This window comes from Saccoglossus kowalevskii, chromosome 20, assembly GCF_978046115.1.
Source record: "Saccoglossus kowalevskii chromosome 20, keSacKowa6.1, whole genome shotgun sequence".
NCBI lineage: Eukaryota > Metazoa > Hemichordata > Enteropneusta > Harrimaniidae > Saccoglossus > Saccoglossus kowalevskii.
The window spans coordinates 13,736,497-13,807,844 of NC_140660.1; the positions used below are offsets into that span (position 1 = coordinate 13,736,497).

A 71,348-nucleotide genomic window follows, 5' to 3' on the forward strand; every position below is an offset into this window, starting at 1 on the left:
CACATGACCATATATGGTCATTTGTTATTTTAATCGAATCTCTTGTTCAAGGTTGTCATAATAACACAGGATTCATCATCCTAACTATAACAGTGCTTGAGTTATAACAGTTATGCATATTAATGAGGTTAGAAGCCCCCACCCCATGGGTGCCCAGCCACGAGGCCTAACAGTGTGCTATTGGGGCAAAATGATGCATCTGATGACACAAATGCACATACAAAATTTGAAAGAAATCAGACTAATACAAAACATGTAGTTGCATAATTTCTATTTTCACAAAATCCAAGATGGCGGCCAAACCACGTGACTGATCAAAATAATATTATTTTTCTCGTATGCAGCTAAGGCCATGCATGGTAAATATAGAAACATCTAGTAGATTGGTTGAATCGTCTCTGAGAAACAAATACCCAAACTTTTGGTCAATTTTACTTAAAATCCAAAATGGCGGCCAAACCATGTGACTGATCTGAAATTTTTTTTAGGTTTCTGAAAGGGCTTGATACACAGATGCCATGAAGCAAAATTGAAAATATTCCCTCAAGTGTTGCCAGAGTAAAAAACTACTTCCTGTTTAGAAGAAATCCAAAATGGTGGCCAAACCACGTGACCAATCGTAAACATTTTGTCAAACATAAATGGGATTCATATATAGAAGCTAAATACTACATATGAGAGCATTCTGCTTGGTGGTTCTGAAGAAGAAGATTTTTGAGTGTTTTATGCCGTTTTTAGGAAAAACAAAATGGCGGGAAAAGTCACATGACCGCTAAAGTTTTTATTGCTGATATTTATTACACATGAGTTGTACTATATACCATAAAAAAATCTAAACGCCTAGACCCTCAGAAAGTGGTCAAACAGCCACTTCCGGTTTTATTTCAATCCAATATGGCTGCCAAACTAATTGACCAATCGAAATTCTGAAAGCATGTTGCACCAGTTCACATTAGGGACTATCAGTATAGAGCATTATCAGACCATTCCGTTCAGCAGTTTTCTCAAACGGCTTGACGAAAAAAGTTACGGAAGAAAGAAAGAAAGAAAGAAAGAAGAAATTAAAGCCGCAAGCGGCGTCACCGGGGCCCAAGCTGACAAGATTCTGTTTCGTAATTAATGTGGTCACATGTTAGACAATCAGGTAGCTTGAATTATCAGTAACATGAGGTCAAAATGAAGTTGGTACCATGTATTTACTTGGTTTGGTTATCAAAATATGGTTTTCAGGATATATAATGAGCCATGTTCTTATGCACAATAATGAGATTACATAATCATATATTACATAATCATATATAGCCATTTCTAATGTCAGTTACATCTTTCATTCAATGTCTTCATAATGACACTAGTTACATGTCCTGCTCTGCGACAGTGTTTCAGATATGACTGCTATGCATATTAATGAGTTCACATGACCATATATGGTCATCTGTTATTTTAATCAAATCTCTTGTTCACTGTTGTCATAAGAACACAGGATTCATCTTCCTAACTGCAACAGTGTTTAAGATATAATGGTTATGCATATTAATGAGTTCACATGACCATATATGGTCATCTGTTAATCAAATCTCTTGTTCACTGTTGTCATAATAACACAGGATTCATCTTCCTAACTGCGACAGTGTTTTAGATATGACTGCTATGCATATTAATGAGTTCACATGACCATATATGGTTATCTATTATTTAATCAAATCTCTTGTTCACTGTTGTCATAATGACACAGGACACATCTTTCATTCAATGTCTTCATAATGACACTAGTTACATGTCCTACTCTGCGACAGTGTTTCAGATATGACTGCTATGCATATTAATGAGTTCACATGACCATATATGGTCATCTGTTATTTTAATCAAATCTCTTGTTCACTGTTGTCATAAGAACACAGGATTCATCTTCCTAACTGCAACAGTGTTTAAGATATAATGGTTATGCATATTAATGAGTTCACATGACCATATATGGTCATCTGTTATTTTAATCAAATCTCTTGTTCACTGTTGTCATAATAACACAGGATTCATCTTCCTAACTGCGACAGTGTTTTAGATATGACTGCTATGCATATTAATGAGTTCACATGACCATATATGGTTATCTGTTATTTTAATCAAATCTCTTGTTCACTGTTGTCATAATAACACAGGATTCCACTTCCTAACTGCAACAGTGTTTGAGATATGACAGTTATGCATATTAATGAGCTCACATGACCATATATGGTCATTTGTTATTTTAATCGAATCTCTTGTTCAAGGTTGTCATAATAACACAGGATTCATCATCCTAACTACAACAGTGCTTGAGTTATAACAGTTATGCATATTAATGAGGTTAGAAGCCCCCACCCCATGGGTGCCCAGCCACGTGGCCTAACATTGTGCTATTGGGGCAAAATGATGCATCTGATGACACAAATGCACATACAAAATTTGAAAGAAATCAGACTAATACAAAACATGTAGTTGCATAATTTCTATTTTCACATAATCCAAGATGGCGGCCAAACCACGTGACTGATCAAAATAATATTATTTTTCTCGTATGCAGCTAAGGCCAGGCATGGTAAATATAAAAACATATAGTAGATTGGTTGAATCGTCTCTGAGAAACAATTACCCAAACTTTTGGTCAATTTTGCTTAAAATCCAAAATGGCGGCCAAACCATGTGACTGATCTGAAATTTTGTTTAGGTTTCTGAAATAGTTTGATATACAGATGCCATGAAGCAAAATTGAAAATAATCCCTCAAGTGTTGCCAGAGTAAAAAACTACTTCCTGTTTAGAAGAAATCCAAAATGGTGGCCAAACCACGTGACCAATCGTAAACATTTTTTCAAACCTAAATCGGATTCATATATAGAAGCTAAATACAACACATGAGAGCATTCTACTTGGTGGTTCTGAAGAAGAAGATTTTTAAGTGTTTTTTGCCGTTTTTAGGAAAAACAAAATGGCGGGAAAAGTCACATGACCGCTAAAGTTTTTATTGCTGATATTTATTACACATGAGTTGTACTATATACCATAAAAAAAATCTAGACACCTAGACCCTCAGAAAGTGGTCAAACAGCCACTTCCGGTTTTATTTCAATCCAATATGGCTGCCAAACTAATTGGCCAATCAAAATTCTGAAAGCATGTTGCACCAGTTCATAGTAGAGCCTATCATTATAGAGCATTTTCAAACTATTTGGTTCAGCAGTTTTCTCAAACGGCTCGACGAAAAAAGTTACGGAAGAAAGAAAGAAAGAAATTAAAGCCGCAAGCGGCGTCACCGGGGCCCAAGCTGACAAGATTCTGTTTCATAATTAATGTGGTCACATGTTAGACAATCAGGTAGCTTGAATTATCAGTAACATGAGGTCGAAATGAAGTTGGTACCATGTATTTACCTGGTTTCGTTATCGAAATATGGTTTTCAGGATATATAATGAGCCATGTTCTTAATAATGAGATTACATAATCATATATAGCCATTTCTAATGTCAGTTACATCTTTCATTCAATGTCTTCATAATGACACTTGTTACATGTCCTGCTCTGCGACAGTGTTTTAGATATGACTGCTTTGCATATTAATGAGTTCACATGACCATATATGGTCATCTGTTATTTTTAATCAAATCTCTTGTTCACTGTTGTCATAATAACACAGGATTCATCTTCCTAACTGCAACAGTGTTTAAGATATAATGGTTATGCATATTAATGAGTTCACATGACCATATATGGTTATCTGTTATTTTAATCAAATCTCTTGTTCACTGTTGTCATAATAACACAGGATTTATCTTCCTAACTGCAACAGTGTTTAAGATATAATGGTTATGCATATTAATGAGTTCACATGACCATATATGGTCATCTGTTATTTTAATCAAATCTCTTGTTCACTGTTGTCATAATAACACAGGATTCATCTTCCTAACTGCGACAGTGTTTTAGATATGACTGCTATGCATATTAATGAGTTCACATGACCATATATGCTTATCTGTTATTTTAATCAAATCTCTTGTTCACTGTTGTCATAATGACACAGGATTTATCTTCCTAACTGCGACAGTGTTTAAGATATAATGGTTATGCATATTAATGAGTTCACATGACCATATATGGTCATTTGTTATTTTAATCGAATCTCTTGTTCAAGGTTGTCATAATAACACAGGATTCATCATCCTAACTACAACAGTGCTTGAGTTATAACAGTTATGCATATTAATGAGGTTAGAAGTCCCCACCCCATGGGTGCCCAGCCACGTGGCCTAACAGTGTGCTATTGGGGCAAAATGATGCATCTGATGACACAAATGCACATACAAAATTTGAAAGAAATCAGACTAATACAAAACATGTAGTTGCATAATTTCTATTTTCACAAAATCCAAGATGGCGGCCAAACCACGTGACTGATCAAAATAATATTATTTTTCTCGTATGCAGCTAAGGCCAGGCATGGTAAATATAAAAACATCTAGTAGATTGGTTGAATCGTCTCTGAGAAACAAATACCCAAACTTTTGGTCAATTTTGCTTAAAATCCAAAATGGCGGCCAAACCATGTGACTGATCTGAATTTTTTTTTAGGTTTCTGAAAGGGCTTGATACACAGATGCCATGAAGCAAAATTGAAAATATTCCCTCAAGTGTTGCCAGAGTAAAAAACTACTTCCTGTTTAGAAGAAATCCAAAATGGTGGCCAAACCACGTGACCAATCGTAAACATTTTTTCAAACATAAATGGGATTCATATATAGAAGCTAAATACTACATATGAGAGCATTCTCCTTGGTGGTTCTGAAGAAGAAGATTTTCAAGTGTTTTTTGTCGTTTTTAGGAAAAACAAAATGGCGGGAAAAGTCACATGACCGCTAAAGTTTTTATTGCTGATATTTATTACACATGAGTTGTACTATATACCATAAAAAAATCTAGACGCCTAGACCCTCAGAAAGTGGTCAAACAGCCACTTCCGGTTTTATTTCAATCCAATATGGCTGCCAAACTAATTGTCCAATCGAAATTCTGAAAGCATGTTGCACCAGTTCACATTATGGACTATCAGTATAGAGCATTTTCAGACTATTCAGTTCAGCAGTTTTCTCAAACGGCTTGACGAAAGAAGTTGTGGAAGAAAGAAGAAGAAGAAAGAAGAAGAAATTAAAGCCGCAAGCGGCGTCACCGGGGCCCAAGCTGACAAGATTCTGTTTCATAATTAATGTGGTCACATGTTAGACAATCAGGTAGCTTGAATTATCAGTAACATGAGGTCAAAATGAAGTTGGTACCATGTATTTACCTGGTTTGGTTATCGAAATATGGTTTTCAGGATATATAATGAGCCATGTTCTTATGCACAATAATGAGATTACATAATCATATATAGCCATTTCTAATGTCAGTTACATCTTTCATTCAATGTCTTCATAATGACACTAGTTACATGTCCTGCTCTGCGACAGTGTTTTAGATATGACTGCTATGCATATTAATGAGCCCACATGACCATATATGGTCATCTGTTATTTTAATCAAATCTCTTGTTCACTGTTGTCATAATAACACAGGATTCATCTTCCTAACTGCAACAGTGTTTAAGATATGATGGTATGCATATTAATGAGTTCATATGACCATATATGGTCATCTGTTATTTTAATCAAATCTCTTGTTCACTGTTGTCGTGATAACACAGGAATCATCTTCCTAACTATAATAGTGTTTGAGATATAATGGTTATGCATATTAATGAGGTTAGAAGCCCCCACCCCATGGGTGCCCGGCCACATGCCCTAGCAGTGTGCTATTGGGGCAAAATGATGCATCTGATGACACAAATGCACATACAAAATTTGAAAGAAATCAGACTAATACAAAACATGTAGTTGCATAATTTCTATTTTCACAAAATCCAAGATGGCGGCCAAACCACGTGACTGATCAAAATAATATTATTTTTCTCGTATGGAGCTAAGGCCAGGCATGGTAAATATAAAAACATCTATTAGATTGGTTGAACCACCTCTGAGAAACAAATGCCCAAACTTTTGGTCAATTTTGCATAAAATCCAAGATGGCGGCCAAACCATGTGACTGATCTGAAATCTTTTTAAGGTTTCTGAAAGGGTTTGATATACAGATGCCATGAAGCAAAATTGAAAATAATCCCTCAAGTGTTGCCAGAGTAAAAAACTACTTCCTGTTTAGAAGAAACCCAAAATGGCGGCCAAACCATGTGACCAATCATAACAATGTTTTCAAACGTAAATGAGCTTCATATATAGAAGCCAAATACTACATATGAGAGCATTCTGCTTGGTGGTTCTGAAGAAGAAGATTTGTATGTGTTTTTTGCCGTTTTTAGGAAAAACAAAATGGCGGGAAAAGTCACGTGACCGCTAAAGTTTTTATTGCTTATATCTATTACACATGAGTTGTACTATATACCATAAAAAAATCTAGAGGCCTAGACCCTCAGAAAGTGGTCAAACAGCCACTTCCGGTTTTATTTCAATCCAATATGGATGCCAAACTAATTGACCAATCGAAATTCTGAAAGCATGTTGCACCAGTTCACGTTAGGGACTATCAGTATAGAGCATTATCAGACCATTCCGTTCAGCGGTTTTCTCAAACGGCTTGACGAAAAAAGTTACGGAAGAAAGAAAGAAAGAAGAAAGAAGAAAAAACCGGACAATAAGAATAGGGGCCTCGCCCTTCGGGCTTGGGCCCCTAATTAAAGCCGCAAGCGGCGTCACCGGGGCCCAAGCTGATAAGTTTCTGTTTCATAATTAATGAGGTCACATGTTAGACAATCAGGTAGTTTGTATTATCTGTAACATGAGGTCGAAATGAAGTTGGTACCATGTATTTACCTGGTTTGGTTATCAAAATATGGTTTTCAGGATATATAATGAGCCATGTTCTTATGCACAATAATGAGATTACATAATCATATATAGCCATTTCTAATGTCAGTTACATCTTTCATTCAATGTCTTCATAATGACACGAGTTACATGACCTGCTCTGCGACTGTGTTTTAGATATGACTGCTTTGCATATTAATGAGTTCACATGACCATATATGGTCATCTGTTATTTTAATCAAATTTCTTGTTCACTGTTGTCATAATAACACAGGATTCATCTTCCTAACTGCAACAGTGTTTAAGATATAATGATTATGCATATTAATGAGTTCACATGACCATATATGTTCATCTGTTATTTTAATCAAATTACTTGTTCACTGTTGTCATAATAACACAGGATTCATCTTCCTAACTGCTACAGTGTTTTAGATATGACTGCTATGCATATTAATGAGTTCACATGACCATATATGGTTATCTGTTATTTTAATCAAATCTCTTGTTCACTGTTGTCATAATGACACAGGATTTATCTTCCTAAGTGCGACAGTGTTTAAGATGTAATGGTTATGCATATTAATGAGTTCACATGACCATATATGGTTATCTGTTATTTTAATCAAATCTCTTGTTCATTGTTGTCATAATGACACAGGATTCATCTTCCTAACTGCAACAGTGTTTGAGATATAACGATTACGCATATTAATTAGCTCACGTGACTATATATGGTCATCTGTTATTTTAATCAAATCTTTTGTTCAATGTTGTCATAATAACACAGGATTCCACTTCCTAACTGCAACAGTGTTTGAGATATGACAGTTATGCATATTAATGAGCTCACATGACCATATATGGTCATTTGTTATTTTAATCGAATCTCTTGTTCAAGGTTGTCATAATAACACAGGATTCATCATCCTAACTACAACAGTGCTTGAGTTATAACAGTTATGCATATTAATGAGGTTAGAAGCCCCCACCCCATGGGTGCCCAGCCACGTGGCCTAACAGTGTGCTATTGGGGCAAAATGATGCATCTGATGACACAAATGCACATACAAAATTTGAAAGAAATCAGACTAATACAAAACATGTAGTTGCATAATTTCTATTTTCACAAAATCCAAGATGGCGGCCAAACCACGTGACTGATCAAAATAATATTATTTTTCTCGTATGTAGCTAAGGCCAGGCATGGTAAATATAAAAACATCTAGTAGATTGGTTGAATCGTCTCTGAGAAACAAATACCCAAACTTTTGATCAATTTTGCTTAAAATCCAAAATGGCGGCCAAACCATGTGACTGATCTGAATTTTTTTTTACGTTTCTGAAAGGGCTTGATACACAGATGCCATGAAGCAAAATTGAAAATATTCCCTCAAGTGTTGCCAGAGTAAAAAACTACTTCCTGTTTAGAAGAAATCCAAAATGGTGGCCAAACCACGTGACCAATCGTAAACATTTTTTCAAACATAAATGGGATTCATATATAGAAGCTAAATACTACATATGAGAGCATTCTGCTTGGTGGTTCTGAAGAAGAAGATTTTCAAGTGTTTTTTGCCGTTTTTAGGAAAAACAAAATGGCGGGAAAAGTCACATGACCGCTAAAGTTTTTATTGCTGATATTTATTACACACGAGTTGTACTATATACCATAAAAAAATCTAGATGCCTAGACCCTCAGAAAGTGGTCAAACAGCCACTTCCGGTTTTATTTCAATCCAATATGGCTGCCAAACTAATTGACCAATCGAAATTCTGAAAGCATGTTGCACCAGTTCACATTAGGGACTATCAGTATAGAGCATTATCAGACCATTCCGTTCAGCGGTTTTCTCAAACGGCTTGACGAAAAAAGTTACGGAAGAAAGAAAGAAAGAAGAAAGAAAAAACCGGACAATAAGAATAGGGGCCACGCCTTACAGGCTTGGGCCCCTAAAAACTGAACGATAATAATAGGGGCCTCGCCCTTTGGGCTTGGGCCCCTAAAAACCGGACAATAAGAATAGGGGCCTCGCCCTTCGGGCTTGGGCCCCTAAAAAAGTTGGGGGCCACCAGGTTAATTTTCGAGAAATTCATGGTTGTATATTTTAGTGGATAATGGCCATTTTGGCAGTATTATAGTGCTTTTACCATGGGTTGCTATGGCAGAGATATTATGTCGTATCTCAAATTGTAGGCTGATGACATGGACTGAAAAAATAATATATCGTAAATGATTGGGTACTTTTTGTTTTCCTGATTTTTTTCAAAAATCTGAGTTTTAAAAAGTGTCAACAAATGTAATTTTTTTTTAACATTGTGCTCTATGGAATTATTCTAAAAATAGCGATTTTTGAAAAAATATTAGGACAAGTTTCTTAAAAATAAAAATAATGCTAATTTATGGTGCCATGGGACAATAGCTTCATGATTTTACATAATAAACCAATGAATAATGTCATGTTATTTATGACCAACTTTCCAAAAAATGATGAGTAGGCTTCTACCTTAACTCCAATTATCTCATATATATATATATACGGTGAAATATTTAGATATTGAAAATAGAATTGTGCAATGTATTCCGCAGCACACATTATCTCACAGTACTCTTTATCAAAGTGTTAGTTTCCTCGACATAATTTGTGTTGTGAGAGATTGCAATTACACTTTCAGAATCCCCATCCTCTACCATAGTCCCAGACTCAAACAGTCACTTTGTAAATGCTGATTTCTTGATATGATGAATTCATTCATTCATTCATTCATTCATTCATTCATTCATTTATTCATTTATTTATTTATTTATTTATTTACTTACTTACTTACTTACTTACTTACTTACTTACTTACTTACTTACTTACTTACTTACTTACTTACTTACTTACTTACTTACTTATTTATTTATTTATACTCGTTTGTTCACACAGTTATTCATGTATTAATTTATATATTTATTCATTATTATTTTTTAATTTGACGCAATGTGTAATGAATGTGATTATCATCATTAGGTCCATGCTAGAACTGGGTTAGACTGCCCTCAATAAGCAACCATACGTGCATTTTCTGTAATCTATTGTGACAATGTAACCGGATGTTGGCAAATTCACGTAAACAACATCGCAGCAGGAGGCTGATTGCGCAACAAATATACACACTTGAATACTGTGTGACTCAATCTGGGATAAAGTCAAGCTGTAGCAGCTGTATCCCGGAATTATTCACTATTTTTCGTTGTATAGAGCTAAAAATAGAATCATAAAACGCCCTCAGTTACCACTTGAACCATGTCTGAACTGGCCACTGGTCGTGTTGATTTACAATATAATTTGAAAGTCAACTCACAGCTTGAACGAAAAACATATCATGATGATAATAATACTGTACAATATTTAAAGTGGAAGGGTCGTCACCTGGCCAACACACGCTAAAAACGCAAAGGCTCATGGGTAGACGCGGGTTTGTAAACAATGACACGCTATGGCCATCTGACGCATGCGCAGGTGACGACTCCCGGTCCAAAGGGAATACATCGAGTTTTATGAGCGTGTCTGCGTTACTAGTATTTATCTCTGAATTTCATGGCATTGTACGTTGCCAATGTACCTTAATCGCAAATGGCAGCCGAGATCTCGTTGACAGCGAGATAACCACGCGACTTCCCGCCTGCACAGTATTTTATTATCTATCGTCTTGACGTTCACTGTTCGCCTGTCCTATGTAGATATAGTATTTGGAACAGTAGTCGCGATGACGACAGAGAATGGAACAATCACAGGTCTCGTGGCTCGCTACGAGATATCAGCGGCCATTTGCAAATAAAGTCTATTAGGTTAGAAGTCTAGTATTTGTTGAATACATTAGTGATAACATTTATTATAAACTGTCCACAGCTTGAGCAAAAACATATCATGATAATACAAATACTGTATTCTATTCGAATAAAAGGTTTCTGACCCGAAGAATGTACGTCGAGTTTCGTGACAGTACCTGTACACTCTACTATTTCTACTTTTTATTCTACGAAAATAAAAGCAACTAAAACGCATGTGCAGTGATGGTTACTATGCATCATTTTAGCGATATTCAAGAATGAACATTTCTATTAACGTTTACTTCGAGTTTCTGCAGTACGCCCTTTGGTAGAACCCTTTCCAGAAATGTTTGCTAAAAAAAGCCATTTCACGCATTTTATTCAAATAAAAAGACCGTATTTGTCGATCCATAAAACCACAGTCCCTCTATCCCCGGTCTGGAAACGACTAGCGTTCTTTTGTCTCGAACCACAGTGCTGGTAAACAAACCGTTCACACGCGGGCCGAGGGAGTCAGGAAGTCAGACAGATTACAATACCTTCAAAAGTTACCGTCATGCAAAGCGACACCTCATTGTATGACTTCACTTTGACTTCAAATTCGGGCAACCACAACGTAAACAAACATGTAAACAAAATTATCACTATGAAATTTGTTTTTTTTTTGAACCCTGATACGCATCACAACCAGCCTACCAACTCATAAAAATCCAGTTCCTGGAATGCAAAGATTAATATCGGGAATTGTGTTCATTTTCTAGTTTTAATAGGGAAAAACTTCGCGTGCCAACATGCTGACATCGCTAAACAAATCTTGTCAAAATGGCGTCGTTCATGTTAACGTAGTCGATCGAAAAACCTGTGATATTTCTGATTCTTGGGGGTTCATAACAGTTCAAGTCAACTATACAACAACTAATGACTTTATTCTATGCAAAAGTATATGAATGCTTCAATGCTTCAATGTTTGTATATAAATGATTTTTTTAGCACAGAATTGAGTACATTGTAATTTCAAAACGTCGCCATTTGCATTTACGATCTAAAAAGCATCCATAAAAAGTCGCTCAATTTAACATTAATAAAATGCGGTGTGACAAATAAAAAATCAAGCCCACCAATTTTTAATGATATGTTTCGATCATAAAATGTCAAAATCGAAGACAAATATTGGTTTCGCGCCGAGAAGTATGGTAAATAAAATTGAGTTCATTTCAATCACCCCAAAATCAAAAACGACAAATATCTGGGTAAAGGTATGAAAATTTGTTGCGAAAATGTGTCGCTGCTGGTAAAATAGATGAATTAAAGAACTACTCGCCGGCTAAAATATGACCTTATACAGATATCCTGATTAAAAAATTATGTGAAAAAGTACGAATTCTGGAATAAACAACTAAGTTGTAAACAAATGCAAAACACTGACGATTTCAAATCACGTACTGATCACGTGACAATGCTTTGCCCACACCCGCAATGCGCCTTTGCCAGGGAAGGAGGCCAATTCACACCCAATACAATGACTATTTCCAGACCGGGGATAGAGGGACTGTGGTACCTTCCATGGACTAAGGAGGCAGCTGAGTAAACAAAAAAAACAAACAAGCTGCTCTCTGATTGGTGGGATTGTTTGGTAATCAGGCTTATCGTAACAGTCAGACGAATCATCAGAGAGAAGCTTGGTTTTTGCTACGTATTCAATTCTAATTAATGCTAATATATGCTAATATATGCTAATATATGCTAATATATGCTTTCAGGTAGAAGCCTACTCATAAATTAAAAAAAAACAGAATTTATTCATTTTGCAATAAATTGTACTCCAAGGCAATATAAGGATATTGACCTAAAAAAAGTTGGGGGTCACCAACCTTTTTTTTCGAGAAATTGATGGTTGAATTTTTAGTGGAAAGAGATATTATGAAATATCTCAAAATCTAGCCTGGTGACATAGGCTGAAAAAATCATATATTGTTAATGAAAGAGTACTTTTTGTTCTGAATTATTTAAACAATCTGGGTTTTAAAAAGTGTCAAAAAATGCAATTTTTCTTTAATAATGTGTTCAATGGAACTGTTCAAAAAAAAGCAATTTTCAAGAAATATTAGGACACGTTTCTCAAAAAGCATAACTGTAACACACAAAATAATGCTATTTCATTGTACCATGAGACATTAGCTTCATGATTGTACATAATAAACTAATGAACATTGTCATGCGATTTATGATCAATTTTGTTAAAAATTATGACGAGGCTTCTACCTTGAGAACTACGGCAAATTAAAAAAAAAATCAAGCGGTTTAGAGTATTACAGACTTTCTAATGGTCGTTCCGCGAAAGTAACACGTCAATGTAAAGCAGGTTGTGTGAGCATGACCCGATGACAAACTGCTGTGAATCATTCTATGTGAATGAGGTAATTGAAAACACCCACAGCGTGTGCGAAAAAGTTAGCGACCTTTTTGTTGAGTTCATTGCCCGTTCAGTAAAGACGTAAATAGGACGTGTGCGGATATGTGTACCGGAACTTTCGAATATGCGACAAACAGCTTTTTACAGCAATTTGATAAGTGAATACTTCTACAATTCGCGACAGCCGTGCTACAGAACAGGATCGACGAAATGTGATCATTACTGCGCAGACAGTAAACCACTTTCCGTTCGCGGAAAACTTTCATCCCAGCTCGTCAGCCAATCAGCGACGGCCTTACAGTTAGATAACAATTTCGGTTTCAAATACCCCGGGAAAGTGTTCTATGTTCTTCGTGTAATCAGTTGTTCGTGTTTAAGGGATTTTGTTATCGGTTGGCTTAATATTACCCCAACGGATCGTATTTCTGTGAAAGTTTGGAATTTTTGTCCTGATTTATAGGAATCTGAAAAACGTTTTCACAACTTGTCTCTTATTTAGTTTTATGCCGCATTCAAGATAGAGGCCCCCATATATCTTATTTGCATAGTTTAAAACTGCTCGCTGACTAGCTCTTAAAAGTTGAAATGCTAGTGTACGTAGCTCCACCTACAAATATCTCCCCAAAATAACTAAATCAACCAACATCGTTCTGTACACATGCAGTAGTTGGGGTATATCTTTAGGTAATTTATAATAAACAAAATTCAATGGAATCCACCAGGGAGAAAATAGAAAAATCATGAACGAAGCAGAGCATCATGGGTATTCAGAGCATCATGGGTATTCAGGGCATCATGGGTATTCAGGGCATCATGGGTATTCAGGGCATCATGGGTATTCAGGACATTATGGGTATTCAGGGCATCATGGGTATTCAGGGCATCATGGGTATTCATGGCATCATTGGGTATTCAGGGGATCATGGGTATCCAGGGCATTATGGATATTCAGGGCATTATGGGTATTCAGGGCATCATGTGTATTCAGGGCATCATGGGTATTCAGGGCATCATGGGTATTCAGGGCATCATGGGTATTCAGGGCATTATGGGTATTCAGGGCATCATGGGTATTCGGGGCATCATGGGTATTCAGGGCATCATGGGTATTCAGGGCATCATGGGTATTCAGGGCATTATGGGTATTCAGGGCATCATGGGTATTCAGAGCATCATGGGTATTCAGGGCATCATGGGTATTCAGGGCATCATGGGTATTCAGGGCATTATGGGTATTCAGGGCATCATGGGTATTCAGGGCATTATGGGTATTCAGGGCATTATGGGTATTTTCTGATTACTGCTTACAAACTTCAAAATGATGAGTTGTTAGACAAATTTAACATCGCCTTTCATCAATCCTTAAACACGGAATTCCATAGTTTATAATACAGAGTGTATCGCATCATTCATAATTTGAATTACGTATTTCAAAGCAAAATATAGTTTGGGTGTATATAAAGACTAAATTTTATGTTTAATTTTTGCAGGTATTAACATGCCCGAGCACAGGCAGAGAAACAAAGCATTTTATAGTTTGCTCTGTTTTTCGGAGTAACTCATTGTTTTATTCGACTTTTTTTCTCTTGTTTCAAATCCACGAATGTCCCTGCTTTTATGTGTGTGGTAGATTTTCATCCGTTTTGATGAGCGTTACACAGAGTGTTTAACGTTTCCGTCAAGTATTTCTCTTACGGTAAAAAAAAATACTATTTTCAAATTACAGCAGGAAATTTAATTATCTGTAAACAAAATACAACATCCTGGCACTATCACCAGCATCTGTGACCATCACGTATTCATGATTCAACAACAAGTACGTGTGCTACTCATTATTATATCGCTATCACGTGCATCCGGCAGATAACCGGTTGAATGCAGACAAAAAACGAACGCGAATCAACAACATCCATTGATTTCCCATATGTGCACGGACCACTAAAATAAAAATTTCACCATTACTCTTTTATTTCAATTAACTGTTTTTTATCTGGGAAATTCCTTATTTGAACGTGTATTCTTGCCGTTTGCGCGTGAACGGTGTACGGGATCCTGCGTGAAATCAAACGTAAACGCTACACAAACAAATTCAATATCCCTGGCAGAGTTCTATTTATGCGAATACTTTCGGTGATCTAACCGCAAGGAACTCTGGGAAGGAGAATGAAACAAATTGTCATAGGCTTCGTACCGACGTCAAAACATCTCGTGTGATTCGACAAACGCAAAGAGTACTTTTTGGGTATTTTCATGCTAAATAACTTGCTGTAAACATTGGATAAGGGTTATTTTTTAATAAAGTAAGGATGTTTCAATGTCATATTTCTTTTTGAAAACTCAGCATTTCGATATTAACTACAAGGAAAAGAGTTTCAAGTTCGAAATCAAATTGTTCGGTTTTTATGTCAGACGCTCGGTCCGCCCTTTCATCCATTACGCGAGATCTCGCAGGAAAATCACCTATTCTGTAGAGTATCATTTGTTTGTTCCTGTATCGCTCACATCGTTTAAAATAGACATTCATGCTTACTTTCATTAAATAAATAAATAAATAAAACAGCACACGGTCACTATAGTAACTGTCTCATGTGACGATTAGTTGAGATGGACAGACATTGTAATAAACTGATAATGTAGACGAAGTGCTTCTATGACGTAAATTACCATAGTAACGTCGCTCACATCGGTTTTACTGCTTTTATCTGCAGTCGTCTTCACTCTCTTTAGAAATTTTATATCATGTAAATGACATGCGACTAAACAGTTGTTTATTTGAACGACGTTTCTCTCCTCCATTTTGCCTGTTAATAATAAGTAGTCCAAGTGCGTAATGTCTTAGTCGTTCTAAAGACAGAATATGTCAAATACACCAAAGTACGTCTGGTTTATTTTCCGAACGCTATCAATACCCATGAAACGAACTCGTTGCCGTACTAGAATATCGCGAGCGCCAACCTGTGGTAGGGATGTGGCGGAGAGGAGTTTCGCCGCTGCTGGCGTGCTTGAGAAATCTATAATTTTGTTAAAACGCCACCAGCGACCAATAAGAGAGCGTACTCGTGCAAGCATAACATGCAAGGTATTGTACGTGATTCTCTTTGTCCCGAGAACGTGCTTGACCCCAGGTATCCGGCTGCCATTAAAACAAATGACCAGATTTCCCTCAGAGGGGGTGGTCGGCAAAATGCTGGAGAGGGTCTAGATTTCAACATTTTTAAAGGGGAGCATGCCCTTTAGAGTAGTTGTTTGAGCTTAAATTATTAATGGAAATTCTGAAATTGTCCGTGTTTAGAATAAAGCTTTGCAGGGGTGGAAGATGAAACAAAGATTACATTTTGCATCTAAGTTTTCTTTTGCTTTTCATGGATTAGCATATAAAACGCATAAAGCAGCAAGGTAAAAGATTAGCCTGACAAGGTTGTGTGATTTGCACCCTCTGCGGTGCTCCAAACCCAACAGTAAGTGGGGTCTGATGCTGTTCGCCTGCGAGGGCACCACTCACGCCTACATGTTAGGCGAGTTAAATGAACTTTAGACCCAAATAATAATTGATGTTTTTCAAAAGAATGTCCCCCTTCCGCTAACACCTGGTGTTGCAATCCTGTAAAGGTCTTGAGTGGCATAATGTACCTGCCTAAAATATTTACCCATAATTGCACATTCTTTTTATCAAGGTTGCAAACCCGACTTTCAGTCGAGTGCCCTCCCCCTTCCTAAAAAACCTTGTGTTAGATGGCTTCTTAAAGGGTGAAAGTCGTTGTGCCGCGTCATGTTCGATATGTAGTCTGGGGGCCCAGGGTGAACATTTTCACAGACGTAGCACCCCCCTTGTGAAAAGCAACAACACACTTTTTCATAGAAGTGTCCTTTGGTAACTTATTTGGGGGGTGTCCCTAAAAAGTGGTAGCAAGGTGTAGATTTCGAGGATTGTTGTACACTGTTAAAAAACGATTTTTGACAAACTTTAAATTTCACCATCAAATAACGAAAATTGTCTGGTTTGAATATTGTTGTTTTTAATCAGTAAAAACAAATTCCAGTCATCCAACATTGTTAATCAAGGTTATGTATTGTATTTCTTATTGTACATAGGATTGCTTAGGAGTGATCCATTGGAAAAGCTGGTGGGGGGGGGGAGGATGGCAGAACAACTGTGCAACATATTTGTTTTCTTCACTTAGTTTTGTGCAAATTTTTGTTTTGTCAATATGCTACTTTTTCCCCCTTTTCTCATAATTTTTTCCTGTGCAATTGTTTTTCCAATTCTGCTGTCACCGCCCGAGTTTTTAATGGTCTACCCTTAGTTAAAAGGTTGAGAATGGGACTCATAGCGACGTATACAACGTGTGTAAAAAACATTGTTTATTTACATGAAATTCGAACACGCGCTGCGCGACGACCACCGCGCTTTAATCAGCTTACTCATTATGTTCTGCAGATACATTTACAAGGGTATACCACGTATATATTCATGTGACTTAACAGAAGATGAAATGATGGAATAAAAACTATTTTCTGGGACAAAACAAGTCCTGTAGCTCACTCGCTTTAAACAAGATTTTGTCGTACATTTGCGTTTAAGGTCAACTTCATTTACATTTGTTAACGGTTTACTTCGATGATCTCTATTTCAATGAAGAAAAGTATTACTGCTTGTATTTACCATCTTTCAAACAAATTGGTATTCACTCGCAGATTTCTGTGTTCAGGGAAAGAGGGGGACATTGGGAGAGTCATAAATAACATGATCATAGATTGAGTTAAAGATGACGTCATAGGTTGAGGTTGAGTCAGAGAAGGAGTCACAGAATACAAGATAGAGTCACTTGATGGAGATACAGGTAGGTAGTCAAATATGCGATATTGTAAGCACATTAATTATTGACTAGTTTTTCAGAAATAGCATCATAGATTGAGTGAAATATGACATCATATGTCGAGGTTGAGTCAAGGAAGGAGTCACAGAATACAAGATAGAGTCACTTGATGGAGATACAGGTAGGTAGAGTAACATATGCGATATTGTAAGCACATTAATTATTGACTAGTTTTTCAGAAATAGCATCATAGATTGAGTGAAATAGGACATCATATGTCGAGGTTGAGTCAAGGAAGGAGTCACAGAATACAAGATAGAGTCACTTGATGGAGATACAGGTAGGTAGAGTACCATATGCGATATTGTAAGCACATTAATTATTGACTAGTTTTTCAGAAATAGCATCATAGATTGAGTGAAATATGACATCATATGTCGAGGTTGAGTCAAGGAAGGAGTCACAGAATACAAGATAGAGTCATTTGATGGAGATACAGGTAGGTAGAGTCACATATGCGATATTGTAAGCACAATTATTGACTAGTTTTTCAGAAATAGCATCATAGATTGAGTGAAATATGACGTCATATGTCGAGGTTGAGTCAAGGAAGGAGTCACAGAATACAAGATAGAGTCACTTGATGGAGATACAGGTAGGTAGAGTCACATATGCGATATTGTAAGCACATTAATTATTGACTAGTTTTTCAGAAATAGCATCATAGATTGAGTGAAATATGACATCATATGTCGAGGTTGAGTCAGGAAAGGAGTCACAGAATACAAGATAGAGTCACTTGATGGAGATACAGGTAGGTAGTCAAATATGCGATGCTGTAAGCACATTAATTATTCACTTATTTTTCAGAAATAGCATCATAGATTGAGTGAAATATGACGTCATATGTCGAGGTTGAGTCAAGGAAGGAGTCACAGAATGCAAGATAGAGTCAGGAAAGGAGTCACAGAATACAAGATAGAGTCACTTGATGGAGATACAGGTAGGTAGAGTAACATATGCGATATTGTAAGCACATTAATTATTGACTAGTTTTTCAGAAATAGCATCATAGATTGAGTGAAATATGACATCATATGTCGAGGTTGAGTCAAGGAAGGAGTCACAGAATACAAGATAGAGTCACTTGATGGAGATACAGGTAGGTAGATTAACATATGCGATATTGTAAGCACATTAATTATTCACTTATTTTTCAGAAATAGCATCATAGATTGAGTGAAATATGACGTCATATGTCGAGGTTGAGTCAAGGAAGGAGTCACAGAATGCAAGATAGAGTCAGGAAAGGAGTCACAGAATACAAGATAGAGTCACTTGATGGAGATACAGGTAGGTAGAGTAACATATGCGATATTGTAAGCACATTAATTATTGACTAGTTTTTCAGAAATAGCATCATAGATTGAGTGAAATATGACATCATATGTCGAGGTTGAGTCAAGGAAGGAGTCACAGAATACAAGATAGAGTCACTTGATGGAGATACAGGTAGGTAGATTAACATATGCGATATTGTAAGCACATTAATTATTGACTAGATTTTAACTTTTTATTTTTGTTGATAGGTAAAATTCACTGAATTAAATCCACGTGAACATGTAAAATAACAATTGAACTCATTGTTTTCCTGCCAAGCAAAGCATCAAAATAGTGAAATTAAATGCAAGCAAAAAAAAATGATTTTACTGTAGTTTGCCGAATGGAAATAAATAAATGCAGCAATGTGTGTGAAAATGCCCCGAAAAAATAAATGATTTTACTGTAGTTTGGCGAATGGAAAGCGATAAATGCACCAATGTGTGTGAAAATGCCCCCAAAAAATAAATGATTTTACTGTAGTTTGGCGAATGAAAAGAGATAAATGCATCAATATGTGTGAAAATGCCCCCAAAAAATAAATGATTTTACTGTAGTTTGGCGAATGGAAAGAGATAAATGCACCAATATGTGTGAAAATGCCAAAAAAATAAATGATTTTACTGTAGTTTGGCGAATGGAAAGAGATAAATGCACCAATGTTTGTGAAAATGCCAAAAAAATAAATGATTTTACTGTAGTTTGGTGAATGGAAAGAGATAAATGCACAAATGTGTGTGAAAATGCCAAAAAAATAAATGATTTTACTGTAGTTTGGCGAATGGAAAGAGATAAATGCACCAATGTGTGTGAAAATGCCAAAAAAATAAATGATTTTACTGTAGTTTGGCGAATGGAAAGAGACAAATGCACCAATGTGTGTGAAAATGCCAAAAAAAATAATGATTTTACTGTAGTTTGGCGAATGGAAAGAGATAAATGCACCAATATGTGTGAAAATGCCAAAAAAATAAATGATTTTACTGTAGTTTGGCGAATGGAAAGAGATAAATGCACCAATATGTGTGAAAATGCCAAAAAAATAAATGATTTTACTGTAGTTTGGCGAATGGAAAGCGATAAATGCACCAAAGTGTGTGAAAATGCCAAAAAAATAAATGATTTTACTGTAGTTTGGCGAATGGAAAGCGATAAATGCACCAATGTGTGTGAAAAATTTGGCGAAATTCATACTGTAGGTCCCAACATTCAGACAATGTTTATTCAAGAATTACAGTTTCTACACAATTTCTTTAAATTAAATCGACTGAGTTTGTTTTATAATAACCATGAATACTATCAATATTATGTATGATCAGTAACAAATGGGTACAGCTTTTTGAAGTTGGTCATATATAGTTACAAAAAAAAAAGAAGTAAATACAGTGAATTAAAAGCGAGGGAGTCATCACCTTCACAGTAGATAGACAACTATGGCATGTTGTTGTTTACAAACAAGAATTTACCGATGAGACTTTCATTTTTAATATGCGTCGTTATGGTCACTGAGGACTCGCACATGCACTGGCAACGTACCCCCCCCCCCACTTCCACTTCAACTTTAAAAAGACAGTACATCACGACTGCAGTCCTTCCATCAGTTTGTACGCTTGTTTCAACTCTGGAGAAAAAAAAAAACATAAATTGGTACAGTCACAAGAAGCCTACAATGAATTTCATAAAGGCATGCAAATATGAAAGTTATTCATACAAAATTTCAATAAATGTTTTATGAATTTTAATGACGACAGAAAAAAACTTGACGAAACAATAATATTTGCAGATCAGCAAATGATTAAAGGAAATGAACTGGCTGTTGCAAATTCTTGGCACAAAAACTTATGGGTAATGGGCATTAATAGCTTATAAACCCACAAAGATTCATGGGCATTAACAAATAGCTTATAAACCCACAAAGATTCATGGGCATTAACAAATAGCTTATAAACCCATAAAGATTCATGGGCATTATCAAATAGCTTATAAACCCACAAAGATTCATGGGCATTATCAAATAGCTTATAAACCCACAAAGATTCATGGGCATTAACAAATAGCTTATAAACCCACAAAGATTCATGGGCATTAACAAATAGCTTATAAACCCATAAAGATTCATGGGCATTATCAAATAGCTTATAAACCCACAAAGATTCATGGGCATTAACAAATAGCTTATAAACCCACAAAGATTCATGGGCATTAACAAATAGCTTATAAACCCATAAAGATTCATGGGCATTATCAAATAGCTTATAAACCCACAAAGATTCATGGGCATTAACAAATAGCTTATAAACCCACAAAGATTCATGGGCATTAACAAATAGCTTATAAACCCACAAAGACTCATGGGTAATGGGCATTAATAGCTTATAAACCCACAAAGATTCATGGGCATTAACAAATAGCTTATAAACCCACAAAGATTCATGGGCATTAACAAATAGCTTATAAACCCACAAAGATTCATGGGCATTAACAAATAGCTTATAAACCCATAAAGATTCATGGGCATTATCAAATAGCTTATAAACCCACAAAGATTCATGGGCATTAACAAATAGCTTATAAACCCACAAAGATTCATGGGCATTAACAAATAGCTTATAAACCCATAAAGATTCATGGGCATTATCAAATAGCTTATAAACCCACAAAGATTCATGGGCATTAACAAATAGCTTATAAACCCACAAAGATTCATGGGCATTAACAAATAGCTTATAAACCCACAAAGATTCATGGGCATTAACAAATAGCTTATAAACCCACAAAGATTCATGGGCATTAACAAATAGCTTATAAACCCATAAAGATTCATGGGCATTATCAAATAGCTTATAAACCCACAAAGATTCATGGGCATTAACAAATAGCTTATAAACCCACAAAGATTCATGGGCATTAACAAATAGCTTATAAACCCATAAAGATTCATGGGCATTATCAAATAGCTTATAAACCCACAAAGATTCATGGGCATTAACAAATAGCTTATAAACCCACAAAGATTCATGGGCATTAACAAATAGCTTATAAACCCACAAAGATTCATGGGCATTAACAAATAGCTTATAAACCCATAAAGATTCATGGGCATTATCAAATAGCTTATAAACCCACAAAGATTCATGGGCATTAACAAATAGCTTATAAACCCACAAAGACTCATTGGTAATGGGCATTACTGTGGACGCATGAATGAAAAGAACACCTAATTACCAACATCGTCAACAAACTTGCTAACGAATCGTCTGTGTTGATGTCTGGAGATCGTTATCAATTTGAAACACTTTGGGCCACCTCATTCTCAAAAGGAGGAAATGGTATTTACTGAGAGGGGCACACTCTCAAGTCGTTATTTTATGCTAAATTTTTGTAGTTTTTTTTCATTTTGCGCTATTTTAAATGTAATAAATTATAAAGTACAATTACAACAAATATTTCTTGTAAATAGTATTGTTTTAATAAAATTTGAGTGTGTAGATAATATTAGTCTCTTCTAGCATAGCTGATAAGATTTCCACAAAACGTGCCCCTCTCTTAACGTATCTTGGCCTCCTATTGAAAATGGGATGGCCTAATCTGATATACTAGTAGATCTCAAGATGCCAGTTTGAACCAGCACATTTATGCCTTTATGAAATTCACTGTAAAAACAATCAAATCTGAGTACCTCATCACCTCATGTAGAGTTTACTAAACGTTGTCAATACCAGTGTGGTTGAAACTTTCGTGATGAAGATTACACCCATACTCGACCAACTCAGTGCCCATGCTTGACTAAGAGCCCACCCTCAAACTGACATTCTCAAGTATTTCCATTTTCAGGGTCAAGTTCAAACAGGTTTTCTTTGAAACACCCTCAATTTGACCATCATGACACAAACTTCAGACATTGAACATAGTTTTAATATTTTGAATAATAGAAAAAAGAAATTGGGAATTGAATCCTCAAACAATCGTCTGCGATATTTGGGATGTTATCTTAAATTACTAGTATATTATAGCATTATCAATACCAGTGGATTTTATGACGTCATTGCAGCAGATTATTCGCGATAATGTATCCCATTATTGATCATCAAGACCCTGTGCCATGGATATGAATACAATGTTGTTTTCGTAAACGAATAAAGGAGAAACTCAAGACTCAAGCACACTTTGTGCTCCATATATGTCGCACAAAGTGAGCTTTCGCCCATTATGGGTTGGCGGGTCGTTTATTATTGTTTAATTATTACTTTTAATAATATGGCTATCCCAAGAATACTGCAAAGTATACACTCAGGTGGTACGGTAACGCTATGCAATCATCGCAACGCCTTCATACATACTTTGCAGTATACTCATCATAAAACTCACCGTTCAGAAAGACTCTGAATTTGTCTGACGTCATTGTAAATGATGATGTCGCTATGTTCGATGTGTCAGGGTTTTTGATTTTCAGTCGTATCTGTACGCTGGGTTCGTTGACCTCGCTAAGTTCACTGGAACTGAGAATATAATCCACTCTCCATTCTATTGACTCTATATGGGATACTGGAAATAAGGGGCATAGATAATTAATAACATGAAATAAGGGGCAGAGATAATTAATAACATGAAATAAGGGGCAGAGATAATTAATAACATGAAATAAGGGGCATAGATAATTAATAACATGAAATAAGGGGCACAGATAATTAATAACATGAAATAAGGGGCACAGATAATTAATAACATGAAATAAGGGGCAGAGATAATTAATAACATGAAATAAGGGGCATAGATAATTAATAACATGAAATAAGGGGCAGAGATAATTAATAACATGAAATAAGGGGCACAGATAATTAATAACATGAAATAAGGGGCACAGATAATTAATAACATGAAATAAGGGGCACAGATAATTAATAACATGAAATAAGGGGCATAGATAATTAATAACATGAAATAAGGGGCAGAGATAATTAATAACATGAAATAAGGGGCACAGATAATTAATAACATGAAATAAGGGGCACAGATAATTAATAACATGAAATAAGGGGCACAGATAATTAATAACATGAAATAAGGGGCAGAGATAATTAATAACATGAAATAAGGGGCACAGATAATTAATAACATGAAATAAGGGGCACAAATAATTAATAACATGAAATAAGGGGCATAGATAATTAATAACATGAAATAAGGGGCATAGATAATTAATAACATGAAATAAGGGGCAGAGATAATTAATAACATGGAATAAGGGGCATAGATAATTAATAACATGAAATAAGGAGCATAGATAATTAATAACATGAAATAAGGGGCATAGATAATTAATAACATGAAATAAGGGACATAGATAATTAATAACATGAAATAAGTACATATATAAATGATAACATGAAATAAGGGGGCATTGAAAATTGCTTTCTAGATAGAAAGAATTTTGTAAAGTGAATGCAAAGAGTACAGAAACATCACAGTATGTAGTCAACACTTGATATCATTTCTATATGATTGACACCAGCATTCAAGAAGCACCATGTGATAACTGAATGTAATCTACTGGTAATTTATCAGTCACTAGGGGAACCAACACAAATACCCCCTAGCACAAACATACTAACTCATGTATGTACTACGTGTATGAGAATCACATAGAAATTAAGGGGAACCGGCATAAACTGGAATAGGTCTGATGCATAACCCTGCGAAAGGTCACACATCCTGATATTTCTGTGGGTACAAATACACAACAATAGGGATTTTTCAATTATCCTCTTTTTCAATAAAATGCAGGCAGTGAAGTTGAATACAAGTTTTAGGTAGTTCAAGACAATTTTAAATTTTACACTAGTGAACATCCAGAAAACTTACTGAATTAAATTAAAATTATATATTTTTAAAATATATTATACAACTTTTTCATCACATATTTCACCAAGCAAAATTACAAGATATGAAGAAATAATTTCACCATGGGAACCAGTGAAAAATTGCAACCGTTTTCCCGAGACATTTTGAACTCTTCTTTCTTGTAAAAAAAATCTGCTTTTTTCTTATTTTGGTATCCTGATTATGAAAGAATGACATATAATTTTGGATTAGCCACAAACCTCCTTGACACAGCATACATTGGACATTAAAGTTGGCCCACAACAACAATCCCCTAACAAGTACCGGAATGTGTGCCCCTTAGGGGTCATGCGAAGTACAAGGATGTGTGAACTTTAGGGGTCATGCGAAGTACCAGGATGTGTGCCCCTTAGGGGTCATGCGAAGAACAAGGATGTGTGAACTTTAGGGGCCATGAAAAGTACCAGGATGTGTGAACTTTAGGGGCCATGAAAAGTACCAGGATGTGTGAACTTTAGGGGCCATGAAAAGTACCAGGATGTGTGAACTTTAGGGGCCATGAAAAGTACCAGGATGTGTGAACTTTGGGGGCCATGAAAAGTACCAGGATGTGTGAACTTTAGGGGCCATGAAAAGTACCAGGATGTGTGAACTTTAGGGGCCATGCAAAGTACAAGGATGTGTGAACTTTAGGGTCATGCAAAGTACCAGGATGTGTGAACTTTAGGGGCCATGCAAAGTACAAGGATGTGTGAACTTTAGGGTCATGCAAAGTACAAGGATGTGTGAACTTTAGGGGCCATGCAAAGTACAAGGATGTGTGAACTTTAGGTGGTCATGCAAAGTACAAGGATGTGTGAACTTTAGGGGCCATGCAAAGTACAAGGATGTGTGACCTTTAGGTGGTCATGCAAAGTACCAGGATGTGTGACCTTTAGGTGGTCATGCAAAGTACCAGGATGTGTGACCTTTAGGGGTCATGCAAAATACCAGGATGTGTGAACGTTAGGGGCCATGCAAAGTACCAGGATGTGTGAACTTTAGATGGTCATGCAAAGTACCAGGATGTATGACAATAAATAATAAGATCTATTGAAAATGATTTGTTAAACAACACTTACATCTCAGACTTTGTTTTCGTAACACTTCCTGCATCACTTTGAGTTTATCTTCGTAAGCTTTGCATAAAGCAACTGAATGCTCTGAAAATTTAATACAAAAAAAAAAAGATGGTAAACATGAGATATGTAACTGCTTAAGAACTGAATACCAGTCTGTGATTGATTGAACACCAAAAAGAGGTTGACCCCAAGCACAAGATTGGCAAAATCTCGGCCCCATGTTTGTTTGTTTTATGCGATAATTCCTTTAGAACCTGACTGTAGAATCTTGCGTGAAATTACTAAGAATGGTCTGTTCATGCGCCCTCTATAGTTGTCACCACATTTTTGAAATATGCTAATGAGTAGCAAGGACTTGTAAGCTGCCAACCAATACGAAAGGCAACTTTTGGTCCAATCTACACAACTATAACACATGCATGGCCTGACGCATAGAATTTAGAAATGAATACACCTCAGAATACCCCAGTCATGGTAATTTCGTGTCAGTCAATGATTTAAGCAAAAAAAATTATAAAAATGCCATGGCTCGCCGGGCTGGTTTCTGTGGTAAAATACACTGTATGTATGCATTATATTGCTATTATGATAGGAAGATGGTCACACAGCTTATCACACAATTAAATGTTTGATTCATGTTGAACAATAGAAATTGTCTGTACTCGGTTAACGCAGGTACTTCCATGTAGGTACTTCCACACCGATACATTTCACTCGTAATGATTTCACCAAAACGTTAAATAATTTTACCCACGACATAAACGCAACTACGGAGAAGCATGACAGACGCGCGTCGAACGTCTGTCGCAAAAGTACAACGATTTGATTTTGAACTTGAATTTCTTAATTTTGTAGCACACATAGAGCGGCTGATCTTCGACAGAGGAATATTGCTTCCGACTACCCTTACTTAATCGAAATTGCTTATCATCAAATGTGTACAGCACATTATTAAGCATGGAAATGCCCCCAAAATATTTTCGCGTTTGTCGCCACCCCACGTGACGTTTGACGCCACTACGACGCTATGACCTTTGTTTGTCCTGTTTTTACGTTCGATTTCACGCATAACGCGTGATTCTCACAGTGAACGGAAAATGGTCAATTACTGAATTGGTTTTGAGGCAATACTTAAATTTGATCGTAACATGCATTTGTAGGTATGGCAAAAGATTCATAGATCCCCAGCGAGCATGGCCATCATTTTGAAAAATTAGTCTTCAACTGGAAACACTTAATTGTGCCAGGAAGTGGGTGTGGCTACAATTTTTTTTTCAATTATACTCTAAGATGATTTACTATGTGATTTTGGTTTTTAACAAATGTTTGTTTCAGGGCAATTTAACAGAAAAAAAAAATGAAAACGTGTAGGTGGGCATTTCACAGACACATTATTAATATTAATGTGTGCTAATACAGAAAACATAGTACTGTAAAGGGGTTCATTATTCACTGGGTTTTAATTTTGCTTATTTCGACTGGAAAATGCACTAAATTATAACCCAGTGAATATGTAAAATTGAGCATAGAACACATTATCTAAATTATAAAACCGTGAATTTAAAACCCACTGAATATGCCTGAAATGGTTAATCAGCGAAATTCAAACCCAGCGAAAATTAGTCATGCATTCCCTGGAGGGGCACCCTCAAGGGAGGAAATACAGTAAATTACCTTTTGGCAATCCCAGCTGCTGCAGTTCATTGGATAAAGACTCCCCATCTACACTGTGCTTGGCTGCATTGGTTAAAATAAACGACAACGCTGCTATGGCTCCCTTTACATCGCCAATTTCTACAAAATAAATAAAAACAACAAGTGCAACAAGCATTAAAGCGGGAGAGTCGTCACCTTCGCATGCGTCAGATGGCTATAGCGTGTCATTGTTTACAAACAAGCGTCTACCCATGAGCCTTTGCATTTTTAGAGTGTGTTGTTATCGTCGCTTGGGACTCAATTCCCGCGCATGGGCAAGTGACGACCCTCCCGCTTTAAGTATTGGCTTGCATGAACTACCGGTACTGGTAGTAATAAGCCACTGGGACAACATCAATGATGTGTTCAAAAGACTGGAAAATATGAATTTTAAAATTGAACAGTATTAATTAATATGCAGTACACACCATCATCATGTACATTGTATTCCTTCATTATATGCACAGTACAGTTTGTGTGCAACTTAATTTGCAAGCTGACTCAATTTTTGAAATTTTATTGTGGCTTTAGGCCTGTACACTGATTGTAAAGGGGTAATTATTCACTGGGTCAGTGAAAATAGCTAAATTCGAGAAAACAGCACAAACTCAACTTTGAAGTAATCCTGAACAACCAAATTTATATGCGTTACACAAACAGGGCTAATCTTGTTACATTGTTAAGGGAAGTCTCAACAACCATCCAAAAGTACCGTTTTCTGAGAGGTTTCAGCTTGTGTTTTCACCGTGATGGTTGCCAGGCGGTGAAAATGCCTGGATGTCTGCCCTCAAGAATAATTAAACATTATCGCCGCAATGTTTTATCATGCACGACCTCATTGGTGCAATAGTCAAAGTACTGAATGCTCGTCTGAAAGCAACGTAAATTTGCTGACTAACATGCTGTATTGGTAATAGAACATATGATATATACTGTAAAAGGATTAATTATTCACTGGGTTTTAATTTTGCTCATTTCGCTGACTGGAAAATGCGCTAAATTAAAACCCAGTGAATATGTAAAATTTAGCATAGAACACATTATCTAAATGATAAAACCGTGAATTTAAAACCCACTGAATATGCCTGAAATGGTAAATCAGTGAAATTTAAACCCAGTGAAAATTAGTAATTTTACAGTATGACATTTTTGGCGCCATTTGTCTCAGTGAGTGACAGTGTTCAATAACATGATTTCATTTCCCCCACATACTACATTCAGTGTTTGCAGATGATATAACTATATCAATGTCATGATTTGCCAAGATGTTTAAGTACGACTAACGCTTTTGAACAAAGGATTATATAATGTAAAACCTTTTGAAAAAGTAACAAATTGTGGTAAAATGACATACCGTAAAAACTCGATTAATTCGCGGTCTCTATTAGTTCGCGCACCCATTTTATTTTCGAACGCTAATTTTTAAATGTATCCTTTTAATTCGCGGCGTTCAAAAACATGTTTAAAATTGTATCCTATTAATTCGCGGGCCAGAATAAAGTGGATAACTCAGAATATATTGCATGAAGACATTAAAAATATACATATAATTTTATGTTATCAGTACTTGGTGTCGCCGCAATCCCAGATGATCTCCGTCATCACAGCCTTTCAGTTAGCAAGCAGTTTAGGTTCGGTAAAGATTTGACGTGAAAAAAATCATTCCCCCACGACACTACAGATGTTGGGCAAGATTATTACATAGTCAATAAATCGGTCAGCACATCGATTACGAATTTCCGTGATGGAAAGCTTAGTACGGGACTTTTTCGTCGCTGGTCCACAGGGTTGCATCGACCATGTGCCCGCCATTATTCTATTACGTCATTTAAGTGAACCGCCCTATGGTGCGTAAATTGACATTTTTGATTGGTCGGGCGATTGACCTCGTGTTACATTTCCATTATACCTGATTCGGTAAAAAACACAGAGTTAAGCGGTCATGTACTTTCTATAAATCTAATCTTGCACACATAATCTTGTACTGATGTGTTTTTTGTCCAAGAAAGATGTTCCCTTTCATTTAACCCCCAGTTAACTCTTCACATCCATGGTATTTGTGAGAGTTAAAAGATTTTTCGAACAAATGACAAGTAACTATATTGATTTGCGTCAAGCTGGGTGGCCCGAATTTAAATATCAGTGCATAAACCAAACGCGTGGTTATTAGAGTTCAGTCGAAATGTACGTGAATAATGCGATCGAAGTCCGCTGCCCAGAGTTTATTATATTATAGTAAAATTTAATTTGACGTATGGTATATGTTTATGTTTGCGTAATTATTATGAATGCAACACATTATCAAGTCGGTGATATTGAAATATTCACAGACCCAATACCCCGGGTCAGTGCCCTAACAATAGTTAAAAAAAAAAACTAATTATCATGAAAGCAATACGTAACGAAAAGAAAAAAAGGTTGCTAAGGTAACGCGCCAGTTCAGTGCGTGACTTGGGGGTCAAACTTCGGTCAACCATGGAACTATAAACCCCAGGAAGAACAACCACTTCATTTCCTTTGAACTATGATAGTTGCCGCAATGACGAATGTTTATTTCGTCGCATTAAAAAATAAGCCGATTTACGCAAATGAACGTTTATCTCCAACTATCGGTCATTTTTGGAGTCAATCGGGCGACTTCTGGAGATCCTGTGATCAAGTTGTTTCGGTTATAGCATAAAAAAACAATGGCGCCAAGACAAAAACACTGAGCGACATTCAACGGGAAAAAAAACACATTGCCACTTCTGGCGATCGAAGGGAAACACGGAATAAGTGGGGATATCTCGACAACAAACAGCATACCAAACCCCATGTTTCGCAAACTTTCGCAACCTTATTTTTTCGAGGGTTGAACAAAACAAGAAGTAATCTAAAAACGACATTGAAAATTATGAAAACTCGCTAAAACTCCGACCCGTTGCATGATTTCCGGTACACTGAAGGTCACCCTGCAGACCGACTTGTTTGCGCATGCGTAGTGAACGAAATATTTTACAGATATGAAATTTTTTTTTCAAGTTTTCCGTTTCCAGCAAAGCGGTTGAAACGGGCGTATCGGCGACAACTAACATGGAGTATGACTAAAGTTGTGGAAACAAAAGCGAAAGCACTGTAAGATAAACTAAGACAAAGGTTTTTTTAATCCTTTTAGTTTCGTTGTTCTTCCTGGGGTTTATAGTTCCATGGGTCAACACACACTTGATGTCAGCATCGCCGTGCAACAAGTTTCGCAAAAAAGTACTTGAAGTACAATTGCGTCCCAAAACGATGTCGCTGATCACTCAGTTGTCGCAGCGTGTGTTGTGTCATGTCCATGATGCACCCCGTTTCGACTTTGGCTAGCTTTTCCTTCTCAGTGATGCGACCTCTCACCAATTTATTAAAACACTTTGAATTTATACTTTGCATGACTATATTTGGTCAACGCGAAACATTATTTTTTCTAAACATTTTCTGAGACCATTTTTATCAACGCAGGGTTATTTTTCCTGACAAGATGGGCTTCGTAATATCTGCCATAACATCGCCCAAGCGATGCCTAGAAAAACAAGTCATTGTCAATGACACGTCCCCGTTCCATTCATATTTGAGTGACATATACATTCAAAGCAGATCATGACCGAAATGCACCTGCATATGTACAACACATTGTGCTAAATCTGAACAAAATCCATCCATGCATGACTGAGATCCGGTTGTGGAATTGTGAAAATACGTGATTTTGATGCATTTTCGGCCTTAAAATGGCCATCATTCCGCTATTGTTAAGCAGATCATGAAACAAATGCACATATCTATTTGTGACATGATGTACCATGTGTGTGTGAAGTTTGAACTTGATCAATCCAGACATGTCTTGGATACGGATCCAGAACTGAATTCTTTAACAAAATGGCCGCCAGTCGGCCATTTTGAACTTGATCCGAAAAAAAAAAGACGTGCATCAAGGTCCTATTATGTTTAATGTATGTACCAAATTTGAACAAAATCCATCCATGCATGACTGAAATCCGGTTCTGGAATTGTGAAAATACGTGATTTTGATGCATTTTCGGCCTTAAAATGGCCATCATTCCGCTATTGTTAAGCAGATCATGAAACAAATGCACATATCTATTTGTGACATGATGTACCATGTGTGTGTGAAGTTTGAACTTGATCAATCCAGACATGTCTTGGATACGGATCCAGAACTGAATTCTTTAACAAAATGGCCGCCAGTCGGCCATTTCGAACTTGATCCGAAAAAGAAAAAGACGTGCATCAAGGTCCTATTATGTTTAATGTATGTACCAAATTTGAACAAAATCCATCCATGCATAACTGAGATACGGGTCCGGAATGGTGAAAATGTGCGATTTCAATGCATTTTCGGCCTTAAAGCGGCCCCCATTTGGCTATCGTTAATGAGATCATGAAACAAATGCACATACATATTTGTGACATGATGTACCTTGTGTGTGTGAAGTTTGAACTTGATCAATCCAGACATGTCTCGGATACGGATCCAGAACTGAATTCTTTAAAACAAAATGGCCGCCAGTCGGCTATTTCGAACTTGATGCGAAAAAAAAAATGACGTGCATCAAGGTCCTATTATGTTTAATGTATGTACCAAATTTGAATGAAATCCGTCCATGCATAACTGAGATCTGGGTCCGGAATGGTGAAAATGTGCGATTTCAATGCATTTTCGGCCTTAAAGCGGCCCCCATTTGGCTATCGTTAATGAGATCATGAAACAAATGCACATACATATTTGTGACATGATGTACCTTGTGTGTGTGAAGTTTGAACTTGATCAATCCAGACATGTCTCAGATACGGATCCAGAACTGAATTCTTTAAAACAAAATGGCCGCCAGTCGGCTATTTCGAACTTGATCCGAAAAAAAAAATGACGTGCATCAAGGTCCTATTATGTTTAATGTATGTACCAAATTTGAATGAAATCCGTCCATGCATAACTGAGATCCGGGTCCGGAATGGTGAAAATGTGCGATTTCAATGCATTTTCGGCCTTAAAGTGGCCGCCATTTGGCTATCGTTAATGAGATCATGAAACAAATGCACATACATATTTGTGACATGATGTACCTTGTGTGTGTGAAGTTTGAACTCGATCAATCCAAGCATGTCTCAGATACGGATCCAGAACTGAATTCTTTAAAACAAAATGGCCGCCAGTCGGCCATTTCGAACCCGATCCAAAAAAAAAAATGACGTGCATCAAGGTCCTATTATGTTTAATGTATGTACCAAATTTGAACAAAATCCGTCCATGCATAACTGAGATCCGGGTCCGGAATGGTGAAAATGTGCGATTTTGATGCATTTTCGGCCTTAAAATGGCCGCTATTCGGCTATCGTTAATCGGATCATGAAAAAAATGCATGTGCATATGTCCCATATAATGTGTGATGTATGAGTGAAGTTTGAACTTAATCGGTCCATGCATGTTCGAGATACAGGTGATCACGGACGCACGGACGCACGGACGCACGGACGCACACAGGGCAAAACATAAGTCCCCGTTTTCGGACTGCGTCCGAACGGGGACTAATAAAAAAAGGCAGTGCAGCCAGACGGCTACTTTGTAGCCACGTGTTCATTGTTTGTTTGTGTACAGAGTGACCTTTGCCATTTCACTGTTTCATCTCAAGTGTAACATGGTGCGTGGTCCTTGACGCAGTGCGTGTTCTCTGCCCGACTATACGCCATGAATGTCGCTAGCCACGTGAGTCTCGGAGGCACTAAAAACATCCTGTAATCGTGTTCATTGGAAAACAAAACAAATCACTAATAAATTTATGAAAACAGCTCCTTTTTGAATCGATCGAAAAGTACTCTTTTAATTTGCGCACCAAAAACCAATAATTTCCGTTTTTACGCTATTAATTCGTGCACTTTAAAAAATAATTATTTTTACTACCGCGAATTAATCGAGTTTTTACGGTAATAGCGAAATGTTGATTTTGATCTTGTCTTCGTTGATTTCCTGTTTTCACAATACTTGTCTGTCGTCTGCCAGAACAAATGCGCAGTTATCACCTCCATTAAACCAAAGAAAACTGTCAAGTGTAATAATAAGGAAGAGCTCTAGGTTTTTACATTTTCTGTGTTGTTTACAAAGTGTGTGTGTGTTTGGCCGCCATTTTGAATTTATAATGAAGTCATTAGCGAATTAGTTCTCTCGCTAAATTCGCTGAAAAGACATGCTCGCGAAAAAGACATGTTTTACAGTATTACCGGTATGTCTCTTTCTCAAGCATGTCTTTTTAGCGAATTTAGTGAGAGAACTAATTTGCTAATTTAAGTCGCTAATGACTTCATTATGAATTCAAAATGACGGCCAGACACACACACACACACACTTTGTACAACAAGGTTATATTTTCTTACCGTACTTTGCATCTGAAGTTAGCTTGAACACTTTGGTGTACTGAAACAGAGGAAGACAACATTTGGAAATCAGAATTCACTTTAGTTGCAAATGGCCGCCAAGATCTCATTTACAACCATGAGATTTTTGTTTTTTTCGCCTCAAATAGCATCTCATTTTCTTCTGTCACAACATTAACCTGTACTGTCCCACTGATCTACGAAACCATGAGACAACAAACGTGATGACTGAAGTGAATTAACATTTGAGAGGTAAAAATCAAGTATTGGGGTTCTCTCGCTCTCAGCGAGATCTTGGCGAATTCAGCGAATAAACCTTTTTTTCCTACATTTTACATTCAACTCATCAAAAATTGGTGAAAATATACACCCAAAATGTCTTTATAGTGAAAATAAATTTTGGCAAAAATATTTTACACTAATTCATTACCCTTTTCACCACCAGTTCCCTCTTTTCATCACAAAATAGTCCTGTTTATAGTCTGTATTTTCTTTCAGAAAATTGGGGACAAAACTAGCCAAATCTGTTGAGTAAAAACTCCAAAATTAAGGTTCATTTTCAGAAATATTAAAGTAGGAAAAAAAGTGCATAAAATATTGGGCGAGAAAGTCTGGTGGTGTAAAAGTTAAAGCAATGATTGACAGGGATTAATTTAATAATATCAGTATTCCAGAAGAATTGAAAAGTGATGTTCAAGAGAAGACGTACTAATAAGACAAGTTGGTGAATACTTATACAAAATATTTGAAATCAGAAATAACAATAACTGACATTTTACTTTTACTTTAGTTTTATATGTATTGTACATTATTACTAACATTTTATTGCTGTCAACCAATAGAAACTATTTCTAAGGATGCAATAAATTCATTATTATAAACATATCGAAATTCTGCAGAGTAATTTGCCTACATATGTCTCATATTTGTAACTACTACTGAGAAAAAGTCAAATTTATTATTTATTTAAATTTTTTTATAAAAAGACAAAACCATTAGATAACCAGCTTCAGACTATTAGCCAGGAATTTAATTGAAACTGCCAGTCCAAAAAAATTCAACTTCATGAAAATGTAGATGGTTTTGGATACATTTTGGTAAAATTATCAAAGAACAATGGGAAAACACAGAAAAATGGGAAAAAAGTTGCCAGTCCAAAATCAAAGTTGCAAGTTCGTTTGGTGGGTGGACTGGTGGATGGCTAACACCCTGACGAGCTTGGAAGTTAAATTAAAATTGAGCTATTTTGTAGAGGTCAATTCAACTTACATCAATGGAGTCTCCAATTAATTCTTTTATGACTTGAGCACACAGTAGCTTCATTTTGATAGATGTCTGAAAAAAAAAAAAAAAAGAGAAAAAAAATGTGTCAGAACATATAATGCTTTCATATGGAGCAATGACATTTGACCTGATGTATGATCTGAGATAAGCCAATCAAGTTATACTTAATTTGTATATTTTGGTATTTAGTTGTCCTCGTTAAAGCCAGAGGATCATCACCTGCGCACGCGCGGGAATTGAGTCCCAAGCGATGATAACAACACATGCAAAAAACGCAAAGGCTCATGGGTAGACGCTTGTTTGTAAACAATGACACGCTATGGCCATCTGACGCATGCGCAGGTGACGACTCCCCCCGCTTAAATATAAGTGTACTCACAATTTTAGACAAGGTGGCAATTTCTGCCAGTACCCAGTCTGGGCAATCCAAATCTCCACAGAACCTGAATCTCTGCAAGACAAAAAAAAAAAAGTTCATCTCATGTCACATTGAGAAAAGTTAACAATACTACTGAAATAGGAAGGGCGCCCTCTAAAAAATGTAGAGCGCCCTCGTGTGGTGAAGACAAAATGTTGAGGATATATTTACAAGATAAAATTGTAGGGATCAAGCTATTAACAATGAAAATAGTCAAAAACACAATTTTCAAAACTACACAGTGCACAGCCTGGCAAATGAAGCATTTATTTCTGCACTACATTATAATCAAGCAAATAAATGTAGAGTCAATAGCGTTTTGATTATCGTCAATAACAAAACTAATAACAAGAGAGTTCTTTGGGACCCTACTCCCTAGGCAAGCCTGATGTACTGTAAAACATGTCTTTTTCGCGAGCATGTCTTTTTAGCGAATTTAGCGAGAGAACTGATTCACTAATTCAAGATGTCGCTAATGACTTTATTATAAATTCAAAATGGCCAAGGCTTGGGGATTTGTATACAGTAATCCGGAACAGAAAATTCTGGGGCATACCTAATTTAGTAACTAATTTTTTTTTTATGGAGGTGATAACTGTGCATTTGTTTTGGCGCGCGACAAGTATTGTGAAAACAGGAATCAACAACTGAACGACAAAAACATTTCGCTATTACATCATTTTACCACAATTCGCTTTTTCAACATGTTTTACAGTATATATCGATTGATGGGTGCTGAGATACAATGTAATATGTAGCTTTGGTGACTAACAGAAAAATTTGTTGTCATGGTTGCCAATCTGAACAGAATTTATAATTTTTATGGCCACTGACAGACTGAGCAAACCGTCAGCTAGTCCTGCGTACTGTGCTGTGTGTACGGGGACGCGTTCGGTTGATAGATGTCCCCACCACAGCCCTGCGTACCTCCATAGACAAAGTCCGGGAGCGCACCGTAATTGGTGCGCAAGTTAAAAATAAGTAGTTTCCCAGCCGAAATCGGTTGAAATGACGATAGTTATCCGTAACAACCATTATAAAGTTATCTGAAACTGAAATGTCTTTTTAAAAAAACGACTAGTAAAGACGGACAAATTGTAAACGCGTAGGTACAGAAGGAATTATCCACCAAACGCCGCCATTTTTAATTTCATTCACGCGAGGGAATGCGTTTGTTTTTAGGGCAAAGTAGCAGATTTCATCCACAATTGGACTCCGAACTGGGAGTTCTGGATATATCTGGTAATCGATCATCATTTTTGGTACCTGGGCATATTATTTCATTAAAAAAGTTATATTTTTCAAAGTCCCGGACTTTGTCTATGGAAGCTCGCAGGGCTGTGGTGGGGACATCTATCAACCGAACGCGTCCCCGTACACACAGCACTGTACGCAGGGCTAGCCGTCAGCTAACATGTATTTAAACTTGTTTACAGTACTATAAGTTCTAGACTTCAAACCCAGAGGTCTGCCTTAGTTTTGAACACTGATGGAGGTGTGATAAATAATAACACTTCGGTCACTCGCGGTCATAAACCATGGGGCTAAACTTTGTTTAGCTCAATGCATGGACTGACTGACAGTTTTGAGACACAGCCAAGGTACAGGAAGTCGGAGTCGTAGCAATTATTCGAAACAGAAGAACAATATACACTGAAGAAAGAAAGGTTTGTTAAAAATATTCATGGCTGCGAAAGCGACCTTTGAAACAGTGTCACAAAATTTAAAATAAATTATTGAAATGTTCTATCGTATCAATTTTAGGTCCAATGACAATGTTGTGAAGTGAACTGCAGCTCCGCCCCCGAAGTGAAAAGACTGTTCCTGTCGTCAAAATGAGAGTTTGGTCTACTACAATTGTCAGACACAGTCTCGGTTATATTATAATTTTACCGAATATCATTGTATTGCAAAGTATACGGAATAACAGTAATAATCGACAATCGAATCAAAAACAGTTTGCAAAACCTACCATTTTTAGCTCGTCGACCTTTCTTACCTCGTTCTCTATACTTGTTACGAATTATAATAATAAATATATATGAACAAAATAAAAAGACATAGCAACAATTTGAATACATTTATAAGGAAATTTTCAATAAGTTCTATTTTGTTGATGAATTGAATCATACTTTATTATCGAAAAGAATATTTACATACTTACACTTACTTGAACGAGGGTGACCCTCAGCACATAATTTATTCAAAATGGCAGCGCCCGTGTGAACACGGTGCTTAGAAGGGTTTTAGTTGTATGTGACTTTATATTCGAGTTTGTTCTTCAGATCGCGCCGCAGAGTTGTCAAGTACCGAAGGGCTATAAAAGCTGGTACAAAATGGCTGGAATAAATGTACTTTTTGGGGCGATGAGGTTGAATGCACGGCATGTCCTTCAATCAGCGCCGTTGGTTATTTCACAACAACCGAGGAGGGTAAGTAAAGCAGTCATGTAGCTGTAACACCGTAGCTCTTGAGTTCGTTCCTGTCGTTGACAGGGTTATTTCGTCCGTCGCGTGTGATCGCTTTCACCTCATATTATCACACGAGTGTGTGACGGAGGACGAAACATTGTATGGAGCTATATTTTGTATCTAACTACGATAAAACAAATATTTCAATGCGGTTCCCCAAAACGAAATAGCTATAAAACACCCCCCCCCCCCGTTCGATCGGCACATGGAGGTAAAAAGAGATCGACAGTACCTCCCGACGGTCCTACTATTTACTGCCCGGGAATGCCCGGGACGAAATTGGACTGTCCGGGATAGATATTTAACTTTTTTCGACTAAAAATCTGCAAAATTTCCTCAATGTTTGCGTCTTTTTCTGCGTTTGTATGGCCATTACATCCAGGGGATTTCACGTTAACACCTCCATTTCGCTATTTTTTTTTTTATTTAATTTTAAATTTAAAAAGAAATAAATCGCCCAGACTGTGCCAGTCTATTTTTGACGCAATGTTACACAATATGTCTGGCAACGTACACCACCTCGCGGTAATAATAATAATACCTACCTGTGTCGGAATTGCTAAATGTCTTCCAAAAGCCAAATACAGACTTTAAGTGATACCAGGAGGTGTTTTATTGCGCTCTTTACCAAAGAGCAACAGAACAGCGCATGGTTCTAATCGTGATCAGCGTGCTCAACTTGGTGTAAAAATTACTCAAGACAAATATATCAAAGAAGCTTTGTTGTCTCGTATTGCGTAAACAAACAAATTGCTGACAGTCTGGAATGGCACCAATTTTATTTAAACTTTTAGGGTAATTTGTAGCAAGATGATGTTTTATCATGAATGAGCTGTCTCGCATTATAAAATTTGTGAAACAACAAGCAAACAAACAAAATTGTGCTGCACATTGACTCTTGGGGTCCCTTTATTTAGATTCCTTCCATTCTCTTCTATGCATATATAATTGGCCACTCTCACTGAACTCTTGTTATTAGAAATACTGCAATTATTTTTAACACAACGTCCACTGATGCCGTTTCTTTCCATTCATTTTGGTTAACATTGGAGGCTTATTAATAAAGAGTGGTGATTATTGCGTTGCATTCAGTTCGATATGGGACTCGTATCGACGTACTCAGCGCGTGTAAAATACTTTGCGCATGTGGTGTGTGTGACAAGCACCCTTTACCCTATTTTCTGCTTTTATACCTGTCAGACCACTGTCATTTTGAGAAGAGAAAAACAACCCGGACTCGCAAAGATTGGCAAGCCTCCAAAGCTGAAAAAAAAACACAAAGTCTACCAATTGGTGAAAGATACAAAGACAGAGAAACAACCGAATATGCAGCTTATACTTATTAAAGACACAGAAAGTGAGTGTTTACTTTATATTTAAAAGCATACTAGACAAATTGTGTGTCAAGTACATGTACATGTATGATTAAATTAAATTAACACAACTAGTTATGCATATTGGATAAGATGTTATTGCTGGTAATCATTGGTTGGGATTGGTTAAGGCTGGTTAAAATCAGTTAAGTCTGCTTAAAAATGGTTATTGCTGGTAAAAGTTGGATAAAATTGGTTAAGATTGGTTAATGCTGGTAATCATTGGTTGATATTGGTTATTGCTGTTAAACATTGGTTAATTCTGACCTTTTACAGTGTATGGCTCTAGCAGTGACATCAGTATATCTAAAAGAATATGTAAGGCACAGCAGAAAATTTATTCATTGGTACACAGTTTGGTCTGAACATAACTTGGCAATTTTGAAAGCTTAATGCTGGCTAAATGATAAGTTACTCAAGGAATAATGTATAATGTCACTGTGGTTCAAATTATGTAGATAAACATTAGGTTATGTTGGTTAAAATTGGTTGTTCCTGTAAATGTTGGTAAAAATTGGTTATTGCTGGTAAAAGTCAAATAAGATTGGTTATTGCTGGTAAATATTGGTCATGATTGGTTATTGCTGGTAAAAGTCAGATAAATTGTTAAGATTGGTTATTGCTGGTAAATATTGGTCACGATTGGTTATTGCTGGTAAAAGTTGGATAAAATTGCTTAAGATTGGTTAATGCTGGTAATCATTGGTTGATATTGGTTATTGCTGTTAAACATTGGTTAATTCTGACCTTTTACAGTGTATGGCTCTAGCAGTGACATCATCAGTATATCTAAAAGAATATGTAAGGCACAGCAGAAAATTTATTCATTGGTACAACACAGTTTGGTCTGAACATAACTTGGCAATTTTGAAAGCTTAATGCTGGCTAAATGATAAGTTACTCAAGGAAGGACCGTAATGTTTAATGTCACTGTGGTTCAAATTATGTAGATAAACATTAGGTTATGTTGGTTAAAATTGGTTGTTCCTGTAAATGTTGGTAAAAATTGGTTATTGCTGGTAAAAGTCAAATAAGATTGGTTATTGCTGGTAAATATTGGTCACGATTGGTTATTGCTGGTAAAAGTCAGATAAATTGTTAAGATTGGTTATTGCTGGTAAATATTGGTCACGATTGGTTATTGCTGGTAAAAGTCAGATAAATTGTTAAGATTGGTTATTGCTGGTAAATATTGGTCACGATTGGTTATTGCTGGTAAAAGTCAGATAAATTGTTAAGATTGGTTATTGCTGGTAAATATTGGTCATGATTGGTTATTGCTGGTAAAAGTCAGATAAATTGTTAAGATTGGTTATTGCTGGTAAATATTGGTCACGATTGGTTATTGCTGGTAAAAGTCAGATAAATTGTTAAGATTGGTTATTGCTGGTAAATATTGGTCACGATTGGTTATTGCTGTTAAACATTGGTTAATTCTAACCTTTTACAGAATATGGCTCTATCGGTGACATCATCAGTGTGTCTAAAAGAATAGGGCGTAATGCTCTCCTTGCTAAAGGCCTTGCTGTTTATCCAACCGAAGAAAATGTCAAGGAATATTGTTTACCAAAAAAGGTATGAAGACCAGTTCCTATCACCAGGAAATGTTTTATCCTTTTCACCACCCACCAGTTCCCTCTTTTTATCATAAATTCACAAAATACTCCCGTTTATAGTCTGCACTTTCCTTCAGTAAATTGGGACAAAAATAGCGAAATTTCTTGTACAAAAGCTAAAAATTGACTCAATTGTTTGTTGGTTCCAAAATTAGGATTCATTTCCAAAAATATTAAAGAATATGAGATAAGTGGGCCAACAAATTTGAGCAAGGAAGTCTGGTGATGCAAAGGTGGTAATGACAAGATCGTTGAAAATTTGTGCGGGAACTTTGGGCGCAACTGTCTTCAAAACAATGTTGACGTTAGTTTTGTTTGACAAGTGCTATAATAATAACATATTTTTTGAGTAAAAACTGAAAATTGACTCAAATTTTCACTGTTGGCTCCAAAATTAGGGCTCATTTCTAGAAATATAAGAATGCAAGAAAAAATTTCAGAATAATTTGGGGGAGAAAGTCTGGTGTGGAAAAAGTTATAGTAGATTATGTTTGTAAAAATATATATGCATTAGAACCAATACCGATGATTTTATGACTGACTGTCATCAAATGTCTGTTAATTTTCCAGTAGTTTATGTACATTTGTTTAACCCGTTTTTGATTTTCTTTGATGACTTTTGACAGACTGGTGTCTGTTTTTCTCCCCAAAAACATCCAAAAAATGTCATCAACTGTTTCTCAGACACGCCTTGACGAATTTCATTCAAACTTGGTATGTGCATTACACATACATGTAGATTTGTTTTGTGATTTGATTCAAACTGATAAACTGGCGACCATTTTGTTTTTTTAATTTTTTTCTCACCTATCCTCAACCACTTTTCGGACATACTATAACAGGAGTCAAGTGCCTTGCTCAAGGACACAACATTGAGAACCAGTGAGATTTGAAATAAAACACCATGGTTTAGACTGTGAAGTCAAAGTCATAACCGAGATATTGTGATGGACACCATGGTGTTTTACTGTTCATAAATGCATATTTATGTTTTTGTTTTGAAATAACTGTATTCTAATTCTACTGTAAATTACAATTGTATTTAATTTAAATTAATTCACGGTAAACAAATAGGCTATTTTCATGCTTCAGACGAGATCTTGCGAGACCGTTAAATTTGCCTAGAAACCGGTTGCTAGTCACGTGATACAGGTCAAGCTTTGAATCAAAATAGCGCTAAATCGTGCGTGTGCCCGGGGTCATGCGTTAAATTTCCCAGAGTGATTTCTTCCATCTGTTTCACGTTTTCGACCATGGCCGACTTCGACAGGATGACTATGCTACAGCTCAAAGACTTCCTGCGTAAATCCTTCGTTCAACTTTATTCTAATTTATTTAACTCCTATTTTAATTTTATGCAAATTTGTTTCAATTTATTCAGGTTGAAGATGAAGTCACTGGAGAAGTTAAATTATCACGTATGGCCGTAAGGGTAGGTCAATAAGTTTTAATAGCTGTAAATATAACCTATTAAATGATTGTGATCTACATTGGAAAAGAGTTTCTTTTGCACCCCCATTTGGGGGTGGGGGTGGAGGGTTTGACTTCAAAAAGTTTTCATCCTACAAAAACGATTTTATTTTTTAATGAAGTCAAACAAATCTTGTAGTATTTATAGTTCGTTTTTTTTTTTTCTGTCCAATCATGGACAAAATAACAAATAACAAAAAATGAAAAAAAAACACATCCAAGACGAGAAAATGGTTTGGTCCGAGTGTAAATATGTATGTCAAATGAGGTCAATTTCAGGGCATGGACATTTGTAAAGTTTTTTTACACCCACCCGACAACCAACTGGTATGCCATACTACCTTCCGATTATCAATTTGTATTTAATGGTTAATGTAGTCTGACGCCATGATCAATATTTATCAATTAAGTTTCAGTGTGTGTGGGGTGGGTGTTGGGGGAAAAACTAAAGGAATTAAGTTTTTTATCCTACATTGAACTTTTGATGTTGTCTCTTATCTAGAGGGGACATGTACAATTGAATTGGAGGACTGGGTTAGGGTTAGGCGTGGGGATGCAAAGGAACACTTTATAGATAATAATACATCAGTGCTTAGTATAAAGTTATTTCTGCCAAAGCTGTATTGAATTTGCCAATAGGTTGGATAGAATTCCTGTAGAGTTTATTCCGAAACCTGGTTATGCCATGCGATACTGTAAATGCCATAATTATTAACTGTTTTGTAATTTCTCCATTTTCACTGATGAGTAAAATTCGCTAAACCGAATCCATATGAAAATGTCAAATAACAATAAGATTTATTGTTTCGTCGTCAAATTTCACCCAGTGAAATTGCTTCAGTCTGTATTCCACACATGCATGGCACAAGCACCTACCTTTTGAAGTAGTACGCTGGGTCATTGCTAGACTGGCCCAGCCATTTCATAATACTTGTTTTGTTTTTTTAAATTGTGATCCGACGTGAAATTACTATGAATGATTCATTCTGAGGCATATTTGTTGCTATTATATTGATGACATACAGTGACATTTTGGAAACAAAATAGGAAAGTAGAATTGCGTTTGTGTAAATGATTCTATGCGTCTGGTTATGTATGTATTATAATTGACCATTTTCCGTTCACTGCGAGAATCACACGTAATGCGTGAAATAGAACATAAAAACAGGACAAACCAAGGTCATAGTGTCATAGTGAAGCCAAATATTGTGTGGGATTCGACAAACGCGAAAATATTTTTTTGGGGGGGGGGGGGGGCATTTCCATGCTTAATAATTGTGCTGTACACATTTGATGATAGACAATTTCGAGTAAGTGAGGGTATTCAAAAGCAATATTCCTCTGTCGAAGATCGGCCGGTCGATGTGAGCTACGAAATAAAGAAATCCAAGTTCAAAATCAAATGTTCGATTTTCGCGGCAGACATTCGATGTGCGTCTTTCATGCATCTCGCGAGATCTCGCAGTCGAACGGAAAATCACCTATTGCGAAGAACAGATCGCACCAAAAGCTGGCTTTCTTATTGGCTGCCAGCTAACAATTCATGCTATCATTACTCATTAGCATATTTGTCACCTCAAACATGCATTGACAACTACGGTACTGTATAGAGAGTGTGGCAGAACAGACCAGTCCTGGAATTCTCATGTCAATCAATGTGAGGAAATCTACAAACTCATTCTTTAAGGAATTATCATATAAAACAATAAAATTGACATGACTGAGACAGTCATCCAAACAACATATAATTCTCTGATACATGTATCCAACTTCTGTTAACACTTTGGCTTTGCAGCCAAAGCCACACCGACTTTTAATACGATTTGCGTCCTTAAAATAACTCTCAAGGGTAACATTGAAACTTTCTGTGCCGCCTGCCTTTAAATTTGCGATCAGAAATTTTGGCCATCCAGTACTGGCCTTGCTTTTTTGGAAATGATTGGAAAGTGAAAAACACCACTTCTTTACCCATCTTCACCTTGCCCAAATTTGTCTGCACTTTCTTCTTATATTCTTCAATATTTATAGAAATTAACCCTAATTTTGGAGCCAACAGACAAAATTTAAATCATTTTTCAGTTTTTACTCAAAAAATTAGCTATTTTTGTTCCAATTTAATGAATTTTTTATGAGGCAAGTCATTGGGAGTGCTTTCAATGCGTTGGTAAAGAATTTAACGAAAGTTTAATTAATTTTTTTTTAATAATTAATTGTTTAATTAATAATAATCACTCTAAAAATGGCTTGGCAGAAACACCATGCCTTGTTAGTTATTACTCCAGGAATTCACCGGCTGTCTGCTGTCTCTGATTGGCTACATGCTGGTATCAATGACATGACTGATGTATGAATATTTTTCTTTTCATTCCAGACTATCGAATATCTTGAAAAGAACCCTGTGGTTCTGGAAATGAGGTACAATATTCCATTTAAAATAGAAAAATTCCACGTCGTTGACGCCTATGAATTCAAAGTAAGTGACTATATCTTTTTTTAATAAAAATCTTGTAACACGTACTGTGCACACTACCCAGTTCGAGAACATTTACTGTAAAATGACTAATTTTCACTGGGTTTAAATTTCAGGCATATTCAGTGGGTTTTAAATTCACGGTTTTATCATTTAGATAATGTGTTCTATGCTCAATTTGACATATTCTCTGGGTTTTAATTTAACTGATTTAGCATTTCAGGCATATTCACTGGGTTTTAATTTAACTGATTTAGCATTTCAGGCATATTCACTGGGTTTTAAATTCATGGTTTTATCATTTAGATAATGTGTTCTATGCTAAATTGTACATATTCACTGGGTTTTAATTTAGCGCATTTTCCAGTAAGCGAAATAAGCAAAATTAAAACCCAGTGAATAATTAATCCTTTTACAGTATATTATATATGTTCTATTACCAATACAGCATGTTAGTCAGCAAATTTACGTTGCTTTCAGACGAGCATTCAGTACTTTGACTATTGCACCAATGAGGTTGTGCATGATGAAACATTCCGGCGATAATGTTTAATTATTCTTGAGGGCAGATATCCGGGCATTTTCATCGCCTGGCAACCATCACAGTGAAAACATAAGCCGAAACCTCTCAGAAAACGGTACTTTTGGATGGTTGTTGAGACTCTCCTGAACAGTGTAACAAGATTAGCCATGTGTGTGTAACATATAAATTTGGTTGTTCAGGATTACTTCAAAGTTGAGTTTGTGTTGTTTTCTTGAATTTAGCTATTTTCACTGGCTCTTCGCTTGGCGTTCCACAACAGCACATGCAGAGCCCATAGAAATGCATGGTACAGTGGTGCGCCTCTTAGCAACGTGGAACGTCTGTGACGTAGCTCCGCCCTAGAGGATACACAGTAGACTTTGCAGTATAGATTTTCGGTTCGCGAACTTGGCAGTGAAACAATAAGTTCAGTTCGCTTTAATTTGCTTTAGAAAATTTTACTTACCAAGGAAAATAACAAAATAAAATGAAAACCAGCGAATAATTAAAGTGTTTTTAAAGTAATCAAATTGTGATATAGTATTTTCAAGGTTATGAAACAACACTGACATTATCATAAGACATCATTCAGCACACAAAACGGACAATACCGTCAATAACAATTTTAACTTCTATTGTGTTACTTGGCCGTGGTTTTTACCTTGCCCGTTTCATCAAAGATGGGAGGAAAAGGTATACTAAGGGGAAATTTCTGTCTGGAATTGTTGTTGTTGTCGTCGTTAATAATTGTTACTGTAGCTTTTAAATTATTTCAATGTCACAATGTTATAAATACAGTACATGTAAACAATGTGACTACACTGAGGACTATAGTGAAAGTCACTCTGACTCCCTAAAACCACTGTAAAAGTCATTGACTCCCTAGGACCACAGTAAGTCATTGACTCCCTAGAACCACAGTAAGTCATTGACTCCCTAAAACCACAGTAAGTCATTGACTCCCTAGGACCACAGTAAGTCATTGACTCCCTAGGACCACAGTAAGTCATTGACTCCCTAGAACCACAGTAAGTCATTGACTCCCTAGAACCACAGTAAGTCATTGACTCCCTAGGACCAGAGTGAGTAATTGACTCCCTAGGACCACAGTCAATGTCACTGTAACTCCCTAGGACCAGAGTAAAAGATATTGACTCTCTTTTTTTTTTAGTGTTCATTAACTTGCTATTACATAATACTGTGACATCATATGTAACAAACGCTATTGTCTTTTGTCATTGCAGCTTGGTGTAATTGTCCCAGAGTACGCTTTGACGTTACCAGATGAACCAATCACAAGGTTTGGAGAGTATCCAATCAAAGTAACTGTAAGTTTTATTTTGTCATATAATGTTATGGTAATCGCTTCAATTTTCGAAGGTCTAGGGAAATCAACAATTTCTCGACATTGGGTAATTAACTCTGGCTCGTTTACTCAAACTGTGATTGACAGGCATTTTGCATACATTAGTCGCCATTTTAAACTCATGATTTTTACTTATTTCCCGGAGCTCCCGCCACAATGTGAGCGGCTTGGTTCGGATTAGCATACTGATTGCGGTGGCCATCTTGCCCCTATTTATAGTATCGGTTCCCCTTTAAGACCCCAGTACAGCTATAGAAATGCTCTCAGAGTATACCTTCAAGACCTAGGGAGTCGTTGACTTTTATTAAGGTCCTAGGGAGTCAATGACTTTTACATTGAATTACAGTGAATGGGTTAGTGAATCGCTATGAAAATATGTAGACGATATTGAGAACTTTTTGTTCATCACTGATTGGCTGTTTACATGACTTCAGTAAATTACCATGGAGACTCACATGTGTAGTCTCACTCGTACATACAACACGCCCACAGACGAATTAACAAGTCGTATTATTCACTGATTTTTCAAAATCTCACGATAGATTACATCTAGTCTAACAAGTTATCTACAGAACACACGTTGCATGTACACTGTCAAGTTGAAAGTTGTGTGATTATGAAGACGCGCATTAATAATATTTTTCTCGATGTAGATGAATGGCAAAGAAGAAGTGGAAACAACTCTCATCGTCAAAAGTTATGTCATAAAACGCAAAGGACGATCGTTAGAAGCCTACCTCGAAAGAATGAAAAGAATTCAAGAGAAAGAAGAAGAGAGTCGAGGGACTGACCCAGAGTGAAAATCCCGCAGTTCAATCCAGAAGTCCCAGTTAGAAGATGTTTTCCTCGCTGGATATTAGTGTATCTATCCATCTTACTGAGATGCACAGTATTAATATGCATGAAATTGGACATAATCATGTTTGGAGAAATTAAACATGACTGTGTTCTGACATTCATCCAAGAGATAGACCACAGAGAGATATAGACACTCATGTAAACAATAATTTCAATTTTAAGTTAGTAATCTTCTGTGTGTCGGTAACTTTGAATTAAATTTTTTGACAAAATCCAGATGAATTATATTTACTCATTATCAGGTGTATGTAAGCATCCTCATAAAAAAAAAATGCTCGGAAAATTTTTCCAGTAAAAACCTGACAAGCAGCGAGTCAAGTACTGTAAAACATGTTGCAAAAGCAACATTCTATTTTAGCGAATTGTGGTAAAATGACGTAATAGCGAATTGTTGATTTTTTCTTTTGTCTTTGTTGATTTCCTGTTTTCACAATACTTGTCTGTCGCCTGCCAAAACAATTGCGCAGTTATCATCTCCATAAAAACAAAGAAAAACTGTCAAGTGTAATAAGGAAGCACTCCAGATTATTACATTTTCTGTGTTGTTTACAAAGTGTGAGTGTGGAGAAAAAGACGTTGTTTGGCCGCCATTTTGAATTTATAATGAAGTCAGTCAGACACCTTAAATAAGCGAATTGGTTCTTTCGCTGAAAAAGACATGCTCGCAAAAAAGACATGTTTTACAGTATCTCGTTTTAAGATGCATGCATACCCCCGCCCCCCCCAGTATTTTTTTTTCGGGTGTATTGTAGTGCGAGATAATGTTATGAGGTGATTAGCTGGCGTAACAACGTTGGCTAAATAATTTTGAAACGTTTCTGAATGCACTCCAGACCCTGTGTGTATCTGAAAAGAGCGCCACCAATGTCCAGTTTGAGAGAAACAATTACTATATAGCATGTTACTGTAAAGGGGGTAATTATTCACTGGGTTTTAATTTTGCTTATTTCGCTGACTGGAAAATGCGCTAAATTAAAACCCAGTGAATCTGTAAAATTCAGCATAGAACACATTATCTAAATGACAAAACCGTGAATTTAAAACCCACTGAATATGTCTGAAATGGTAAATCAGTGAAATTTAAACCCAGTGAAAATTAGTCATTTTACAGTACTGTGCATATATAGACCACTTTCCCAGAAGATGCGGTTTTTCGTATGTACGCGATTACGAGATATGGAGATGCAATGTAAACTTGCATGCATGATATTGTACCTATGGCTGTACAAATCAACTTGACCAAATTATCACTCCATCCACAGAATATCATCACACAGCACTATTTGTATCACTGACACTCAGATCGCCGCAAACCAACCGATCTGACACATACCCGCGCGTGGAACTATGGTCGGAACTATTTCCACATTGTGTCAACACAAGTAGCGCTATTCAGTTGGTTTGCGGTCAATGCTAAATGACCTTCCAAATTACATGCATTTTAATTTTAATAAAATAAGACATTCTGATGAGTATTTTAATTGATCAACTCATTAAAGATTAAATCTTGCTAACAATCGGGAGAGAATGTGTTCAAAACAAGAAAAATACTTGTATATAGTTCCGCGGAAAAAAACGCTGAGTAAAATGGTGGCGGATAGATATTTAGCCATCAGAGGCTAGTTATGCGTCATAAGACACAGGTCTGTGCTGAACAGCGCCACCTGTGTTGACACAATGCTATTTGTATCTGAGGCCGTGACAACAGGCAGCCATCTTACTTACACGGCAGTCTTGCTACTTCCGGGAAATTGGTCTATGCAGTGCATTATGGGAGAAAACTTCCCATTGTGAATGGAATTGGAAAACTTTTTATCACAGTAAAATAAATGTTTTTACAATATTAAAACTTGTATCAATAATAAAAATCATTTTTTGGTTGATGGTTACAAGGTGGTGAAAATGCTGGGATGCCCGCTCCCGAGAATAGATTTGGCAGTTCACCTTTCATAATGATATATGAGGACCGGAAATATATAAATTTTCAGGTTGAACCATAAATAGTTTTTGTATCAGCATTTCGACAGAATCGGGAAAATCGTAAAAATGTTGTTCTGACCATTTTAAATACAAAAGTGTAAAAACATCTTTAAAAAAAAAAATGTTTCGCTTCCCTGCAGCATTTTCCGTTTTGGTAGTATAAACAAGAGAATGCAGGTCTGATTTGAATACAAGGACGTAGTTACAGGCCCCATATCGAACAAGACGTAGAAATTGTACGAGATCCATATAGAACAAGGTGTGGTCAGACTACAGTATTTCGCTACAAACATTCAGTTGTCAAGAATAAAGTCACATTTTAGTTGCAAGGAAGCAGAGCGCTATCAACACTAAATTTATGCAAATTCAGCGAATGGAAATCATGCGACACTTGAAACAATAAAAGACAAGGAAAAATAAGAATTTAACAATTTTATTTCAAAGAAAAAAGTTATTATTAACATCGTGATAGTTTCAATTTGTTTCAACAACATATACCAAACATCTAAATCTTGCAAAAATATATAGAAGTTTTCTTAATTTACCTACAAAATACTGTTTTTTAAGTATAGCAAAATTATTAACTACACTATAAAAGTTTCATCTGAGTTCATTCGTTAAGTTTTATTTACGTATTGACTATTATAGGACATATTAGAAATTATTATATATCTGTCATCGTAACGCTATAAGTTACAGCGTGCTGGAAATTTGCGGTATTTTCATCCTACCATATAAGGAAATGCAAATTCCAAATATGGAATGATTATGCGCATAAGCGTCTTCTAATAATAAAAACAAACATGGCTGCCACCGGGGTTTGACCGGACTCTGTACAAAGAAGTTCACTGATTCTGTTCTAAACTTTTTGGATTTCGGCATTCCCATGATGTATCCTTGGAAGGAAAAGATGTATAATAATAAGTTTATTACGAGGATACCTCAAAGTATGCACGAAGACGGTATACCATCGACCTCCGCTGCACGTCGGTCGATACTCCCGCTGTACTGTCTTCGTGCATACTTTGAGGTATCCTCGTAATAAGCTCATATTATGACTATGTAGGAAACAGTTAAGGACACCTGATTTAACCATGTTCCAAATGACTGCAGCACACCAATGGCAGACATACCCCTCAGGGCCCATAGTTTTAAGTAAAAATTTACAAGCACCGCTTTTGTAAACTGACCCACATGGCGACAATTAACAGATCTAATCATTGTTGGCGTTATACAAACTAATTTAAGTTTTCCAGCCAAAATGTTTAACAGTAGAAGCCTACTCATAAATTAGAATACTTAGAATTTATTTTTCAAACTGTACTCCAAGGCAATATAAGGATATTGACCTAAAAAAAGTTGGGGGTCACCAGCCTTATTTTCAAGAAATTTATGATTGTATTTTAGTTGAAAGTCGCCATTTTGACACTGTTATAATTGTTTTACCACAGGTCCCTATGCAGAGATATTATACAATATCTTAAAATTTAGCCTGGTGACATAGGCTGAAAAAATCATATATTGTTAATGATGGAGTACTTTTTAGTCTGAATTATTTAAAAAACCTGGGTTTTAAAGTGTCAAAAACTGAAATTTTTCATTAACATTGTGTTCTACGGAATTGATCTAAAAATAGCAATTTTCAAGAAATATTAGGACACGTTTCTCAAAAAGCATAACTGTAACACACAAAATAATGCTATTTCATTGTACCCTGGGACATTAGCTTCACGATTGTACATAATAAACTAATGAACATTGTCATGCGATTTATGACCAATTTTGTCAAAAATTTAGTAGGCTGAAAAAAAAAATCTCTGTTTCTCGTTTCCGCGCGCATCATTTTGAACTATGCGCCTCCGATGGTTTTTTTTTCCTTCTGAAGCATTCAAAAATGCTCTTATACTCGCACTTGTCTCAAATTACCCCCATTTTAGCTCAGTATTAAAAAAAAAAAAAAAAAAATCGCCTCGCCATTTCCATAAAACGAGAAACAGAGAATTTTTTTTTCCTGGCCTAAACAACATTTTGATTGCTTTTATGACAGCGAAAGACCATTATTCTCATAACCTTTACAAAAATCACCCAAAAGTCTCAAAATTGTTTGCAAGATTTTCTAAAAATCTGAAGTCTGACAAAAGATTACAAACTTATTTGTATATCTGGAGGAATAAAGACTAAAGTATCCAAATTATTTTGAATAATTCTAAATTCAAAATAGTCGCCATAGTAGCGATAAATCAATGCAGTAGACCGTTGCACTGTAAGGTCATTTGTTGTCAACGAGCATACCAATGTTGCTTAGCAACCAAAACGAACTTGTGATCTGCGGTGACAATTACGTTGCCAATAAGTTGTTTCATTAACAAGACCACGTAGAAGAATATTTAATGACAGCAACTGCGAACGCCATTATTGTATTTGCATACTGCGCCAGTATGGCTGCCTTTAATTCAACTCCGACGATTGAGTTATTTAATATTATTACTATACAAGTGTACCTGTTGGTTGTAGACTCACAAAGAAAGGTTTTTACATCAAAACATTGGTAACCCTATTCTACAATGACCTTTTCTGACCTTTTCTGCGCACTGATGGACATACAGACGTAATCGTGTGATATAATATGAAAACTTGGTCATGTTATTTGGATTTCACAATTTCTCAAAAACCAATAAAAATACAAGTAACTGATAAAAGGGAGCAATCTCGAGTTACCGTAGATGCTCCGATTGGCTGAGAGGTTATAAACATGTTAGCCAATAAGATTAGCTGTTACATTTGGTCAGAGTTAACAGCATTCCATTTGATGAGCTCTTCTTTATGTAACTGCCATTCTGATTTGCGTGTCAGCTCCACACACCCCTGATCAAATTCCAGAGTTGCCTTGTCTTCATCAGACGTTACTGAGATGTTGCTTGACTGAACCGCAGCCACCTCATCTGACATTGCATCCACAGTGATGTGTTCAACTAGCGTATTTCTGGAATGCAAGTTGCCGCATGGTAAAATAGAAGTAACTTCACTTGCGCACTGAGACAGATCGTCGGCCGTACAGAAGCTGCTACCGTCAGCTATCCCTTCATCTTCCGAGATGGTCAGGTTGTTTTCTTTACACGTTAATGAGGTGTCCTGCTCCCAGTCCATCATCGTGCCATCGTTGGCCACTGTACCTTCGTACATCACCTCTGCCGACTTATCCCAGCAGGTCAGCGGACTGGCCTCGTAATTATGATCATCCAAATGCGATCTGTCTGCGTAGACAGATGTGTCCAGCGTTTCAGCGTCCATCTGAAGTGTTTCCACCGTGGCACTGTTTTCGTCACCGATCTTGACGTTCTCTACCAGGAATCCGCTCCCATACTCCTGAACTTCGACCTCCATCGCGTGTGTTGTCACCATCTTATCTAGCATTGTCTCGGCATTTAGCAGATCGCTGCCTCCTGTTGCTAAGTAACCATCTTTTGCTACATCCTCCCTTTCTCTTTTCATTATAGAAGCAGTATCACTGTTTTCAGATGTCCCAGCTGTTTCACCATCTTGCGGTTTGTTACTTATCGAGATGCGAACATCAGTGTCTTCGCTCCAAGATACTTCAGGGATAGAACAGTTGTTGAAACTTGTGTCTGGATTCATGTAGCAGTACCTGTTGGGGGAGACCAACAAATTACTGTAGAATACTTTATTTTAGCTGGAATTAATATTCACTGAAAAGACTTTTTGAGTGTTATGTGAGGAATTTATTTTCACTGATTTTTGACAAGTTGTATGTAAAATATACGAAAAAAGGTATAGTCACTAGATTTTATTTTCACTGAATCATTCCCTCAGCGAAAGTTAATTCCAAGCGAAAATAAAGTATTTTACTGTACTGTAAATCGCTTTAACTAACAGACAAATGAAACAAGTTTGGGTAAATCACAAAATTTAGAGGAGTGAAAAGTTGAGGTCTATAGGACAGAATCGACCCCCACCTCAAGTGACAAATCTCTCCACCCCCTGGAAAAAACCTCTTCTCCTTGGGGAAATCTCCCATTCCTGGGGGGCAATCAACCACCAACCCAAAATGAGCAAAGACCTGATATACTATTGGTGGATGGATATCGGTAGAAGATACATGCTCGAAAATCATGACATAAAGACTTACACAAACACAGGGATTTTTTTGAACAAGGGAACAGGGGCACAGCCAGTGTTCGAAATTAACGTCGGTCCGTCGGCCTCACGCCGACAGTGGGTGTAAAGGGCCTAGAGCTGTGAAAAACCATCAGTCCTTGTGACCGACCATAAATTTATATTTAAAAAAAAACACGTTCCATTATTTAGTATGATTGTAAGACCAAATATATAATAAATATCGATAGTAACTCCAGAATTGTTTCAAAATTGCGTTTTCTTGCACGTTTGATCAACAAATGGCATCACTCATCGACCTAGGCATACGAGTCATAATTCAAGCTTGCCGAATGATCGCGAAATGCGCCGAACGTGGGAACTGTAACAAACGATCTGATTGGTTGTAGGCCGATCAAGCCTCCAATTCAAACCAATAGAATTCACGCTTACATTTTATGTTCCGCCATCTTTGATTTGCATCAAACACGCTGAAAACTACACAAGAAAGGCGCGACAAACAGCAAGAATACGAACGGTCTAGGTGTAAACCACGCACATTCCAAATTAGCTGGCAGGCGGAGTTCAAAGACTGGTTACTTTTTGATAACACAGGGCTTTCATTAAGTTTAAGAGTAGAAGGTAAATGTAATATAGTAGGAGGACACAAAAGGAAATTTTTTTTTTTTGTCCGCATTGCACTACGGACAGGGAGGGAGGGTTCTTTTTAGCAAAAATGTCAATATTAGTGATGGTTAGATCGATTTTTAAGCTATGAATACATGGCTTTTGCTTCTCCAAACTGATCTGTTCATTCATAATGGACCCTTTTCAGAGAATATTAATGTGACAGTGAGTATTAATACTGATTAATATTATATTAAAATACACACATACCAGTTCGCTATCACACAATATAAGCAGAAAACATTAATTACAATTAACATAATCATTTTAATATAAGTTATTTCAACCATACATGTATGTAAAATCAGATTAACCGGTATTTCCACGACCTTGTGCTCATTTGAAATAAGCATCACAGTCAGAGTCCGAGTCAAGTTCATCATCTGTTCCGTATAGGCATCATCTTCAGACATACTGAGATCCAACTCCTTCAAAGCTCTCTGAGTTTCACATCTAATTTCATTAAGTACATCTACATGTACAGGATTCAGATTGCTAACTTCATGCTGACTTGGACTACTAGCTGCAACATGAATACAAAGATTGTAAATATGCTAACCAATTGATGATCCAATTTCAATCAAGCAATTATTTAATTAAACTTTAGATTAGAATAATACTTATAATACTTGGTGTGGATGACACTAACAATAACTTTCTATTTATTGTAGAGTAATTATAAATGTATAAATATTATACCACACATGGTAATACAGCACTGGAAACATTACAATATAGAATATAATGATAAATTTATTTGACATAAATTATAAATATCAGACCCCCCCCCCACCCCAAATAATAAGTACAAATACTTTACCAACACCAATACACCCAACACAATTTAGTTGCAACTTACCCACTTCAAATATTCAATCTCTCAACATTGATTACATCTAGAAATTAAATTATTAGCGGTAAATGATTAGCGGTAATATAAATCAAAATTGTTATTATTTATATGGCGCCGCTAACAGTGTGACATTGGCGACAAAATATAAATTAAAAGTAGACTTATCACATTCAAAAAAAATAAAAATAAAAGTTGACGTGAACCCAATCCATCCCAAACCCTCTCATGTAGCAGCACTAGCTATCAGAGTGTAAGTTGTTACGGCCGATGGACGCCGATCACAGCAATTACGTAGCTACGTAAAACACCGGCGTACTAATTAGTAATTGACTTCAAAACAATAAAATACAAGTGGCTTCCTATTATTTTCTGACAAATGTGATTGAACTCTGACTGTAACAATGTAATTACTTACCCTTGATCCGCTTAAATCCCGAATCCAAAAGGGACTTCCTTCTGATTTCCGGGACGTGACAAAGCAAACTTTTTTCTTTTGTCCGCCATTTTGATTTACCGTGGCAGTGCTTTGTAAATAGTACGCGAGTTTTGATTGGCCGATATTACGAAGCTGACCGGGAAAGAACCAATAGGATTGCTCGTTTCGAACAATACTCGTTATGGCTTGCACAAAAGGTCGCCAAAGGTCAAACTGCGTAAATTTAATGATCACATTGCGTACGTAATTTGTTATATCTAGGGAAACCTCAGAACGCATGTTTTAGTTCTATGGGACATGATTTTATGGTTTCATCTTCAAAGGAAAAATAAACATTTTGTTTTGATTTTAATAAAATATTTAATAATAAAGTAGCCGGCAAACCGGCAGCAAGTAGGCGGACACTTTGGCCGGTTGCCGGCTGTTAATGAAAGCTCTGTAACAACAACAAGGTGATGTATTGCCGGCCTTGTCGAGGATCGTGCAGCAGAATTGATCCTTGTAGAAGCTGAGGCTGACGCCAATGATTGTGAACACGATGCAAAATGCATGTCAGATTCAGAGTCGGCCAGTGATCATGACAGTGTTTTTTCTAAAGATTTTGATGAGTTTAGTGACGATGAAAGAAATGATGATGACCTCTTTGAGGCTGCAGATAATATATCTGATTAATTAGTAAATAAAGGTTTTGCAATTGCAAGCTTGTATTATCCGTTTGTGTTTGTTAAATTTCAGGACCTACAGTTAGCTAGAAGGACCTACAGTTTCAATTTGACATAGGTCCTTCGGGCCTTTTATGATTTTCAGTTAATTTCGAACACTGGGCACAGCGCCCTCATGCCATGGCCATGCACCCCCTTACCCTGGGAAGTAGATCCTCTGGCAACCGTAAAATTCTGATTGACCAGAGATCACATGTGGCCAGTCTTCAACTGTGACCTGTCTGATAGTAATTTTGGCTCCAAGGAAGCCATAGAATGCTTCATTTTAACTTAGAATTATCAAAAACTCCACACCCTGATAGGGAGAACCCTATCTCCCCCACTTGATGGCGCCGCTGAATTGCAGTGCTCTCGCTTACAGTTTTTTTCCTAGAAAAACCCCTGCAAACACATCAAATTCTCAACCACTCATGCCAACCAACGTCAACAACCATCACTACGCTAACAGTGCACATACCAGCTATCCGGCAACGCTTCTAGGTGTATATTCACCGGTATCTTCCTCCACTTATCACACCCATCGCACTGTACCCATTGCGACTTCTCCACCAGTATTGGATTCGGTTTGCTGACCCGGCGTTTCTTCTCATCATTCTGTGTTTTTATTGGACAAATAATATTGGCGATATTCTGCGGTGGTCTGATTGTATCCCGTGGACGCAGTCTGTTCGGCAGTGGGTCGTGGTCCAAGTTCATATTCAGGTACTTTTTCCGGTTGCCGGCATAGTTCCAGGTAGGGAATTTTTTGCGACGTTCTCGCATTTCTTCATGAAATTCGTCACTGTAAGAAAACAAAAACAATTTGTGGAGATAGAAAGAAAGAAAGAAAAAAGAAAGAAAGCGGTATTATTTTGAGGTAATATCCTTTGACATTTAAATGCGATTATACAAGAGATTATTTCAAAATCCGAGGAAATAAATGGACAAATTCCAAAACAAAACATGCCTATACGCAACTTATCATATACAGTGGAAATTAAAGTATTAAATTAAATATACTGTATATGATAACCTCTTCACCACCAGTTCCTTCAGAAGATTGGGACAAAAATAACCAATGAGTAAAAACTAAAAATTGATTCAAATTTGGTCTCCAGGCTACAAAATTAGGGTTCATATCCAGTAATATTGAAGAACATAAGAAAAAAAATATTGGAGTTGTATATCTCATTTGTGACTTGATCCAAGACGCAAAATTATTTTAACCTGTTGAATGTCAAGTCAACTTCAGGTATAAAACATTTATAGTCTGCGTTTTTCTGTAAAAAATTTTGCAACAATTTCAAAATGTTTGATCAAAAACTAGACGCAATGTTAAAATTTGTCTTTTTTAGTCCAAAATTAGGATTGAATTTAGTGAAAATTACACAAATACAAACAAATCAAATGAACCTAAATTCACAACAAGTTTCAGAAGTGTTGGGGCAGCAACCTAATTTCTCACTAGTTTGTAACAACTTCAAGCAAAGAAAAAAAATTGGTGCTCAAAGGTTTAATTCCCCTGATAAAAAGTCTCTGAAAGTTTTCCTGCAAAGAAGAGTAACTTTGTTCTATTTCTGTGTTCTTTGTTTCTAATCTAGCCTGATTATTTCATATGTTAATTAGCTTTGCTGCAAAGTCACATGACTCAACAGAGGCTTTCTACAAAGTCACATGACTCAACACAGGCTTTCTGACAAGTCACATGACTCAACACAGGCTTTCTACAAAGTCACATGACCTTACAGGAACAATGGCTCTTGTAAATATATTTACTCACGCAAATGGTTTTTTCTCATCTCTTGTCATACGACGCCATTTTGCTCCGAGTAGGCGACTAACTTCTCGGTTATCCAGATTAGGGTGTTCTTCAGCAATTATTTTTCTGTATTGACAACTGAATCGTATGAATCCATTCTGTGGTCGTCTAGGTCCAGTCCCAGAATTTGTATTCAGCGTCTCTGTGGAAATTTACAATGCAACAAAATTGAGCATAACATTATAGTTTTCTCAGAGTGGGAATACGTCACAAAAAATTGTTTGTTTCTGAGATGCACATCACCGAGACTGTACCATTTTTCCACTGGGAATTGGACAAACTTACCGTACTTATCCGGGTAAGAGCCCATGCCTGGACAAACGCCCACCCCCCACTTTTGACACAATAAAGAAGTTGAGGTCATATCCGGGCACACGCCCAGGGGGTCTTTTTCTACACAAAACAAAAAACTATTTTCTATTCGTTGACTGTGGTTGTATTAACAGTTGACTTTCTTGAAGTCTGTCTTGATACTTATTGCGTAAATGCGTAAAACAGGGGATGAACGCAAAATAGCTGTGACAGCTTTCTGCCTTCAGGGCAGCGCATTCACCGCTGATTTTTTTCAGAATCATAACAGTCAGCAAGTCTATAAAAATAAATATTAAAGCAGAAACGGTAGTTCTCTTTTTGAAATAAGTCGTGGCCCTAAAAAGAGCCGACCGTCTGGCGCGATGGCGTGTGCTTCCTTAGAAACGATTCAAGCAACTCGTATAAGGAGATCCGCGAAGCAAGTGTCGAACTCGTTCGGCTTTAGCGTCGTCGACAATGAAAACAAAGTTGCAATATTGTAGCAACCTGTACCTGGGAGAATGGTTGAAATTACGTTATTTTGGCTTTATAAATATTTTGTAGCAGCTTGCGAATCCATAACTGGGGCCAGCAATTTTGCAATGTCACGCCGGAGACTGCCAACTTTTTTACCATCTTTTATCACCGCTATTGCATTTCGGTCATGAAAACTATTCTTCTGTCATTGGATAAAAAAAAAACTTCCTATTTCAAAGTCCACCGCGATATCCATATAGTGAGACATTCCAACCGCAGGAACTTGCTGAATGATAACTTTCACCGTGATTAATAAGCGTCGAGTCTGATAAGAAAGCAATGTCACTTTTGACCTTTATGATGAAATACTAGTTGTGATGTCATTCTAAGCCAATCAGTAAAGCAGATGCATAAAGGTCAAAGATGATTGCTAGACTGTAAACAAAAGCATCGTGTGCCATCGCAGCAGAGCGACCCTATTTTTCTTGTCTCTTTATTATGATTAGACATGAAAAGTGCCAAGCTGACAGACTGCGAAATCCGTGGATTAAAAGTGCTAAGTCCAAATTGTGTGGGACGATATCGACGAACTTCAGGAATAAGTTGTAGGGATTTTGTTCGACGGCTACAGTGACGCCGACTTGGACATTTGAGGGTTTTGAGTTTGACGAAGATGGCAATGAACTTACAAATAAAGTTTTTTCAAACAGCTATGAATTTTTATAATTTTTACTGTGTACATTTGTAAATCATTATTGATCTTGTATGACGGTTGATTCGTAATTTGTCGAGGCCGGAAATCATTTTACGCAGTTTAACCCCTGACATTTTAATTGATTTTGAGTTCACGCGTATTGGGCGTGTTTGTTGGTGGGAAAATCCTAATTCAAATGATTCCTCACTGTCGATTTTTATTATTTCTGGTTTATTTGTCACATTATAAGCAATACATTATTTTTGTTTTACTTCTAATGTTGCATATTGTTCATTTATTTCTGTTGCATGTTTTCATTTGCCGTTCTATTCCCTGCCGCAGTTCGATCTGCGTGTTGTCAATTTTCGCGAATTTTCGGGTTTTTTTGCCGGGGATCTCCTGGCAAACGCCCACCCCTTCTTTTTGGCAATTTTCCATGTTCAAGACCCTGGGCTTATACCCGGATAAATACGGTATGTATTTTAATAAATTATTAAATAATAAAATGTTATATAACTTTTCTTTCACCCCTCCTCCTGGTAACGATTTCAAGTAATCACTGATCATTGTTTATACCACTCTTTCCTTCATCACAACTTTGTTACACGCTAATGTTATATGCAACTTTTAACGCGCGATGTAGACACATCCTATTATAGTAAAATATCCCAAAGGTTGAAACGCGGCAGAACTGTGGCATAAAATCACGCATTTGAACCTTTCAAAGTTTGTTTTCTTTACATATATGGCATCTGTAATGACATGGATGGCATTAGAAAGTGACACAATTGCATTTGCAGTTGAATATTTGTCAAATTAAAACTCATTGCAATCGAGCGATATGGCAGGAGCACAACCGTAAAGCCGGAAACCGGATGTTGCGAACTTTCACCTCTATCAGATCAGAAGTAAACAATTTTCCCATGAATTGTGCTGCTGCTATTTGGATTATTCTCATTAGAAACATCTCCAAGAACAACGCGAACGACATTTGAAGTAGAAACCATTTTACAGAAGAGTCACTGATTCATTGAAGTTGTGTCGCCTCGGAGATTACACTTTTAAATTTCGCGCGCAGCATTTCTTGTTTATTAATGCATCTCATGAATAAATTAAATGCCCACCGGCTTTACGGTTGTGCTCATGCCACAGTCCTGGCGTGTTTCAACCCTTGGGATATTTCACTATGATAGGGTGTGTCTACATCGCGTGTCAAAGTTGTGATAAAGGAAAGAGTGGTATAAACAGGGGGGGGGGGACCAGGAGGGGGGGGGGGAGAAAAGTTATATAACATTTTATTATTTAATAATTTATTAAAATACATAAGTTTATCCAACTCCCTGTATTTCCATGGGCTCTGCATGAGCTGCTTTGGAACGTCGACCGAAGAGCCGGTGAAAAAAACAGCACAAACTATGAGACAAACCCGAACAACCAAATTTATATATGTTAATTGCACATGTAGGGGTAATCTTGTTACACTGTTCAGGGAAGTCTCAACAACTAGTACGGAGTACATTTTTTTTTTTTTTTTTTTACAGTTTTCGACCGTTTCGGTGAAAATGCCCGGATACTCGCTCCAGAGAAAAACAAACGATAAATTAAGATGAGCCTTAGAGGTCTACCACAGCATTTGTTATTTTTTTTTCTTCTGAAATATAAGTAATAATTCTCCTCCATCATTGCATCAACTGAACCCAAAATACCCAGCGTTCTCATCAGATACGAGACTTGGGAAATTTAACTCATGTTTTATATTTTAGTCCCAGGTTTCCCCCACCCCCACCCCCCGATAAACTGTCTCACAAAAATGTGAATACAAGTGACAATTTATAAATGTAGAACAAAAATTCAATGAAACAAATTCATTGTTTTCATATTATACATTTGATAGTACCTCCTAGCACAACAGACTAATTATTCCTAACCTTTTCATTACCAGTTCCCCCTTTTCGAGTTCACAAAATAGTCCCATTTATAGTCTGCACATTTCTTCAGCAGATTAGAACAAAAATAGCCACATTTTTGGTGTAAAAACTGAAAATTTACTCAAATTTTGTCTGTTGACTCATAAATTAAGATTCATTTCCAGAAATATTGATGAATATAAAAAAAAAAATTTGGCCGAAAAAGTCTGGTGGTGGAAGAAAGGTTTAAGGACACTATCTCCACAATAGAGGAACAAACTTTATTTTCAGCTGTATTTCCACATGAATGGGTAATAGGTGATTTTCCGTACAATTGCGAGATCTCGCGAGATGCATGAAAGACGCGCGTCGAACATCTGCCGTAAAAATCGAACGATTTGATTTTGAACTCGAATTTCTTTATTTTGTAGCTCACATTGACCGGCCGATCTTCGACAGAGGAATATTGCTTTCGAATACCCTTACTTCATCGAAATTACCTATCATCAAATGTGGACAGCACATTATTAAGCATAGAAATGTGCCCCAAAATACTTTCGCGTTTGTCATTATCCCACGCGATGTTTGACGCCACTCTGACGCTATGACCTTTGTTTGTCCTGTTTTTACGTTCGATTTCACGTATAACGCGTGATTCTCGCAGTGAACGGAAAATGGTCTATTGTCTCATACTTTCTAAATTAATGGAACAATTCTGCCCCACATATTTAATTTCTTGTGTAAACACTGAATATTGTACAGTTATAGATCAGTGGGCCAGTAGACGGGCAAAACACTTCATCTATATCCACAATTGGTGATTTTTCGTGAGTTGCGTGAAAGATGCGAACTGAATGTCAAACGATTTGATTTTGAACTCAAATTTCTTTATTTCGTAGCTTACATCAAAATGCCGATCTCTGACAGGGGAATATTGCGTTTGAATACCCTTACGTCATCAAAATTGACCATCATCAAATGTGTACAGCACATTATTAAGCATGGAAATATCCCCCAAAATATTTTCGTGTTTGTCGAATCCCACGCGATATTTGACGCCACTACAACCTTTGTTTGTCCTGTTTTTACGTTAGATTTCACACATAACACATGATTTAGCAGTGAATAGAAAATAATCTATTGAGTCACCTTGTTCAGCACTGTGATCTGACAGATGAAAACCACCATCGCCATGGTTTCTAATATCGTTATCTGATCCAACCGAACTCACTGCGTTCTCCATTTTTAATTTCTTTGTCTTGCTTTCGCCTGTTCTGTCACAATCTCCTTGCCCAGACTCGGCACCAATTTCCTTTCGTTCGTCGTTGTCAGTGTCACTTTCATCCCCGGATTCTTCCCCACTTTCATCTTCATTGTTGTCATGGTAACCATCATCACCATCACTGACTTTGCGGTCTTGTCTGAATCTCTGCGCCCCCGTCTGGCTGACCAAAGGCATTGTTCCGAGCATTTCTTCAATGAGGGAAGTGTTTTTACACAGTTTGGTTTTCGTGATCAGCTCACTGATTTCACCGCATAACCAGTCTATGTAGTCAGCCGCTGTGTTTACAATTGCTAACTGAAAAGAAAAAAATAATATAAACATGTTATGTTTCTTATAATTTCCAAACTAATAATAAAGATCTAATCGTGTAAAAAAAAAAAAGACCTCCTTCTTGTTCCACAGAAAAGTAAACAAATTATTTGGTAATTTAAAACCCAGTGAATATGTAAAATTTAGCATAGAACACATTATATAAATGACGAAACCATGAATTTAAAACCCACTGAATATACCTGAAATGGTAAATCAGTGAAATTTAAACCCAATGAAAATTAGTCATTTTACAGTACTGAGTACATACATTGAGGTGTCCTCGTAATAACCTTATTATTATACATCTTTTCCTTCCAAGGTAACATAAAAGGAATGCCGATCCAAAATGTTTAGAACAGAATCAGCGAACTTCTTTGTGTGGAGTACGGTCAAACCCTGGTGGCAGCCATGTTTGTTTTTATTATTAGATATTCCATATTTGGAATTTGAATTTCCTAATTTGGTAGAATGAAAATACCCCGTAAAATACCGTAAAATTACGGCATGCTGTAACTTATGGTGTTACAGTGACAGATGTATAATAATATTCAATACAACAACAAAAATTATTATCTATATCTACATTTTACACCATGCTTTTTGAAGACAAGCAGTAAAGAAAGACGAAATCTATCTCTATTTCCACTATTTAATAAGTTTAATTTTCTCATTCTGCCACTTACATAGTTCACTGATATGTGAAATTACAACAAAAACAAAATGTGTGAGACGCAGGTTCCTAACTGAGACACCTTTTATCTTATAAATTTATGAGATCCATGTGACCCTTAACTTATGAATTTATGAGTTCCATGTGACCCCTTAACTTATAAATTTATGAGATCCATGTGACCCCTTAACTTATAAATTTATGAGATCCATGTGACCCCCCTTAACTTATGAGATCCATGTGACCCCCTTAACTTATGAATTTATGAGATCCATGTGACCCCCTTAACTTATAAATTTATGAGATCCATGTGACCCCTTAACTTATAAATTTATGAGATCCATGTGACCCCTTAACTTATAAATTTATGAGATTCATGTGACCCCTTAACTTATAAATTTATGAGATCCATGTGACCCTTTAACTTATAAATTTATGAGATCCATGTGACCCCTTAACTTATAAATTTATGAGATCCATGTGACCCCTTAAATTATAAATTTGAGATCCATGTGACCCCTTAACTTATAAATTTATGAGATGCATGTGACCCCCTTAACTTATGAATTTATGAGATCCATGTGACCCCCTTAACTTATAAATTTATGAGATCCATGTGACCCTTTAACTTATAAATTTATGAGATCCATGTGACCCCTTAACTTATAAATTTATGAGATCCATGTGACCCCTTAAATTATAAATTTGAGATCCATGTGACCCCTTAACTTATAAATTTATGAGATCCATGTGACCCCCTTAACTTATAAATTTATGAGATCCATATGACCCCCTTAACTTATAAATTTATGAGATCCATGTGACCCCTTAACTTATAAATTTATGAGATCCATGTGACCCCTTAAATTATAAATTTGAGATCCATGTGACCCCTTAACTTATAAATTTATGAGATGCATGTGACCCCCTTAACATATGAATTTATGAGATCCATGTGACCCCCTTAACTTATAAATTTATGAGATCCATGTGACCCCTTAACTTATAAATTTATGAGATCCATGTGACCCCTTTACTTATAAATTTATGAGATCCATGTGACCCCCTTAACTTATGAGATCCATGTGACCCCCTTAACTTATGAGATCCATGTGACCCCCTTAACTTATGAATTTATGAGTTCCATGTGACCCCTTAACTTATGAATTTATGAGATCCATGTGACCCCTTAACTTATAAATTTATGAGATCCATGTGACCCCTTAACTTATAAATTTATGAGATCCATGTGACCCCTTAACTTATAAATTTATGAGATCCATGTGACCCTTAACTTATAAATTAATGAGATCCATGTGACCCTTTAACTTATAAATTTATGAGATCCATGTGACCCCCTTAAATTATAAATTTGAGATCCATGTGACCCCTTAACTTATGAATTTATGAGATGCATGTGACCCCCTTAACTTATGAATTTATGAGATGCATGTGACCCTTAACTTATGAATTTATGAGATCCATGTGACCCCTTAAATTATAAATTTGAGATCCATGTGACCCCCTAACTTATAAATTTATGAGTTCCATGTGACCCCCTTAACTTATAAATTTATGAGATCCATGTGACCCCTTAACTTATGAATTTATGAGATCCATGTGACCCCTTAACTTATGAATTTATGAGTTCCATGTGACCCCTTAACTTCAGAATTTATGAGATTTATGTGACCCCTTAACTTATGAATTTATGAGATCCATGTGACCCCCTTAACTTATGAATTTATGAGATCCATGTGACCCCCTTAACTTATGAATTTATGAGATCCATGTGACCCCCTTAACTTATAAATTTATGAGATCCATATGACCCCCTTAACTTATAAATTTATGAGATCCATGTGACCCCTTAACTTATAAATTTATGAGATCCATGTGACCCCTTAAATTATAAATTTGAGATCCATGTGACCCCTTAACTTATAAATTTATGAGATGCATGTGACCCCCTTAACATATGAATTTATGAGATCCATGTGACCCCCTTAACTTATAAATTTATGAGATCCATGTGACCCCTTAACTTATAAATTTATGAGATCCATGTGACCCCTTAACTTATAAATTTATGAGATCCATGTGACCCCCTTAACTTATGAGATCCATGTGACCCCCTTAACTTATGAGATCCATGTGACCCCCTTAACTTATGAATTTATGAGTTCCATGTGACCCCTTAACTTATGAATTTATGAGATCCATGTGACCCCTTAACTTATAAATTTATGAGATCCATGTGACCCCTTAACTTATAAATTTATGAGATCCATGTGACCCCTTAACTTATAAATTTATGAGATCCATGTGACCCTTAACTTATAAATTAATGAGATCCATGTGACCCTTTAACTTATAAATTTATGAGATCCATGTGACCCCCTTAAATTATAAATTTGAGATCCATGTGACCCCTTAACTTATGAATTTATGAGATGCATGTGACCCCCTTAACTTATGAATTTATGAGATGCATGTGACCCTTAACTTATGAATTTATGAGATCCATGTGACCCCTTAAATTATAAATTTGAGATCCATGTGACCCCCTAACTTATAAATTTATGAGTTCCATGTGACCCCCTTAACTTATAAATTTATGAGATCCATGTGACCCCTTAACTTATGAATTTATGAGATCCATGTGACCCCTTAACTTATGAATTTATGAGTTCCATGTGACCCCCTTAACTTCAGAATTTATGAGATTTATGTGACCCCTTAACTTATGAATTTATGAGATCCATGTGACCCCCTTAACTTATGAATTTATGAGATCCATGTGACCCCCTTAACTTATGAATTTATGAGATCCATGTGACCCCTTAACCTATAAATTTATGAGATCCATGTGACCCTTTAACTTATAAATTTATGAGATCCATGTGACCCCTTAACTTATAAATTTATGAGATCCATGTGACCCCTTAACTTATAAATTTATGAGATCCATGTGACCCCTTAACTTATGAATTTATGAGATCCATGTGACCCCCTTAACTTATGAATTTATGAGATCCATGTGACCCCTTAACCTATAAATTTATGAGATCCATGTGACCCTTTAACTTATAAATTTATGAGATCCATGTGACCCCTTAACTTATAAATTTATGAGATCCATGTGACCCCTTAACTTATAAATTTATGAGATCCATGTGACCCCCTTAACTTATGAATTTATGAGATCCATGTGACCCTTTAACTTATAAATTTATGAGATCCATGTGACCCCTTAACTTATAAATTTATGAGATCCATGTGACCCCTTAACTTATAAATTTATGAGATCCATGTGACCCCTTAACTTATGAATTTATGAGATCCATGTGACCCTTTAACTTATAAATTTATGAGATCCATGTGACCCCTTAACTTATAAATTTATGAGATCCATGTGACCCCTTAACTTATAAATTTATGAGATCCATGTGACCCCTTAACTTATGAATTTATGAGATCCATGTGACCCCCTTAACTTATGAATTTATGAGATCCATGTGACCCCCTTAACTTATGAATTTATGAGATCCATGTGACCCCTTAACTTATAAATTTATGAGATCCATGTGACCCCCTTAACTTATGAATTTATGAGATCCATGTGACCCCTTAACTTATAAATTGATGAGTTCCATGTGACCCCTTAACTTATGAATTTTATGAGATTTCCTTGTGACCCCTTAACTAATAAATGTGAGTTCCATGTGACCCCTTAAACTCATGTGTATATGTATTGTTGAATTCTACCTTGCTGTTACTCAACATTGAGTCTTGAACTGGTAAAATATTCCGGACATCTTGAAAAGCAGAGTTCAGTTCATTTTGTTGGCTGCAGAGAAAATAATTATATGTGAGATTGCATGCACAACATAAACTTTCTTTCAAATGTTTTTCCGGATTCGTAGCCATTTTTGTGCAAAGTATTTCTCAACACATTATAATCACTCCTGTAACTTGCCTCAGTGCTTTTGGAAGGGCTATTCCAGTTATTTTGAAAAGGCAAGGCAACTTTGAGTGAAAACAATAGTCTGTCTCAATTTGATTTTGAGATATGCCATTATATTGAAAAAAAAAAGTTTTTGTTTTGTTTTTTTTAACGATTTGTTGGACATGAATCAAAAAAATATTTTGAGCTATATGTAGCTCTAAAGTATTATATTATTTCTTCCAATGATCATGAATTATTAATTTATGCAAATGAGTCATATCTGTCTACCAATCCTGTTGCACGAAATCCCCATTTTATACATACTTCAATAATTCTTTCATGTACTTCCCTTGGCAATGTTCACCATCGACATCACTATTCAGATCCTCAAAAACATCATCGGTGGATATCTACGTGGAAACAAAATGAAGAAATTTTATAAATTTAAACAAAACAAGAGAAAAACAAGAACCATGGCATATGTTTTACTACATGTGTAATGTACATTGTTTTGCACACCCAAGCACGGCATTTAAAAATAAAAGCACAATGTTGTACAATGCGTGCAAAATTTGTGCCACCACAGGGCCCATTGTATTTAAAGCGAGGAAGTCGTCACCTACGCATGCGTCAGGTGGCCATAGCGTGTCATTGTTTACAAACAAGCATCTACCCATGAGCCTTTGCGTTCTTAGCATGTGTTGTTATCGTCACTCAGGACTCAATTCCCGCGTGTACGCAGGTGATGACCTTTCCGCTTTAACCATTTTTACAAATAGAATATTTTGGATGTTGTACATTAAAATTTTCATCACCAGACTTTCTCGCACATATTATTCTCCACTCACTTTTTTCTTACATTCTTCAATATTTCTGATAAGAAACCCTTATTTTGGAGCCAACAGACGAAATTTTAGTAAATTTTCAGTTTTTCTCAAAGAATTCATCTTCTGAAGGAAAGTGCAGACTATAAACAGGATTATTATTTGACTTTCGTGATGAAAAGAGGAAACTGGTGGTGAAAATGTTAATGGTTGGTATAATATTATACATACTGTACTTGTCCAACTTTGCGCTCAGGATACTCACAAAGGGTGTTATTTTGGGGAGTGGATGCTTAGACGCACACTCCACTCGAAGAAATGGCAAAATAATAATTTTCCAAAATACGCACATTTTATTACAATATTATAATTTTCGATGCAAAGCAATTCCCGCCGTGATGGCGCTTAATCAAGCATGGCTGATCAAGTCTGATGAGTACAGTAATAGCAACAAACCACCGACACATTCAGGTATGCGACTCAATATTGCACAATTCACTCCACCTATGAACTCACCAGCAGAGCATATATACATTACATGAATTGTATATCTAATTGTGGCAGTTATTCATTAAAGGGGAACCGGTACTATAAATAGGGGCAAGATGGCCACCGCAATTAGTATGCTAATCCGAACCAAGCCGCTCACATCGTGGCAGGAGCTCCAGGAAATGTGCCATTTACGATGTTTTGAGATCAAGCTGTGATTCCAAATACATTTCTACGGGGGCATGATTATGTACGCTAGCGATTACACTCATCTGGTTGGGCTTTTGATGTATAAATGATGTTGTTTTCGGTCGAAACGTGCCGCGACAAGTAAAAAATCATGAGTTTAAAATGGGGGCTAATATATGCAAAATGCCTGTCAATCACAGTTTGAGTAAGCGAGCATAATAAGCATTCATTTACTTAGTGAACAGAGGCGGAGTTAATTACCCATGAGCACGTGGTGCAATCCATGGGATTGAGCGGTTCCCCCTTTAAATATATACATACCATTGAATACTGATTAGGTGAACCAATCATCTTCATCATTTTATCTTCAGATTTCAACATACTCAACTTTTTAACCAAATCTGTAATTAAATCAGTATTGAGAACCAAATATGACACTAACTGTTTTTTTTTTTAAGAAAAAAAATTATGCTGAATTATGTTGCCTCGAATTCTGATTATTTTTCAAATTCAAATTCCGGTTCGAGTAAGTGACAATCAATAGTCGTTACATGCAGGACTTGGATTTCGGAATTGTGAGGTCAATGATTTTCAAGGCAACACATTTGAGAATGTGTAGTACTTATTTAAGGAAACCAAGGCAGACAGATAGGGCATCAAAACAATGTTCAGATTTTTGTTGGTTTTTTTGAGTGTTCTTTCTTTCTGTCACTGGATCCTTTATTCGAGAAAAACATATAGTATTTGCCAAAACAAATGACAAATATAATAACTAATAACTATTTAAATTAATATCAATATTTTAGTGACTCAGACTTCAAATCCGTTCAAACCAGAAATATTATTTACTGTAAAGTACTTTACCTTAGCTGTAATTAATTTTCGCTGAAAAGAATTTTTGGGTGTTTTGTGAGGAATTTATTTTCACTGATTTTTGCCAAGTTGAATGTAAAATACAGTAAAAAAGGTATATTTGCTGGATTTTATTTTCTCTGAAACATCCCTGAAGCGAGAAAAGCGAAAATTAATTCTGAGCAAAAATAAAGTACTTCATAGTAAATGCTATCAGAAAATTAAACAGAGATGCTACTAAATTCCTTTGAGTGAAAATAGCTATTTTTTTCATATTAAAGCGGGGGAGGGGGGGGGTCATCTGCGCATGTGTCAGATGGCCATAGCATGTCATTGTTTACAAATAAGCGTCTACCCAAGAGCATTTGCGTTTTTAGCATGTGTTGTAATCATCTCTTGGGACTCAATTCTCGCATGTGGGCAGGTGACGACCTTCTTGCTTTAATGTATTACCCGGTATGTGCGCCATTTCACTTCAGCAAAAAATAAATTTCAAGCGAAAATAAAGTATTTTACAGTAACTCACAATCAGTTTAATTTGCCTACTGTAAACATGCATTTTCAGATAAAACTGCAAAAAATATCACTGTGC

The 71,348-nt window shown here is 36.4% G+C and overlaps 2 protein-coding genes across 2 annotated transcripts; one reads left to right on the top strand and one right to left on the bottom strand.

The window, feature by feature from the left end:
- Positions 1-20,508: 20,508 nt before the first annotated feature.
- On the bottom strand, positions 20,509-38,077 carry LOC102803297 (COMM domain-containing protein 4-like). The gene is made up of 8 exons (XM_085494669.1): positions 38,054-38,077; positions 36,043-36,114; positions 35,649-35,714; positions 34,380-34,419; positions 27,954-28,073; positions 26,280-26,360; positions 23,686-23,862; positions 20,509-20,938 (listed from the first exon to the last, which is right to left on the bottom strand). The coding sequence occupies exons 1-8, from the start codon at positions 38,054-38,056 to the stop codon at positions 20,895-20,897; spliced, it is 603 nt and encodes a 200-aa protein (XP_085350795.1). The 5' UTR covers positions 38,057-38,077; the 3' UTR covers positions 20,509-20,894.
- Positions 38,078-38,294: 217 nt separating this feature from the next.
- LOC100369562 (large ribosomal subunit protein bL9m-like) lies at positions 38,295-48,444 on the top strand. Its single transcript, XM_002733745.3, has 7 exons — positions 38,295-38,513; positions 39,753-39,909; positions 41,376-41,500; positions 42,923-42,973; positions 45,383-45,484; positions 47,249-47,332; positions 48,024-48,444. Exons 1-7 carry the CDS (start codon positions 38,418-38,420, stop codon positions 48,168-48,170), a joined length of 762 nt encoding a protein of 253 aa, XP_002733791.1. The 5' UTR covers positions 38,295-38,417; the 3' UTR covers positions 48,171-48,444.
- The last annotated feature ends 22,904 nt before the right edge of the window (positions 48,445-71,348 follow it).

Coding starts and splice junctions, on each gene's coding strand:
- LOC102803297 (XM_085494669.1), bottom strand. Junction 34,420..35,648: donor TAATTGGAGACTCCATTGAT/GTAAGTTGAATT, acceptor CCTCTGTTTCAG/TACACCAAAGTGTTCAAGCT. Junction 23,863..26,279: donor ACGAAAACAAAGTCTGAGAT/GTAAGTGTTGTT, acceptor CCTTATTTCCAG/TATCCCATATAGAGTCAATA.
- LOC100369562 (XM_002733745.3), top strand. CDS start 38,418: ATGGCTGGAATAAATGTACTTTTTGGGGCGATGAGGTTGAATGCACGG. Junction 41,501..42,922: donor AATATTGTTTACCAAAAAAG/GTATGAAGACCA, acceptor CAATTTATTCAG/GTTGAAGATGAAGTCACTGG. Junction 47,333..48,023: donor AGTATCCAATCAAAGTAACT/GTAAGTTTTATT, acceptor TTCTCGATGTAG/ATGAATGGCAAAGAAGAAGT.